Source organism: Oncorhynchus masou, chromosome 18, assembly GCF_036934945.1.
Source record: "Oncorhynchus masou masou isolate Uvic2021 chromosome 18, UVic_Omas_1.1, whole genome shotgun sequence".
Classification (NCBI taxonomy): Eukaryota; Metazoa; Chordata; class Actinopteri; order Salmoniformes; family Salmonidae; genus Oncorhynchus; species Oncorhynchus masou.
The window spans coordinates 56,954,214-57,026,302 of NC_088229.1; the positions used below are offsets into that span (position 1 = coordinate 56,954,214).

Here is a 72,089-nt window from a genome sequence, read left to right on the forward strand (position 1 = left end):
ACAGAGAAGAGTGCCAACTACTTAATCATAGCCTCAATTTTGTCCCACACATTGAATATAGTTGCGGAGAGTCCCTGTAATTCTAGATTAAGATCATTCAGGCGAGAGAAAAAAAATTGCCCAGATAGGCCAGTCGTGTGAGAAACTCGTCATCATGCAAGAGGTCAGACAAGTGAAAATTATGGTCAGTTAAGAAAACTTTAAGCTCGTCTCTCAATTCAAAAAAGTGTGTCAGTACCTTGCCCATTGATAACCAGCGCGCTTCTGTATGTTGTAAAAGCGTTACATGGTCGCTGCCCATATCATTGCATAGTGCAGAAAATACACGAGAGTTCAGGGGCCTTGCTTTAACAAAGTTAACCATGTTCACTGTAGCGTCCAAAACATTTTTCAAGCTGTCAAGCATTCCCTTGGCAGCAAGAGCCTCTGGGTGGATGCTGCAGTGTACCCAAGTGGCATCGGGAGCAACTGCTTGCACGCTCATTACCACTCCACTATGTCTCCCTGTCATGGCTTTTGCGCCATCAGTACAGATACCAACACATCTTGACCACCAAAGTCCATTTGATGTCACAAAGCTGTCCAGTATTTAAAAAAATATCCTCTCCTGTTGTCCTGGTTTCCAGTGGTTTTCAGAAGAGGATGTCTTCCTTAATTGACCCCCCATAAATGCAACAGACACATATATACCAAGAGATGTGCCAGGCCCGCCACGTCGGTTGACTCATCCAGCTGTAACGCATAGAATTCATTGGCTTGTATGCGAAGCAGTAACTGTTTCAAAACATCTCCTGCCATGTCGCTGATGGGTCGTGAAACAGTGTTGTTTGATGATGGCATTGTCTGCATAGTTTTTGGGGCCTTTTCCCCCAGCATTGTGCCAGCCATATCCGCGGCAGCAGGAAGAATTAAGTCCTCCACAATAGTATGGGGCTTGCCTGTCCTAGCCACTCGGTAGCTCACCATATAAGATGCTTCTAGCCCCTTCTTAATAATGGTATCTGTTGCTTTTATACTACTCAAAAGTCATCTTAATTCTCACTCAAAAACCTCCCTTGGCTTATTTTTCAAATTGGCATGTTTTGTTTCTAAATGTCTGCGTAAGAGTGAAGGTTTCATTGAGTTGTGAGATAGTACTTTTGCACATATAACACACTGTGGCTGGGGAAAGGCACTACTCCCAATATAACTGAACCCCAAATCAATATAGTTCTCATCATATTTGCGCCTCTTCGATGGTCCAACGTCCTTGTCTGTTGTTCGGTGCTTTCCCGGGAAAGGGGGCAGTACCTCTTCAGCTGCATCAGATTCACAAATGTCAGTGTCCATGCTAGCTGGGCTAACAACAAATGTAGAATTACTGATGCTAGCATTGGATGTGCTTGTAGAGTGCAGGTGTAGTACTGCTGGTAGTAGCAGTACTACCAGTAGAGCTGGTATGTGTCTCTATGGACGCGGACCTTACTTTTTTTTAATCCATTTATCAATTTTCGAGCAAACGAAATGAGCAACAGCTATGTTTGGCTACATACGGACCGTTAGTGTAATTCCCGGAGAGAGTAACAGTTAATGTGATTGGATGTTAATTATTTGACTAGACTACCTGTATTTGACATTGTGTTGTTATTTTGCTAAACACTAGTTTCAGGTATGAAGGTAAGAAAAGTACAGGTCGGTAGGCAGGCTCAGCGTCAGGGGCAGGTAGAGTGGTCAGGCAGGCGGGCTCGGAGTCAGGACAGGCAAGGGTCAAAACCAGGAGGGCAGGAAAAGAGAGACTGGAAAAAGCTGAAACACGAAACACTGGTTGACTTGAACAAACAAGACGAACTGGCAACAGACAAACAGAGAACACTGGTATAAATACACAGGGGATAATGGGGAAGATGGGTGACACCTGGAGGGGGTGGATACAATCACAAAGACAGGTGAAACAGATCAGGGTGTGACAGTATCACCCCCTCAAAGGGCACCACTTGGTGTCCTACCTAGGCGGCCACGGAAAAGCGATCCACCACGGTCAGGATGGCGGTGTTGCCATCAGACGGGGAGACCCGTGACAAGTCCATGTGAGACCAGGGGCGATGAGGGATGGGCAGAGGTTGGAGGAGGCCAGCTGAAGCTTGTCGAGGGGTCTTGTTCCGTCGACAAAGGCGGTGATGTCCGGAACCATGGTAGGCCACCAAAAGCGTTGGGTCAGGGTCCTTCGGGAGCCCGGGTGGATAATGGGGAAGATGGGTGACACCTGGAGGGGGGTGGAGACAATCACAAAGACAGGTGAAACAGATCAGGGTGTGACAACTAGATGGTTTAGTTTTATTTTTTTACAGTGAAATGAGGCTACTCAGGCGAGAGAAAAAACCTCACCCAAATGTATAGCCTTGTTGGAAAATATAAATGCTGTTTGAAAATGTGAAGAATTTTGAATTTTGTTGTATTTTTTATGTGAATCATATTTTTGTTTTGCGTAACCCCGACAGCATTGCGGTGTACCCCAGTTTGGGAAAACCTGCTCCAGAGCGACACTGAAGAAGGTGGTAGCAGCTCGAGACTCCCACTATGAGTACTTAAATTTGGCTGCTCATGGTCTGTCAGGAAATCTGCTTAACCATTTCAGCCATTTGACCAGTGAATGACAGAAAGAGAGAAAATATTACAGGACAAAATAAATTGAAATAAGCTTTCTAATTACCTGATGTCTTTAATGAGTCAGGTTTGACAAAAGCTCAGGGAATATATACAGTTTACAGTTGTTACACAAAATCCTGTATATACTGAACAAAAATATAAATGCAACATGAGCTGCCACTTCGCCTCTGCTAACAGGCAATGCTCCCTGTCTATGACCACCACCGACGAGCCCTTGTCCGCAGGTTTGATGACCAGCTGAGAGTCGGCTTGCAACTGGTGGAGACTCTTCCACCGCTCTCTCGTCGGCGGCGATTAGGCAGCGCAAACGCACTGGGAGCTGCGTGCTGCCCCATTCTGTCACCTCCATCGACCGCAGACTCGCCTTGTTGCTCTCCAACTCCTCAGCGTCGTGCCTACCCAGCACGCTTTATTTAGCACTCAGTCAGCCAAACGTCCGAGGCTTCTTTCAGCCTATTGATCGTGGCAACTGACGGATCCAATGGGATGAAAAGCACAGCCAACTCCCTCGTCTTTCTCTGGTAGCCTTCCGGAAGCACTATAAACTAAACTTATTTGCAGATGATCTCCTGATATACATGACCAATACTGAAAACTCAATGTCCCCTTGCTAAAAAAAAATCTGAATACTCTGAAATCTCAGAATTTTTTTTATAGGAAAAAATAATAATAATTGGCAATAGGAAAAATAATAATTCATGATATACAGCAATCCTTTAAGTGGACCACAAAAAAATATCAAATACATAAGATGCTTAATAAGTGACAACATATATAAAACGACAATGTGCTGGAATTTCTTTACGTTTGTGCTTTTCTAGTAACTTATTCCTGTGTTCTATTCACGTGCTATTCTAATAACCATTTTCGGTGCTCATGCAAGTGACTGACTGAACAAATCCTCACTATCAGAAGCCTTCTATGTTTTCTATTTCTTTGTTTTTGGCTGAGTGTGGTTCCTAATCAGAGGCAGCTGTCTATTGTTGTCTCTGATTGGGAATCATACTTAGGCAGCTTTTTTTCCCATCTAATGTTGTGGGTAATTATTCATTTTCTGTGTGTGTTTGTGTGCGCCACGGTTGCGTCATGTTCGGTTTCTGTTTACCTGTTCTTTGTGAAGGTTTCACTTTATTAAAGATGTGGAATTACATGCACTCTGCGCCTTGGCTCATCTATGACATGGAGTTTGAAGACAGTGAATGTGACAGAATTACCCACCACAAAAAAAAAACAAGCAGCCGCAGCACCAAAAAAATGTTGGGAGGGGGCACACGGGGAGATTGGCGGAGTCAGGATTTAGACCTGAGCCAACTCGCTGTGCTTACCGTGGGGAGCATGTGACCGGTCAGGCACTGTGTTATGCAGTGATGCGCACTGTGTCTCCAGTGAGTATTCACAGGCCGGTGCGCTCTGTGCTAGTGCCCGCATTTGCCGGGCGGAAGTGGGCATCCAGGCAGGACGGGTTGTGCCAGCTCTACGCTCGAGACCTCCAGTGCGCCTCCACGGCCCAGTGTATCCTGTGCCTGCTCCACGCACCAGGCTTCTAGTGCATCTCCCCAGTCCGGTGAGACCTGTTCCGGTTCCACGTACCAGGCCCCCAGTATGTCCCCCCAGCCGGGTAAGCCCTGTGACAGCTCCACGCACCAGGCTTCCAGTACGTCTCCTCAGTCCGGTGAGACCTGTTCCGGATCCATGGCACGACGCCTCCAGTGATGATCCATGGCACGAAGCCTCCAGTGATGATCCATGGCACGAAGCCTCCAGTGATGATCCATGGCCTGGAGCCTGTAGTGATGATCCATGGCCCGGAGCCTGTAGTGATGATCCATGGCCCGGAGCCTGTAGTGATGATCCATGGCCCGGAGCCTGTAGTGATGATCCATGGCACGAAGCCTCCAGTGATGATCCATGGCACGAAGCCTCCAGTGATGATCCATGGCCTGGAGCCTGTAGTGATGATCCATGGCACGAAGCCTCCAGTGATGATCCATGTCACGAAGCCTCCAGTGATGATCCATGGCACGAAGCCTGTAGTGATGATCCATGGCACGAAGCCTCCAGCGATGATCCATGGCCCGGAGCCTGTAGTGATGATCCATGGCACGAAGCCTCTAGTGAAAATCCAGGGCACGGAGCCTCCAGCGATGGTCCCCAGTCCGGAGCCTCCAGTGACGGTTCCCAGTCCGGAGCCTCCAGCAACAGTTCCCAGTCCGGAGCCTGCAGCGACGGTCCCAAGTCCGGAACCTCCAGCGGCGGTCCGCAGTCCGAAGCCTCCAGTGGGGGTTCCCAATCAGGAGTCTCCGGCAACGATCCACGGTCTGGTTCCATGGAAGCGAAGGGATCAGCATGCGGAGCGGGGGCTACGTCCGAACCGGAGCCACCACAGAGGATAGATGCCCACCCGGACCCTCCCCTATAGAGTCAGGTTTTGTGGCCGGAGTCCGCACCTTTGGGGGGGGGGGGGTACTGACACGCCCTGACCTTAGAGATCAATTTTATTTCTCTATTTGGTCAGGTCAGGGTGTGATTTGGGTGGGCATTCTATGTTTTTTATTTCTTTGTTTTTGGCCGAGTGTGGTTCCCAATCAGAGGCAGCTGTTTATCATTGGCTCTGATTGGGAATCATACTTAGGCAGCCTTTTTTCCCATCTAATGTTGTGGGTAATTATTCATTTTCTGTGTGTGTTTGTGTGTGCCACGGTTGCGTCACGTTTGGTTTCTGTTTACCTGTTTTTTTGTGAAGGTTTCACTTTATTAAAGATGTGGAATTACATGCACGCTGTGCCTTGGCTCATCTATGACAGGGAGTTTGAAGACAGTGAACGTGACAACTATGTGTTGTTGTGTTGGTTGGAACCTCTCCAGCGCGCTGATTTCTACAACAGCAACATCATCTAATTAAATGGAATAATCTTCCCATATATCTTACAGGTAGAGTAAACCTCTTTCGAACGGCTCCCAATGTTTTTGTATTTATTCTCGGTAATACCAATTACCCCATCAAAGTCATTCTTTAAAAATGATACTCAGACTTTGTATGGGGAAAAACTCATAGAATAAAACCAAACGTTTTTACAGCTTTCTAAATCTGAGGGTGGTTTTAATCTTCCAGACTTGGAATTGTATCAACTCGCAACCAGGGATTTTACCTGGGACAAAAGTAGTGCATTGGGCCTTTACTAATCCTGTATTAGTGGACCAATATCACCATCTGTAGCAAAATTAAAATGTTTTTTTGCTAATGTATTGAAAATAAAATTCAGCAATATCTCACACCCCTGAGTCAATACATTGTAGAAGCACCTTTGGCAGTGATTACAGCTCTCTTTCTGGGTAAGCATTGAAGAGCTTTGTAAACTTTTTTTGTACAATATTTGCACATGATATTTTACTAATTATTCATGCTCTGTCAAGTTGGCTGGTGATCCTTGCTCGACAGCCATTTTCAAGTCTTATCATATATTTTCAAGCTGATTTAAATCAAAACTGTAACTAGGCCGCTCAGGAACCACCAATGTCGTCTTGGTAAGCAACTCCAGTGTATATTTGGCTTTGTGTTTGAGGTTATTGTCCTGCTGAAAGGTGAATTTGTCTCCCAGTGTTTGTTGGAAAGCAGACTGAACCAGGTTTTCCTTTAGGATCCCCTAAAAAAACTCCCTAGTCCTTGCCGATGACAAGCATACCCATAACATGATGCAACCACCACCATGCTTGAAAATATGAAGAGTGGGATTCAGTGATGTGTTGTGTTGGATTTGCCCAAAACATAAAGCTTTGTATTCAGGACAAAACGTTAATTTCTTAGCCACATTTTTGGCAGTGCCTTTTTGCAAACAGGATGCATGTTTTTGGAATATTCTGTACAGGTTTCCTTCTTTTGACTGTCATTTAGGTTAGTATTGTGTATACACCCAGTCATTACAAAGATACAGGTGTCATTCCTAACTCAGTTGCCAGAGAGAAAGGAAACCAGTCTAGGAGGTGTCATGGTGAAACAGTTTCAGAGTTTAATGGCTGTGATGGGAGAAAACTGAGGATGGATCAACAACATTGTAGTTACCCCATCAAAACTCCCATCCTTACCTGTTCTCAGTCATTTCTGCAGCAGCTGAGATGGTATCATGGCCTTTATGTTCATCTATGGTACAAAGATAACAGATACACTGCAGGGCCCTGGTTCCCAAAAGTGATGGAACTTAGGCTTACGAGTGTTTTAACAATGCATCTTTCCCACAACGGCCGAAGATTTAACATGCGTTTCCCAAAATACCACGCAGAGAGAACAGTCGCTAAGTGTGTCTTTGGAGCATGTGTCGATACCGAGCGTATCGAAAGAAAGGGAGCACTGCTCTCAGATCAGCTTTCTCCATTCAAATATTTCCTTCACGTCATAATTATTTCACAATACTAACGACGACAGCTCAGCTCCTAGAGAGATATCACCTATGGCTGCAAATATTGAGGCGGCTTATTCTAATGCTTACCCAATAAAAATGCACTAAGTAACCAATTTGGCATATCATTGTACAAGTGTAAGGCTACACATCATGAAATATATGGAGACGAATTACAGACAGTAGCCTACAAGTTGCAAAGTAGAACTCGATTGAACATGAAATGTAATTCAATATGACTGAAAACACCTATAGCCTACTGTTAATTTTTATTTTTTTATTTTTATATGTCGCTAGTTAGTATCATTTGCAAAGACAATGGCAACTTCACATGTGTAGTCAACTTGCGGTTCTGAAGTTTTCTGCAGTCACAGAGAGAAGGATCAACTCTGTGATTTTTTTGTTTGTTTTGTTTTATCCATTTTTTCTCCCCAATTTTCTCCCATTGGTAGTTTCAGTCTTGTCCCATCGCTGCAACTCCCGTACGGACTCGAGAGAGAGAGGCGAACATCGAGAGCCTTGCGTCCCCCGAAACAATACCCAACAATACTTAACCGGAAGCCAGCCACACCAATGGAGGAAACACTGTACAACTGGCGACCATGTCAGCGTGCATGTGCCTGGCCCACCACAGGAGTCGCTAGAGCGCGATGGGACAAGGACCTCCCGGCCGGCCAAACCCTCCTTTAACCCGAACGACGCTGGGCCAATTGTGCGCCGCCTCATGGGACTCCCAGTTGTGTCCGGCTGCGACAGAGCCTGGACTCAAACCAGGATCTCTGGAGGCCTAACCATGTGATTATATGTTTAGCAGAGATCTTCTGTGTATGAAGTGACACATGTCGGAGGGCAAAAAAGCATCTAACGACGCACTTATCTTTTCTATGAGTGGTCTGATGCAGGCAAGCTTTTTCAAGTGCACTGTTAATAATGGGCGGCAAGTAGCCTAGTGGTTAGAGCGTTGGACTAGTAACCGAAAGGAACTGTTCCTAGGCCGTCATTGAAAATAAGAATTTGTTCTTAACTGACTTGCCTAGTAAAATAACAATGGGTTTTGGGAAACAGGTAGGCTATTCAATGATGCTTCGACAAAGATTCTAACGATGAACTTGGCCTTAAGATACTTTTGGGAAACCGAGCCCTGATCCATCCAGCAGTAAACCTCCACTGGTTTGTCATGATAATAGCAGATCTTCTACTTTAGTTGTGTGAAGGCTTTAACCAGCGTGTACTTCTTTAATGGATGATTGAGGTGAGTCTCACAGTAAGAGGGACTCCCGTTGTGACACACCAGGCAGGACTTGTTGGCTTTGAGTTTTCTCCCAGTACAGAAATCACTCTCCAGGTCCAACATAACAGTGAGCAGGAGCAGCTTGGAGTTCTCCAGTATTCTTTAGCTTCTCCACCAAGAAGAGTGTATTTTCTCTTCCCGTAGAACAGGACTGGGGCAGCTGTCAACACTTTTCTCATCATCCTGATCCAAGCAGCCCTGAATACAGTTTGTACAGTAACCCTTGCTCATGACTCAGCTCCATTACATTACACATAAGAGTCATTGGACAAAGGCGTCTTCTGTAGGTGGGAGTTTTGTTAAGAGCCGCGACTGTAACGGTTCTCGTCTGTCGAAGGAGAAGCGGACCAAAATGCAGTGTGGTGGTTATTGATGTTCTTTAATGAAAGGGAACTCAACATGAAATAACTAACAATACAAAACGACAAACGGAACGTGGAAACCTATACAGCCTATCTGGTGAACAACAAACACAGAGACAGGAACAATCACCCACGAAATACTCAAAGAATATGGCTGCCTAAATATGGTTCCCAATCAGAGACAACGATAAACACCTGCCTCTGATTGAGAACCACTCCAGACAGCCATAGACTATGCTAGATAACCCCCACTAAGCCACACACCCAATACCTAACGAAACCCCAAGACAAAACACACCACAATAAACCCATGTCACACCCTGGCCTGACCAAATAAATAAAGACAAACACAATATACTACGACCAGGGCGTGACAGCGACACTCGGTCTGAACATTAACACTTGTCGCTTGAGGTACGGTTTTGGAAGCCTAAGGTCCTTATTTTTCATATTTTGGCGAGAAATAATATGTATCTTTAGGGTTCATAGGTTTAAGGTTTCCCACATGGGGATATTTCCATTTTACAACGCTTGTTTACGGAAAACAGACGGAAGACAGGGGACTACCTGTGTTAATTAGTGATCAGCGTCTCCGAACACCTGTGTGTAAACGCAAGACAGACGCCACAAAAGTAGTGTCACAAAAAATACTGTGTACTGCAACTGTGTTAAAACAGGTTGAAACAGTGTACAGTAAGTGTGTATTTTGCATTTGGATGTGATATGAAAGTAGAGGGATTTATGTTTCCAGAACCGTAACGCAATTGAGACTCAATTCACATTTAAATGGAGTATTTGTCTGTTTCGGCCTCCAGAGCCAATTAGCCTTTTAAACAGAACATGTAAGGCCCTTGGACTAAGCCGTAATGTTAGTCCAATATTGGACTACACATACAGAAGCTACGTTCACATATGACAGTTACTGGATCCTTCAGTATATCCAGGTAGATAAAACAACTGATCGAGGCCATGGCCTGAGTCATTTCGATGCACACGCCAACAAACAGAGCACGGGTTCCAGAGAAACGTTTTGTTTTCCGTGAAAAGTTTCTTCTTATTAGTAGGAGCAGCTTGTATTTTGTCAACGGCGGCTTCGTGGTTCTGTGTGAACTCAGATATCAGACAGGGCCGTCCAGCAGAGGGCATGAGTAGTCTATCACAGGCCAAGAATGAACATTCTTGTCACACTGTCCCATGTGGACATACTGCATGAGAAGAGTTTATCCGTTTAGTGCAAGATTGTAAGAGCATTAGCAATCGATGGAGCTGCATTGAGAGCAGTAACACAGAATACTCACAATCCTGTAACATCTTAGCACAACACTGTTATTTAAACAATTATTTTTTTTAGAATTGTATTACATTCTTGTGAAATATGCACCTTTATTTAAGGAAGATATGTAAGTAATGTTGAAAAACTTAATTTATCTCACATTTTAACATTCCAAATAATAATTTCATACTGTATCATATGTCAGGTAAATGCAGGATTGTAGCAAACTCAGAAAGGCAGCCGCGACCGCAACTTGAACCGCTACGCCAAAAGATCCGACCTCAGATCCGACCTCGAAGTGTTGGGTTGAGGTCGACACACTACCCCCTTCCTTTGAGAGAGTTTGTCCCCAGGCTTCTCTGCACCAAGTCCCTCGTGTGTCCACTCCTCTCCAATGGCCTCATATGCGCCACCAATGTAGCGAATTCGCGGGGTAGCCCTCACCGGGATACGAACCCAGGTCCAGTGACTGTCAAGCTTTCACCTTAACCATCACTCCAAGCGATCCAAACTTCTTGACGAATTCAGTATATATGCACTCGTTTTCTGTTAGACTTGAATTTGCTACCTTACTTTGCTCATGACTTGCAATAGTGTGAACATTTCCCACTAGAGGGCAGCAGGCCAAACAAAGATATGTAGAACTTTCTCAGCTGCTAATGTTTCCAACACAAACTGTCTTTGAAGGTCGTCAGAGGCAACCTATTTTGCCCTCTTATATTCTTTAGAAGCCCTTGCTAAGGATGAAAGTTAAACAAAAATCAAAATTTCTCCATCAACGCTAGGAACGTGTATCTCATTTGAGCTATATCTTCTGGCCTGAAACCAAACCAACTGTACAAAGTTGAGGAAATGTATTGGAAATTACTCGGCAGTAAATGTAGGTGTTGAGTGAACAAATTCAAATCAAAGTTGATAGAAATGGAAACTCTAGTATATGTAATGCCTCTATTGAGAGATTTAGGTTCCCTGTACACATGTAGACTAGAGAAAGGTCAGGGGATGATCATAGACATGCCATTTACGACGCAGACCAAACTAACCTACTCACCTAGAGATTAACCCACAGCAGCCCCACACATAGATAATATAGATCCATAGATACAACCCTGTTGTCTCCCTTCTGGGAGTCCAATAGACATCTAATATTGCACCAGTGAATAGGAAGAACACAAATGTTTACTCTTATAGGAATTAGCAAGTCTGTGACTGTGAACAGGGTAGCTTTAATCTAAGCCTGTAGGCCTGGTGTGAACGGAGGGAGGGAGGGAGGGAGGGAGGGAGGGAGGGAGGGAGGGAGGGGGAGGGAGGGAGGGAGGGAGGGAGGGAGGGAGCAATAGGGGAGAATGATTCAAATATGATGAGGTGAGACGATGGAAAAGAGTGTGGTGGGCCTACACACAGATCAGTGTGTGAGGATTAGGGCCCATCCCCTGAGCAAACACACGGATAATGTGTGAGGGGCCGTTGAGCGGCAGGACCCACCAGGGTCTGCAGCCCCAGCTGTGTTTGCCCAGCTAGCTCCCCCAGTCTGGGCCCTCGTATCCCCCCAATATCTGACTGACTCCTTGTCATCACTCCTCTCCTCTCCTCACCCCTTTTCTCCCAAATTCCCCCTTTTCCCAGTCTGGACCCTCAAATCCCCCAATATCGGACCCCCTACTCTCCCCTCCTCACCACCACCCCACCTTCCGTACTCACCCCATCTTCACCCCATCTCACCCTGCCTAACCCCTCCTCTCCTCTCCTCTCCCCTCATCCAAACCAATGCCCTGTGGTCACGCGGGAGTGGGGATAGAGCCACAGCTGTACCAAGGTATTAGCTACCCCACCCACATATAGCTTAGCTATACATACATATGCACATGGACTCACTAATGCCTGTGATTTAAATTCCCATGCACTCCTACGCTATTGGGAATATCGGGAATAAGCTCTCACGCTTCACTAAGCACACCACCATTACAATGCACTTTCTGATCACATTCACATTCACACACACACCCTCGCACCTGCATACATATCCACACACACCACACACAAACCCTCCAGCAAAACCATACCAAACAAAACCTTACCATGAAATACATAGCCCACCATATACAAGTAAGGATTTCACGGTAAGGTCTACACCTGTTGTATTCGGCGCATGTGACAAATAACATTTGATTTGATTTCCATCTTCTCCACTCCAACATACCCACATTCCTTGCCAGCATCCCAGAGAGCCCTCTGAACCAGCTGGCTGGACTTTGAGTCACCTTGGCAACACTACCAGGAAGTTGCCCCGGCTTCACTGGCACAGCTGAAAGGCTGCCACTTCCTGATTGATTCTCTTCTTTGCTCTCTCCCTGTGTAGCCGTTTTCCCATTTGGCAATAGCCACTCTTCCCCATTCACCACCTAATCCAATGAAAAGAAAAAGAGGAGCACACTCTCCTTATCACTGGGGAGACTGCAGGTTCAAATGGGTACAGGCAAAGCTTAAACAATAGTGTAATTGTATAGTCTACAGTAGCTGTGTCTGGTTTGGCACGTATTCAATGATTTTCTGTTAATCCGTAACAGGGAAAAACATGTATTTTCCCTTATATATTATTAAAAGTAGTGTAATTGTCATTACAGTTTTCCAATATGAGACACAAGACAAATTGCATGTTGTATGCCTACTCAGTTTAGAGTTTTGCCTGGCAACTGACAACTTCCTAACATGGATGCCGTAAAGACTGTGCCTATGGGTTTCATCTCACGCATGCCAAACACGCTTGCCCATTTCAGCTCGGAGTGTGAACTTGGTTTGGGGGCCTCTGTTTAAGTGCAGTGTCTGTATACTAATTGATATTGCCAGTGCATCGATGGCAGATGGCCTGTGTTTAATGCTCATTGACCAGTTGCCCCTGGACTGACTGGTCAGCCCCCGTCTGAGAGGGACATGTCCAGACCTGTTGATGTGTGGCTAAGGTAGAGGGAAGTTTCCACATTGATCTCATATCAGTTTTGTGTTTTTCCTGCCTAATGATTTCAGTTAGACTTTGAGGGGGGTAAAACTGATCCTATATCTGTTCCTTAAGGTATATTTGAGTGGTGATGCGTTTGAGGCCAGACAGAGCAATATACAGGTAACTGACAAAATTAAGGTAACACTTGAGTAAATGAGGGATGCAAAGTATATTGAAAGCAGATGCTTCCACACAGCTGTTGTTCCATCATGCTTAGGGTCATGTATAAAAATGACCAGTTGCCCATTATTTTGACTACCATGGCTAGAAGAAATCTCAGTGACTTTGGAAGAGGGGTCTCAAAGGAGCATAGGGGGTTTAAGTGTGTGTGTTTGTGTGTGTGTCTCAGTCACCAGACCTGTCACGTCCTGACCTTAGTTCCTTTTTTAAGTCTCTATTTTAGTTTGGTCAGGGCGCGAGTTGGGGTAGGCATTCTATGTTTTTGTTCTATGTTTTGTATTTCTGGTTTTGGCCTGGTATGGTTCCCAATCAGAGGCAGCTGTCAATCGTTGTCTCTGATTGAGAACCATACTTAGGAAGCCTGTTTTCCCACTATGGGTTGTGGGTAGTTGTTTTGTGTTTCTGCACCTGACAGGACTGTTTTGTTTTTTGTTCATTCTCTTGTTATTTTGTGTTGTGTTCAATTTAAATAAAAATAACATGAACACTCACCACACTGCGCTTTGGTCCACACCTTCTTCATACGACTGTTACAAGACCTCAACCCAATTGAACGCAATTGATGGAATTTCTTGTGGAAGAATGATGACGCATCCCTCCAATTTAGTTTCAGACAGTTGTAGAATCTATGCCAAGGCACATTGAAGCTGTCCTGGCGGCTCGTGGTGGCCTTATTAAGATGCTTTATGCTGGCGTTTCCTTTATTTTGGCAGTTACCTGTATATCTCTATATATGACCCTGGTTGAAGGACAGAGAGGTGGGCAGTGTTGAGTGAATGAGTGAGTGGACATCCTGACTGAGAGGTGTGAGGGCCGTGTAAGGCTTTGGGGAGGGTAAACTGATCCTAGAGTGAGTGGACATCCTGACTGAGAGGTCCAAGGCTTTGGGAGAGAGGTAAAGGGAAGTGTGTGGGCTGTGTGTAGGGCCATGTGGGGCCACAGGTCCCGAGTCCCAGTGAGGAAGGTGGATGATGGAAACAAGACAGAGGTCAGGGGTCACCCACACACCTCCACGGCCCTGATTACTGCTTCCTGTCCGAGGAGGGGTGTGGAATCACACTCTATACACCTCCCACCCCCAGGGAAGGATAGATTAAGGACAGATCAGTCAAATGAACATCCACACACAAACACATGGGACAATGAATTATGTCTATTTGTCCACAGCATGCACAAAGGGAGATGAAGCACCAGCAGCAAACAACTCAAATAGAATGAGAAAAGACACTGTCTGATATATAACCAATATGTTCTCTAGTTTGCTTTATCAAAAGGATAACATGGGTTCAAAAAAAACAGTATACTATATCTATGAACAAATTTGCAACAATTATCAAACATTGTACGAGTTTGAGTTCATTCTATGCATGTCATGAACTGCCAGTCTGCGTTCCTGAACTCTGTGCTTCTCTTTTCAGACACTATCAAAAAGTGAAGTAAAGCAACTCTATGTTAATAGCTTTGTAAACCAAAGGTGTTATTTCTCAAATCTTTCAAACCCTAGGGGGTGAACACTACACCGCCCCAGACCCCCTCCTGGCTGCGTTGATAGATGTTTGACGGGTGGGGGTGGTGGCTTTATGCCATGTATCAGAGGTGGGGTAGGCGTTTTTTTACAAGGACCAAGGTTTTGGAGGGAACTAAAAACGACTGTGTCAGGGATATGTCATTCCCCCATCCCCCATGCCACCCCCCCCACCCCCCACCCCGCCGCCACCCCACCTCTCTGACACCCCCATGTCCCCGAGGTCCTCTTCTCCAAGGGTTGCCGCCCAGCCCCCAACCTGCTCTGACACAATCCGCAGAAGTTTAGCCAGACATAATGGGGTAAGGGGGCCAATTGTGTGTGTGTGTGTGTGTTGACCCAGACAGAGGACTGAGGTAAGGGGGGGAAGGGAGGTTCTTTCAGGGAGGGGCAGGAAAAGGTTGCAATAATATCACACACATTCCTGAAGTACAGTAGATTAAAGAAAAGCATGGCGGCCCATTGACACCTGAACACACATACCGAAGTGTGAGCACGTACACATACAGGCTCTGTACCACTGATTGTACAACACATTTGACACAATAGTTATGATACAACTGATCGTTTTTGTGATATAACAGAGAATTTGTCTGCACAAAAATGTGCCATTGTGCGGTATCTCCAAATAGAGTTCTTATTTTATTTCATCACCATTGTGCCAGATGCATTGTACACCAGTGACGGGTCCATATACACATACATACACACACGCACACTGCAACACATCCTAATGAGTCAAGAACCACTGGGCACAGACCTCCATTCAACGGCGTGGAATGACATGGAAACAACGTTGATTCAACCAGTGTGTGCCCACTGGATTCTGAGTCGGCTGGACACGAGAGATTTTGTTTGGATGGGAACAAGAGTCATGATTCATCATGCGTTGTTTAGTTTGGTTGAATCTGGGATAGCTGATCCTTCCGCAGTTGCTCTTATAACTGATTGGCCTCATTCAGCTAACGACTCTCTAATGATTCCCATCGGCTCCCAGACTCTTTACTAACTGCTTTCACCGCTGCCCATCAGGTTAGTTGTCTGTTGAACAATATTGCTGCTAAACATCTTTTTGTATGTATATGGTTTATGTTAAAGATTCATTAAAAAATATATATAACAAAGTTGTTTGTTTCTAAAGTTTTAACTCCTCTACTCCTGCGAATAGAATAATTCATGTTCCCTCCACTTTTTCACTCCTCAATCTAGTTATTTGTTGTCATGTAAAGTTGCTATATGCAGCTTGCCTTGATCCCAGAAGCGTGTAGTCGGCAGATCCCAAATTGGATGGTAATCAGATCACTGAAAGGAGTTTGACAAACGACCAGTGACAACCACTGGCCCCCGGAGGACGTGAGGGGTCAGGAGGGGCTGAGGCTGGGGGTCAGAGGTCAGCTCATTCAGAACCGCTGAATCGGAGGGTCATTAAATCCAATCTTTGTGCCATCTCACAGGATCTCACAGTATGGAGCGGTTCCATTGGACGGTTCCATTGGATTCCTCCATGGTTCCGTCGCCGTGCTCTGTCCGGTTCTGCAGGCTTCCCCTCCGGGTTCCAACAGGGAAGGGTTGGATTAAGGGTTATTTTCCTGAGCAGAACTAACAGGGGGGAAATCGATATAAGCTCATGCTTGTCGTTCAGATCCAAAGAGTGATTGAACAATATCTATTCTGCCCATTTAAAACTCAAACTGGCTTTTGATTGTTTGTGCCTGTGAGGCAAACCACCATTTTGGACAATCCGAATAGCTTATTGAAGATTTCCAATTTTCATTGTGGGCCTCCCACAAAAAAAAATGATATTGGTGTGTCATTGTGTCAATTCAATTAAATTCCTGCGAAATGGAAACATTTCAATATATCCACTAAGCTTTTGCCGAAAGGGTCAAAACACAATCAATGTTGGTATAAATGGCCAAGGCTAGCTAATTATGTATCAAGTAAAACCTAAAACACCAAGATTTTCCATGAAAACAACCAAACTAGTGTTGGACTTGACTGGAGAGGAAAAAAAATATGACAGGATGATACATCACATTTGGGAACTTTTTTAAATTATATTTGGTGATGTTATCTCATGTGTAAAGTATGTCGTCTCTGGGGGCGTCTTGTCTCAATCTTTGTTTTCCTACGCCTGCCGTCCAAATTTCCATCACAAACATTTCACCCTGGCTGACCCAGCGCCTTTCTCCCTATTGGAGGGCCCAGATTAGAACGCATGCATCTGCAGATAGACCCAGCCGCAAGGACAAAGTCAGGCCTGTGTGTGTGTCAGAATTTCAAGACAAATGCATAGCATACTCCTTCAATATGCTCCATTATTCAACATGTCCCCTCTCCCCCTTTCTTGCTTTTTAACCCTCTTTCTCTCTTCTGAAATGCTCTGCAGCCGACACTGTTGGCTCCAGAGAGACTCGCTCTATTGAAGAGGGGACCGACTGTCTGTCTGCTCTCTCTCTCTTTCTCTCACTCTCTCTCTCTCTTTGTCTTCTCCCAGCCTCCTCTGTTCCACATAATTGTGGTCAGATGCAGAAAAAGGCAAATGACCAGACAGAGCTGTGAGTTGAAATGTTTATCGTTCCTGAGATAGTTTTTAGAATCCTAGATATTTAAAAAGATATATATATATACAGAAGAAGAGCTACTTATCGCTCACTGTACTGACCAAGACCAAATAACTATCTTGTATTGAAACATAGGCATAACCAATTAAACAATTTATTCATTACAGTTAAATCGTTTGATCGACATTCATCATATCAATACACCTATACTAATGTTACTGATCATCCTACGGTTTCAACAGGAGCAAAGAAAACACATATTGCAACACCTTTTCCTGGCAGCGCGTGTGGCATTCATAATACCATTACACTATGGTGTATCTGTCCAAATAGCAGAAACCGTTAATAGCCGTTAACCCCACATAAAATTCCCTTAGGACCAAGTAACATGATATTGCTGTGGAGAGAGGTGTGCCATTTAAGATAGGGGGGCAGGGGGTGGGGGGCAGAGAGTTTACTCAATGACAGGGGACACCCAAGTTTGGCGGTCCCCTGAAGGGTTTCCCCAACAAGAGGCTCTTCATTTACAATAGATGTATACATTTATAAAAGACAGCTAGGCCTATTGATCAGCAGAGACAACTGCAGGTGTGTATATATATATATATGAGAGAGAGAGAGAATCTTGTGAGATGGTATTTCATAGAAGTAGATGAAAAGGACGCTGGAAACAGTGACAGTCCCAGGTCACAGCCTAGGGTTGACTGAATGGAGGGGTTGAGGAAGGACGGTTTGGAATATATAGAAGCAAATTCCGATTTGGTGTGCAAGCCGAGGCAAAATGCAACTTTCAAATGAAAAATTGTGGCTGTTTGAATCTCTTTTCAGATCATCAAATGTGACCGGTTACAGGATCGGCGGTGTTTGAAGCTAGTTCCCATCTCACAGAAGGGCATTTCAAAATATATATACAGTGCCTTAAAGTATTCAAAACCCTTGACTTTTTCCACATTTTGTTGTGTTACAGCCTGAATTTAAAATGATTAAATGGAGATTTTGTGTCACTGGCCTACACACAAATCCCCATAATGTCAAAATGGAATTATGTTTTTAGAATGTTTATCAATTAATAAAGAAATTAAAAGCTGAAATGTCTCGAGTCAATAATAATTCAATCCCTTTATTAAGTTCAGGAGTAAAAATGTGCTTAACAAGTCATATAATAAGTTGCATGGACTCACTCTGTTTGCAGTAACAGTGTTTAACATGATTTTGGAATGACTACCTCATCTCTGTACCCCACACATACAATTATCTGTAAGGCCCTCAGAATTTTAAACATAGATTCAACCACAAAGACCAGGGAGGTTTTCTAATGCCTTGCAAAGAAGGGTACCTAATTGATAGATGGGTAAAAACTCATTTTTAAAAAGCACAACTCCCTTTGATCTTGGTGTATTTATTAATTACATGATACATCAATACACCCAGCCACTACAAAGATACAGGCGTCCTTCCTAACTCAGTTGCCGGAGAGGAAGGAAACTGCCAGGGATTCACCATGAGGCCAATGGTGACTATAAAACAGTTTGAAAGTTGCTGTGATGGAAGAAAACTGAGGATGGATCAATAACATTGTAGTTACTCCACAATACTAACCTAAATGACAAAGTGAAAAGAAGGTTCTCTATATACGAATTTCTAGATGATTTATTTCTACTCTATTCACCAAAGCAGACTCAGTATCATTCAAGGCTCTGTAGCTAGATTGAAATGTTTTTATAACTATTCCTGAGGTTCATAGTATATACAGGCCTGCCAGACCACAACACACACACTGTATTTTGTATTCACACCTAATGACAGCAAGAGAGACCAAATCCAAAAGAGATAACATCACATTATCTTACCTACATCTTACCAAAATGTTATCTTACCTATTAGCAGTTTCATTATACTGCACAGTGGGGGCAGGGGGAGGGCGGTGGGGTTGTTAGATTAGAACAATCAGGGGTCTGAGTGCAGTCTAGCGAAGATTAGAGAGCTCTGTCAGAGGGGGTCAGAGTATTGGTCTATTGTCCAATATACACCATTGTCTAGGGTTTAAAACGTTTCTCTTTCGCTGTGTGTGTGTGTGTGTGTGTGTGTGTGTGTGTGTGTGTGTGTGTGTGTGTGTGTGTGTGTGTGTGTGTGCGTGTGTGTGCGTGCGTGTGTGTGTGTGTGTGTGTGTGTGTGTGTGTGTGTGTGTGTGTGTACTATAAGCTAATTACAGCCTGTGCAGCCAAGGAGGACCCCCTGAAACACAATGCACAGAGGAGTCAATAGCATAAAGCGGTGCTCCACTCATGGAGGAGGGGTAAGGGTAGCGGCAATGATTGTGCTATCAGGCAGCATAAGAAAAAGATTCTCCATGCGTGTCTATATCAGCGAGTATGAAAACATGTCTGACTCAAACATTGATGTAGGATTTGAGCTTCAGGTTTTGTGTGACTGAAGGTATATGATTGTTTTTGTTATCAAATGGGGCTAAAGGAGCAAACCAATGAGCAGGCCAATGAGCAGACCAGTGAGCAGACCAAAGGGACAGACCAGTGAGCAGACCAGCGAGCAGACCAAGGGGCAGACCAATGAGCAGACCAATGAGCAGACCAGCGAGCAGACCAGCGAGCAGACCAAAGGCAGACCAATGAGCAGACCAGTGAGCAGACCAAAGGTGCAAACCTGGACCATTCTCTTATCATAGGTTCTGTTACTGATGCAGGATAGTGAAACAGAATGTCAAACTTTGTGTAATTATGTCTTGTCGTTACATCAAAAATGACTCATTGATATGTCTCCAAGCGTGTCCAAGTATTAGTTCAAGCATGATCTCTGATGTTGGGATGTTTGCATTAACAATGCTTCATTGAGGATCCAAATCAAGTATTTAAATATGTGCAGCGCCTCTATGTGACTGAGAATGTGTCTCTGAGTCTCTGGGCATAGCTCTAAAAACATTTTTGGAGGGAGGATGGGACCACAATGGTTTCCCTCCAACATGATCCAGCCAATCATGGTGGACAATGATGTGATGGGGGAGGGGAGCTTGAGACAGGGACAAACACTGGAGCACCTCTGTCTGACCACCAACTGGGCTCCAACAACACAGGCAATCAGCCCCAGCAGGACTGGACCGTCACTGTGTATCATTGTGATACCAATAACAATAACCCATTAGGGGTAATGGAGGTAATAGCCATATTGGGAAGAGTTGTAGTAAGCAGTGGCTAATGAGAATCATAAACATACAATGGGGGGGGGGGGATTGAGTGAGTTACCCCCTGTAAAGATCAAGAAGAATAGCTAGCGCCGTTCCCTCCAAAACCACCCCCACACTTAACTCAGTCACCCTCCCACACACAGCTGACACCCCCCACACACAGCTGACACCCCCCACACACAGCTGACACCCCCCACACACAGCTGACACCCCCCACACAGGGCCTTGAATAAACCTCAGGTTATCATGACTGAAATCACCCGCATCCCACAAGCCTCGGTAAAAGAAGTACACAATATAAGTCAGATGTTGTTCCATCCAAAACACACCCACGCCTGGCTCAGCCACCCCACACACAGTCCCACAAACCTCATAAGGGGAAGTACACTATATATGAGGTAGACAGGACAGGCTGTGGTTAGAGTGGAAATTAAATCCACCAGATTGTTTCCAATCAGGCTACAGCAAATAGCTGGGGGGCCTAAACAGTACAGTTTAGTTATGTTATACCGTATTTGCCTCTCAAACCACATACCGTGGTAGACTTCCTGTGTGCATTCTGTGGTTGCTTTACTGTGGGGTTTTCCCTCTTTCTTCTTCCTCTCTTTTCCCCTCTCTTCCATCTGTGGGGCCCATGCATTGATTGTCGTGAGTCAACGTAGAGCCAGTAAATCTGTTGGGTGACATCTCTGTGTGAAGAACCACTTCACAGGGAGTCTGCCATGTTTGCTGTTGAGCTGAAGCGTTCCCTTATGTGAGGAATGCCAGAACCAACGCAAACCCCAGTCAAGGTTGACTGCTCTGTTGACGCTCCCTTCTTTTTAAAGCCAATCGAATTTGAATGATACTATCGTTATCTCCCTTGCCTGTGAGATAAAGGGAGGGAGAGTTGGAAACTACCTTCTCTCACTTTCTCTTTCTCTCAGGATAGAAATTGGTCATGTATTAGTGACACTTTATCAGTATTTATTGAGAGTTTACTGAGAAAGAGGGCTAATGGGATTTAGAAAAGTGGTGAAACACATTAACAAAGGACAAATAGCTTTCCAAATGCAAACTCTAATGGCTTAAAACATAAACAATGACTATCAGATCATTCTCTTATACCTGTTGACCAATATGGTTATATATTTTTATTTAGGTTTTATTCAGTTCAAGTCATTAATTCCCTCCAAAGGTTCCCGCCAAAATAGGACAGCTGGATGACTTGGAGGGGGTTGGGGAAAGACAAACGCCCTGGGAGTATATCAGTGGAGGCTGCGAAGGAGAGGACGGCTCATTATAATTGCTGGAAGGGAGTCAGTGGAATGGTATCAAACATGTGCATTTCAATTCCATGTGGTCTGCTCTTCTCTACTCTGCTGCACCCCAGTAGGAAATACATTTTTAGACAATGATCAGTTGCATTGCTCAGTTTGTGATATGGTGCTTTGTCTGAGGGTAGTGTGATAGGGACCTATTCAGACTCCTGAATATCACAGAGGAACACACAGATAATAGGCTCTGTTGTGGTACCAGTAGGTGACAAACCTGTGCGGTCAAAAGTCAGGTTCTGGTCCAATGCTTCCTAAGTCCCATAGGGCATTGCACAATTGGCCCAGCGTCATCCGGGATTAGCGGAGGGTTTGGTCGGAGGGGCTTAACTTGGCTCACCGTGCTCGAGCGACTCCTTGTGGCGAGCCGGGCGACTGCAGGCTGACTTTGGTCGTCAGCTGAATGGTGTTTCCTCCGAAACATTGGTGCAGCTGGCTTCTGGGTTAAGCAAGCGGGTGTTAAGAAGTGTGGCTTGGCGGGTCATGTTTCGGAGGACGCATGACTCGACCTTCGCCTCTCCTGAGTCCGTTGGGGAATTGCAGCAATGAAACAAGATCGTAATCACGAAATTGGGGAGAAAAAGAGGGTTAAAATTACAACAACAACAAAAAGTTAAGTACTCAAAGAAGTAGACATAACTGGTTTGATGTTAGGTTGACTTTTGAGCATTGCATGAATGTTCGTAATGTCCCATGTAGCTTGCCCCTTTGTATGAAATCATGGGAACCAAGACCAACTTAAACCAATGGCTTAGAAGCTCATTTCAGAAAGAATCAATCCCCCATTTTGGATGCTCTAGATCCCTCAAACTCAATTCTGGACCTCGAAGCCAGTTCCACTGCTTTTTAAAATTGTTCTCCTCTAATCAGGGACTGATTTAGACGCAGGACACCTAGTGGGTGGAATTAATTATCAGGTAGAACATAAAACCAGTAGGCTCCAGACCTCATAGGATAAGAGTTGAATACCCTGCTATAGAGAACAAAAATATAAATTCAACATGTAAAGTGTTGGTCCCATGTTTCATGAGCTGAAATAAAAGACCCCAGAAATGTTCCATTCACACAAAAAGCTTGTTTCTCTCTAATTTTGTGCACCAATTTGTTTAGATCCCTGTTAGTGAGCATTTCCCCCTTTCCAAGAAAATCCATCCACCTGACAGGTGTGGCATATCACCAAGTAGATTCAACAGCATGATCATGTCATAGGTGCACAGTGTGCTGGGGACATTAAAAGGTCACTCTAAAATATGCAGTTTTGTCACACAGCACAAAGCCACAGATGTCTCAAGTCTCGCAGACTGCAAGAATGTCCAACAGAGCTGTTGCCAGAGAGATTTGAATGTTCATTTCTCTACCATAAGCCCCCTCCAATGTTGTTTTAGAGAATTTGGTAGTATGTCCAATCGGCCTCACAACCACAGGCCACGTGTAACCACGACAGCCCAGGGCCTCCATTTGTGTCTGTAATAAAGCCCTTTTGTGGGGAAAAACTCATTCTGATTGCTCATTCTGATTGGACAAGACTCCCAAGTGTGCGGGCCTATACATTATCAGGCCTACCGATGGTGTCACGCCCTGGCCATAGAGAGGCTTTTATTCTCTATTTTGGTTAGGCCAGGGTGTGACTAGGGTGGGCATTGTAGTTTCTTTATTCCTTCGTTTTCTATTTTTTTGTTTTTGGCCGAGTGTGGTTACCAATCAGAGGCAGCTGTCTATCGTTGTCTCTGATTGGGAATCATACTTAGGCAGCCTTTTCCCCACCTGTGTTTTGTGGGTAGTTATTTTCTGTTTAATGTCTGCATCTGACAGAACTGTTTCGTTTTTTCCACTTTGTTATTTTGGTTCGAGTGTTTTTGAGTAATAAAGTATCATGATCACTTACCACGCTACATTTTGGGCCATGCCTTCCAACGAGAGACGTTACAGATGGCTGCGCCCCTGCCCAGTCATGTGAAATCCATATGTTAGGACCTATTGAATTTATTTCAATTTACTGATTTCTTTCTTTGAACTGTAACTCAGTAAAATATTTGAAATTGTTGCATGTTGCTTTTATATTTTGTTCAGTATAGAGCAGTGTTTCCCAACTCCATTCTTCGAGTACCCCCAACAGTAAATATTTTTGTTGAGGCCCCGGACAAGCACACCTGATTCTACTTGCTAACTAATCATCAAGCCCTTGACAAGTTAAATCATGTGTTTTGGTCCAGGGCTGCAACAAAAATGTATGTTTGTTGGGGGTTCTCGATGACCAGAGTTGGGAAACACTGATCAAGATGTTCAAGCCTCATCCTAACACCTGCACCCATTTCCCTCCATTTCAGTAATTCAAATGTTATGTAGAGAGCCCAGCTGTGACCTCTGACCTAGGAAGCAATGAGTTTGTGACGTTATGAAGCCACTTTGTATAATATCATGTAGGAAGGTCCCTCATATCCAGATTTTAAGACATTTTCACCATTTTTTTCTATATTAAAGAAGTGCTAAATCTCTCAGAACAACATGAACAGAGTATTATGGTAGTAGAGCTAAGTGATGTATTACATGTTTATGAGAGAGTTAATAGTATTCTCACTGTGCCTCTCTGCGGTTCCAGCTGTGTTTGTAATCTACTCTCTCCCTCTGTTTACCTGCTAGGGCTCTCCCACTGAGCCATAGACTCACACACAATCACACCCACAGGGACACAACACACACACACACACACACACACACAAACACAGCCCTGAGAAAGTGAGTGAGAGAGCAGGTGTCGGTTTTCACATTGGTGTCTCATAGGGGCTCAGAGGGCAAATAAAGTACTTTATATAGGGATCCCTGAGTCAGTGCTTCCCACAGCCCTCACTGAGACATACTAGTCCTGAGAGAAACGACAGGACAGGAACCCATCACCTGGGTGGGTAGGGATGGGAAAACGCCAGCCTCACCAATCCCACCGACTCATCAGAAACTAGCACTGTGATGTGGTTTCACTCGGGAATTCCGAAGTTTCACCTCGGGGATGCCAACGTTTCCCATCCACTCTACAGTTTCTTTGCAGGACTATTCCCACAATACAGGACATTCAATTTTTACTTCTTAAATACTGTAAAACATCATGTTCAGAGGTCTCATAGACAAGGGCATACAGAAGCACTTTGCACACGTGGTACAGTGTCTTAAGGATGACATACTGTTTTTTTGTACAATGAGTAGTCTGATTAGCAGGGAGAGGGGAGTTGGACATGCTTGCCCGTCTCATTACCGGGGATAGATGTCACAGAGCTGGCGAACAAATAGCAGGAACGTCAGATAAAGCGGATTTGCACTGATGTGCCATGGGAAGCAGCTGTGAGGGCGGGAAGGGGTCGGATTATGGAAAAACATTTACATAAGAAACATTTTAGCTCGGAAAGCTTTATTGATGCTTATATATTTTTTGGATAGTTATCACATAAAAACGAAATGATTATGCAGTATGAATCACTAGCACTACAGTACGAATTACTGGCGTACTGCTGTAAAGCAGTAAGCAAATGCTTATTATTGGCTAAAACTATACAATGTTAACCTCAAAATACATAATTAATTTGTGACTTATTACTCATTCATTACTTTACAACATTTTGACAATATACAGTATCTCCATACTGTATAAACACTTATCTTTGAACTATTTTGCAAAGGAAATGTAGAGTTGGCATCCACGTATGGTCACAAGACTATGTCCAAGTGCATATAGTGTAGCCCTGAAGCTATGGGAACACAATGCTCTGTACCTTGGGTCTTTGATCCAGGATCCAACACAGCCAGAAAAACATTATCTTGGCCCAACTCATCGCTCAGGGGGAGGAGTTGAGGAGAGGAGAGGAGAGGAGAGAAGAGAGAGAGAGAGAGAGAGAGAGAGAGAGAGAGAGAGAGAGAGAGAGAGAGAGAGAGAGAGAGAGAGAGAGAGAGAGAGAGAGAGAGAGAGAGCACGAGACCTGCTCCAGAGTCAGGTCTCCTTAAATGTCAGGTAACACTACAGTGCCAGTTCCCCCTCCCAGCAAACACACACACAAGCATGCATGCACACACACACAGACACACAGAGAAGCATAAACATACCAAATAAATACACACACTGTATAACATACACATGCAAGGACTCGTACTAACACGGGGACAGTGTTTAAAGATACTGCATTCACAAGCCAGTGAGAATAATGTGAACACGGACTCATACGAGAAGATGGCTAACTCTACAACAGAGAAAATCTGGTTCACTGTTTGAAGCTTGGGAACTAATGCTTGAACAATCACACCCACGGCTGACTACCCCCTAATTGACAAAAGCATTTTCTCTGTTCCGTGAAACTGTACTGTGTGCTGAACTGCATGTTTACACTGGAACTCACTGCAAAACAATGCAATCCAAGCAAGCCCACAAGTTTGAGATAGCAGTGTCCCAGGGAGGGCACCTCTAAGGTCATTGTAAGTGTGTGTATCATTGTTTTTAGGGATACACGTGTACTGTACATGTGTATCTATTCATAGGTTTATGTGCACACTGATGCATAGTCATAGCAATAATGCCCATAACTAAGTTTAGCCAAATATATTCATATTGTCTTTGACTCTATTACCCCCTGCCTCTGTGTCTTTGAGATGCTGGTCCTTTGAAATGCCCTGAGGGCGAACAAAACTCGGTCCCCATGGAGACAATGGAGCAGCTGGATTTCTGCACATGTGCCTTTGTGTCTCATCTGAGGCCTTGTCATAACTCGATCAGAAGGCCTTGCCCTGCCTTTGATCACACACACTCAGAAATGCTTGCGCACACACACATACATTCAAAGTCACTGTTTCAGTCCAGGGAAATGGATGAGGGTTCCAGTACAAAAGAATATTTGATTAGGTTATAATAACACCACATGAAAGAGAACCCCAGCAGGGTGGGGGCAGAGAGCACAGCACCCAGCGGGGACACCCCCACTGGGCACACCACGTTATTTCAAGAGAATTGGGTAATATTTGGTTGATAGGTTGATCAATGAGATTGCAACCTGTTTTCACCAACTCAAAGAGACAGCCTAAAGTTTGTTGAATTTCCAATGTGTTTTCACTATGCTTTCAACCGTCTAACAGCACAACCAATGTCTGATTTTTGATTGATTTATACACTGTGATGACTCTAATAACACAACCAAATATCAACATCAACACTGTTTCTGTAACGGCGTTCTTCGTTTGTCGCAAGAACGTCGGACCGAAATGCAGCGTGTTGGTTACTCATGTCTTTAATGAAACAAATGACAATACATGAAATAACTTATAAATACAAAAACAACAAACGGAACGTGAAAAACCTTTACAGCCTGTCTGGTGAACACTAACACAGAGACAGGAACAATCACCCACGAAATACAAAGTGAAAACCAGGCTACCTAAATACGGTTCCCAATCAGAGACAACGAGAATCACCTGACTCTGATTGAGAACCGCCTCAGGCAGCCAAGCCTATACAACACCCCTACTCAGCCGCAATCCCAAATACTACAAACCCCAATACGAAAATACAATATATAAACCCATGTCACACCCTGGCCTAACCAAATATATAACGAAAACACAAAATACAATGACCAAGGCGTGACAGTATCTATCTTCTGCTTGGATAGTTCCATCTGTGCCACTGGCTTGAATTCAAGTTTGTCTACAAATTAATGTTTCATATGTTGGATTCATGTCTCTATTACAAACCAAACTTTAAATGCACTTTAAATACTGTTTGAGTTGATTTATTCCTATTCTTTAACTTCGTTTTTTGGTTTAGATGGAGACGTGAATCCAACATACAGTGTATGTATTATTAACTTGTAGAAAAAAATTGAAATCAACCAAAGCTTGAAACCCTAGGCCTATATGTAAGGTCTATTTTTAGCTGAATCCAAAGCTGAATCATTTAAACAATAGCTGTTGATGACTTCCCAAATGCTATATATGCCTAAATAGCATAATTGATGATATATGATTGATAAAGAATTGTTACATTTAATTTACTCTGCTAAACCTTTGTAATGATTTCGATAGCAACAGCCACACCTGTTGCTGACAGGTGTATACAATTGAGCACACAGCTATGCAATCTCCATTGACAAACATTGGCAGTAGAATGTCCTGTGCTGAAGAGCTCAGTGACTTTCAACGTGGCACCGTCAAAGGATGCCACCTTTCCAACAAGTCTGTTCGTCAAATTTCTGCCCTGCTAGAGCTGCCCCGGTCAACTGTAAGTGCTGTTATTGTGAAGTGGAAACGTCTAGGAACAACAACGGCTTAGCGGCAAAGTGGTAGGCCACACAAGCTCACAGAACAGGGCCGCCGAGTGTTGAAACATGTAGCACGTCTGTCCTCGATTACAACACTCACTACCGAGTTCCAAACTGCCCGCCTGCACAAAGCGAGGCCCATGGCACTCTTGTATGGTGCAAGAGAGGTTATACAACCAGCTACAAGGGAGAGGAGTTTCAGGCTGGAGGTTAGCGCAGTCGTACGGCCGATGAGGCGGCAGAGACAAGGTGTGGTGCTTGCTGAACACAGGAGCTAGATCGTGATACTCTGGAGGAACTGATGACAGGTCTGGGGGGTTCTGGAATGGACTGAGGCACAGACAAGGCAGGAGAAAGGGCAGAATATAGACAATTAGAGTGACAAAACGTACTCCAAGTGGTAACCCTTCCAGTCGATCTGTGGGCTGTACAGCTTTAACCAAGGATGGCCCAGAACCAGAGGAGAGCGAGGGCAGTCGATTATGTGGAGACTGATCCTTTCCTGGTGATTCCCAGAGAGACACAGGATGACCAGCACAGTTCTCTCACTGATACGGGCGAGGAGCTGTCTATTGAGAGCATTGGCATCAAGGGGTAAATCGAGTGGAACAGTGTCCAGACCCAAATGGGTAACAACACCTCTCTTCGGCACCCGAGTCGATGAGGGCAGGTAGAGAAAAAGGCCGACTTTGCCATACAAGAGTGCCACCTAGAAAGGGTCTGGGGGAAGATGGACCGGTGCTTTGACTCAACAGTATATTCCCCACAACTGCTGAGGGAGGGGCAGGAGTAGCTTTAACAAAGTGACCAACCTGGCCACAGTATAGGCAGCTCCTAGTGCTGATTCACCGCTGCCTCTCCTCAGGATACAGACGGGCCCGGTCGAGCCGTGTGGGTTCGGGTCCTGCCCTCTCTCTCCGATGCTCACGAAGACGGTTGTCGATGCGGATGGCAAGAAAGATGAGCTCCTCGAGTCCATCAGGCTCATTCCTGGACACCAACTCATCCTTGATGGTCTCGGTGAGAGCGTTCTGGAATGCTCGCTGAAGGGCATCCTCATTCTAGCCGCTCTCATCGGCGAGGGTGCGAAACTCGATCGCCATCTCAGCGACACTATGGGAGCCTTGACGGAGGGACAGGAGTCGCTTGGCGGCATCCTTACCGCAGAAAGGATCGCCTCATCTCCTCCGTGAAGCTGGAGTAGGAGGAGCAGACAGGGGACTGTTTCTCCCACACAGCTGTGGCCCAAGAAAGCGCTGCTCCACTGAGGCAGTCATTCAGGAAGGAAATCTTGACCCATTCGCTAGCATAAGCATAGGGCTGTTGCTCGTGTACCAGCGAACAGTGTAACAAAAAGGCTCTGCAAGCTCTGAAGTTGCCATCGTAACGCTCAGGGGCCGGAATAAACGGCTCACGGTGCAGATGAGGCGAACTAGGGGCTGGTTGCGAGCTCTCGGCAAAGGTTCGGCCCTGTAGGTCAGACAGGCTTCGTGAAAACTCATTGATGTGCTACAGAAGGGTTTTCAGGGCTTGGTCATGTTGCTCGAGCAGGGTGCCTTGGCCGGCGAGGGTTTGGTGGAGAGGATCTGAGTCTGCTGGGTTCATGTCTTTGGCCAGATCGTACTGTCACGTGGAGCGGAACAGGTAAACCCAAGAGCAGACTCAGACTAGGAGACTGGGATAAGGTTATCAAGGTATTTATTGAAACACGGGGGTAATATTTAGTGCAGGCCTGGGGAAGCTCGGATGGGTTGCCGGAAACCAGGTGCGGAGGCTGGAGACAGGGACCAGAGTTAGAGCGGGCAGAACTGTAGCGGAGAGGAAAACAGCGGCAGGCAAGGGAAAACAGCAACAAAGGGCTAGAAACATGGGCTGACTGAGTAGATATTACGATCTAGCAGCATGGAAGAGGCAGGACTGAGTATGTGTAGAGGTCTTGATTATGGAACAGGTTGCAGCTGATGGGGATCTGCTCTGACTCCAGCACACCTGTCTCTGCCCACACAATCACACACACAGAGAGAGAGAGAGGGAGAGGGAGAGAGCACTGGGGGAGTGGCGGCAGGTCAAGGAGACACAGGATGAGCACTAGAGGGCATGGCAGGAGCAGATGTGACACATAGATTTTCCGGTTCCGGGTTGGAGCGAGCGGTCGCATCTACACTTCTGTCCGCAGGTAGTATAACTTTTCATTACATTTTCATTACATTTCATTATAGTACAACGGTTTGATTTGTCTAATCTTAGCAATTTCTTCTTAGCTAGCTACATAGCCGTCTTTGTATCAAAGATAATTGCGTAATTATCGTACTTCGTCCCTAACGTAGTCTACACTGCTATCTGCCCAGCAGCTAGCTAAGCAGCTAGCTAATGTCCACTGTCCACCAGCACTGTAGAAACTATTACACTCAACTGAACGACTCGATTAGTGTAGTGTTAGCTAGCTACATAGTTGTCTTTGCTGTCTTCGTATCCAAGATAATTGTGTAGTTTAGAGTGTGTAGACTTAGAGTGATTATCTTAATTTACCGAGGTTAGCTAGCCAGCTATTTGTCGTCCTTAACGTAGGAGATACTGCTAGCTAGCTAGCCAACAGCTAGCCAACCTCTACCGAATAGAACTTCAACTACCCGGTCAACATTCCGCTCGCTCCACAGGTAGTATCACATTTTCATTTCACTTCATTACAGTACAACGGTTTGATTTGTTTGATCGTAGCTAGCTAGCTACATAGCCGTCTAAGACAATTGTGTAGTCTAGAGCAATTTTCTAGGTTAGCTAGCCAGCTATTGTCGTTCTTTTAACGTAACGTAACGCAATCAACACTGCTAGCTAGCCAGCTAGCCCCCGAATAGCAGCACTGTAGAAACTATTACAGTACAACGGTTTGATTTGTTTGATCGTAGCTAGCTAGCTACATAGCCGTCTTTGTATCTAAGACAATTGTGTAGTCCAGAGCGATTTTCTAGGTTAGCTAGCCAGCTATTGTCGTTCTTTTAACGTAACGTAACGCAATCAACACTGCTAGCTAGCCAGCTAGCCCCCGAATAGCAGCACTGTAGAAACTATTACACTCGACGGAACGACTTGATTAGTGTAGTGTAAACATCGCAGCCACTGCCAGCTAGCCTACAAAGTCAACAACGCAGCCACTGCCAGCTAGCCTACTCCAGCAGTACTGTATCATTTCAATCATTTTAGTCAATAAGATTCTTAACTTTCTGAACATTCGAGACGTGTAGTCCACTTGTCATTCCAATCTCCTTTGCATTAGCGTAGCCTCTTCTGTAGCCTGTCAACTATGTGTCTATCTATCCCTGTTCTCTCCTCTCTGCACAGACCATACAAACGCACATCAGTACGACCAATCTGGTGGTCCCAGCGCGCACGACCCACGTGGAGTTCCAGGTCTCCGGTAGCCTCTGGAACTGCCGATCAATGCGGCCAACAAGGCAGAGTTCATCTCAGCCTATGCCTCCTCCAGTCCCCGACTTCTTGGCACTGACGGAAACATGGATCACCACAGATAACACTGCTACTCCTACTGCTCTCTTTGTCCGCCCACGTGTTCTCGCACACCCCGAGAGCTTCTGGTCAGCGGGGTGGTGGCACCGGGATCCTCATCTCTCGCAAGTGGTCATTCTCTCTTCTCCCCTTACCCATCTGTCTATCGCCTCCTTTGAATTCCATGCTGTCACAGTTACCAGCCCTTTCAAGCTTAACATCCTTATCATTTATCGCCCTCCAGGTTCCCTCGGAGAGTTCATCAATGAGCTTGATGCCTTGATAAGCTCCTTTCCTGAGGACGGCTCACCTCTCACAGTCCTGGGCGACTTCAACCTCCCCACGTCTACCTTTGACTCATTCCTCTCTGCCTCCTTCTTTCCACTCCTCTCCTCTTTGACCTCACCCTCTCACCTTCCCCCTACTCACAAGGCAGGCAATACGCCTGACCTCATCTTTACTAGATGCTGTTCTTCCACTAACCTCATTGCAACTCCCTCCAAGTCTCCGACCACTACCTTGTATCCTTTTCCCTCTCGCTCTCATCCAACACTTCCCACACTGCCCCTACTGGATGGTATCGCGCCGTCCCAACCTTCGCATCTCTCCCCCGCTACTCTCTCCTCTTCCATCCTATCATCTCTTCCCTCTGCTCATACCTTCTCCAACCTATCTCCTGATTCTGCCTCCTCAACCCTCCTCTCTTCCCTTTCTGCATCCTTTGACTCTCTATGTCCCCCTATCCTCCAGGCCGGCTCGGTCCTCCCCTCCCGCTCCGTGGCTCGACGACTCATTGCGAGCTCACAGAACAGAGCTCCGGGCAGCCGAGCGGAAATGGAGGAAAACATGCGGACCTGGCATCCTTTCACTCCCTCCTCTCTACATTTTCCTCCTCTGTCTCTGCTGCTAAAGCCACTTTCTACCACTCTAAATTCCAAGCATCTGCCTCTAACCCTAGGAAGCTCTTTGCCACCTTCTCCTCCCTCCTGAATCCTCCTCCCCCTCCCCCCCTCCTCTCTGCAGATGACTTCGTCAACCATTTTGAAAAGAAGGTCGACGACATCCGATCCTCGTTTGCTAAGTCAAACGACACCGCTGGTTCTGCTCACACTGCCCTACCCTGTGCTCTGACCTCTTCTCCCCTCTCTCTCCAGATGAAATCTCGCTTCTTGTGACGGCCGGCCGCCCAACAACCTGCCCGCTTGACCCTATCCCCTCCTCTCTTCTCCAGACCATTTCCGGAGACCTTCTCCCTTACCTCACCTCGCTCATCAACTCATCCCTGACCGCTGGCTACGTCCCTTCCGTCTTCAAGAGAGCGAGAGTTGCACCCTTCTGAAAAAACCTACACTCGATCCCTCCGATGTCAACAACCACAGACCAGTATCCCTTCTTTCTGAACGTGCCGTCCTTGGCCAGCTCTCCTGCTATCTCTCTCAGAATGACCTTCTTGATCCAAATCAGTCAGGTTTCAAGACTAGTCATTCAACTGAGACTGCTCTTCTCTGTATCACGGAGGCGCTCCGCACTGCTAAAGCTAACTCTCTCTCCTCTGCTCTCATCCTTCTAGACCTATCGGCTGCCTTCGATACTGTGAACCATCAGATCCTCCTCTCCACCCTCTCCGAGTTGGGCATCTCTGCCCACGCTATTGCGTCCTACCTGACAGGTCGCTCCTACCAGGTGGCGTGGCGAGAATCTGTCTCCTCACCACGCGCTCTCACCACTGGTGTCCCCCAGGGCTCTGTTCTAGGCCCTCTCCTATTCTCGCTATACACCAAGTCACTTGGCTCTGTCATAACCTCACATGGCGAGCATCTCTGCATGTCTGGCAGACATATCAGTGTGGATGACGGATCACCACCTCAAGCTGAACCTCAGCAAGACGGAGCTGCTCTTCCTCCCGGGAAGGACTGCCCGCTCCATGATCTCGCCATCACGGTTGACAACTCCATTGTGTCCTCCTCCCAGAGCGCTAAGAACCTTGACGTGATCCTGGACAACACCCTGTCGTTCTCAACCAACATCATGGCGGTGGCCCGTTCCTGTAGGTTCATGCTCTACAACATCCGCAGAGTGACCCTGCCTCACACAGGAAGCGGCGCAGGTCCTAATCCAGGCACTTGTCATCTCCCGTCTGGATTACTGCAACTCGCTGTTGGCTTGGCTCCCTGCCTGTGCCATTAAACCCTGAACGCCGCAGCCCGTCTGGTGTTCAACCTTCCCAAGTTCTCTCACGTCACCCCGCTCCTCCGCTCTCTCCACTGGCTTCCTACGGAGCTGTGAGGGGAACGGCACCGCAGTACCTCCAGGCTCTGATCAGGCCCTACACCCAAACAAGGGCACTGCGTTCATCCACCTCTGGCCTGCTCGCCTCCCTACCACTGAGGAAGTACAGTTCCCGCTCAGCCCAGTCAAAACTGTTCGCTGCTCTGGCCCCCCAATGGTGGAACAAACTCCCTCACGACGCCAGGACAGCGGAGTCAATCACCACCTTCCGGAGACACCTGAAACCCCACCTCTTCAAGGAATACCTAGGATAGGATAAGTAATCCTTCTCACCCCCCCTTAAATGATTTAGATGCACTATTGTAAAGTGGCTGTTCCACTGGATGTCAGAAGGTGAATTCACCAATTTGTAAGTCGCTCTGGATAAGAGCGTCTGCTAAATGACTTAAATGTAAATGTAAATGTAAATAATCCTCTGGTTGAAATTTCACTCTCAAAACAACAGTTTTGATGACTTTTTAAAAATACAATATTTTTTCCACATAGATTCCACGTCACAATATGTTGACAAATTCCATTGTAATGTAATTCCATTGAATTGTAAGAACTTACAATTCCATTGTAAGTAATATACTACTGCAACTTCCGACGCCGACAGAGATGGCCGCCTCGCTTCGCGTTCCTAGGAAACTATGCAGTTTTTTGTTGTTTTTTTACGTGTTATTTCTTACATTAGTACCCCAGGTCATCTTAGGTTTCATTACATACAGTCGAGAAGAACTACTGAATATAAGAGCAGCGTCAACTCACCATCAGTACGACCAAGAATATGACTTTCGCGAAGCGGATCCTGTGTTCTGCATTTCACCCAGGACAACGGAATGGATCCCAGCCGGCGAGCCAAAAACGACTCCGTAAAAGAGGGAAATGAGGCGGTTTTCTGGTCAGACTCCAGAGACGGGCACATCATGCACCACTCCCTGGCATTCTTCTCGCCAATGTCCAGTCTCTTGACAACAAGGTTGATGAAATCCGAGCAAGGATAGCATTCCAGAGGGACATCAGAGACTGTAACGTTCTTTGCTTCACGGAAACATGGCTCACTGGAGAGACGCTATCGGAGTCGGTGCAGCCAGCGTGTTTCTCCACGCATCGCGCCGACAGAAACAAACATCTTTCTGGTAAGAAGAGGGGCGGGGGCGTATGCCTTATGGCTAACGAGACATGGTGTGATCACAGAAACATACAGGAACTCAAATCCTTCTGTTCACCTGATTTAGAATTCCTCACAATCAAATGTCGACCGCATTATCTACCAAGAGAATTATCTTCGATTATAATCACAGCCGTATATATTCACCCCCAAGCAGACACATCGATGGCTCTGAACGAACTTTATTTGACTCTTTGCAAACTGGAATCCATACATCCTGAAGCTGCATTCATTGTAGCTGGGGATTTTAACAAGGCTAATCTGAAAACAAGACTCCCTAAATTGTATCAGCATATCGATTGCGCAACCAGGGCTGGCAAAACCTTGGATCATTGTTATTCTAACTTCCGCAATGCATATAAGGCCCTGCCCCGCACTCCTTTCGGAAAAGCTGACCACGACTCCATTTTGTTGATCCCTGCCTACAGACAGAAACTAAAACAAGAAGCTCCCACGCTGAGGTCTGTCCAACGCTGGTCCGACCAAGCTGATTCCACACTCCAAGACTGCTTCCATCACGTGGACTGGGATATGTTTCGTATTGCGTCAGACAACAACATTGACGAATACGCTGATTCCGTGTGCGAGTTCATTAGAACGTGCGTTGAAGATGTTGTTCCCATAGCAACGATTAAAACATTCCCAAACCAGAAACCGTGGATTGATGGCAGCATTCGGGTGAAACTGAAAGCGCGAACCACTGCTTTTAATCAGGGCAAGGTGACTGGAAACATGACCGAATACAAACAGTGCAGCTATTCCCTCCGCAAGGCAATCAAACAAGCTAAGCGTCAGTATAGAGACAAAGTAGAATCTCAATTCAACGGCTCAGACACAAGAGGTATGTGGCAGGGTCTACAGTCAATCACGGTCTACAAAAAGAAAACCAGCCCAGTCACAGATCAGGATGCCTTGCTCCCAGGCAGACTAAATAAGTTTTTTGCCCGCTTTGAGGACAATACTGTGCCACTGACACGGCCTGCAACGAAAACATGCGGACTCTCCTTCACTGCAGCCGAGGTGAGTAAAACATTTAAACGTGTTAACCCTCGCAAGGCTGCAGGCCCAGACGGCATCCCCAGCCGCGCCCTCAGAGCATGCGCAGACCAGCTGGCTGGTGTGTTTACAGACATATTCAATCAATCCCTATCTCAGTCTTCCCACATGCTTCAAGAGGGCCACCATTGTTCCTGTTCCCAAGAAAGCTAAGGTAACTGAGCTAAACGACTACCGCCCCGTAGCACTCACTTCCGTCATCATGAAGTGCTTTGAGAGACTAGTCAAGGACCATATCACCTCCACCCTACCTGACACCCTCGACCCACTCCAATTTGCTTACCGCCCAAATAGGTCCACAGACGATGCAATCTCAACCACACTGCACACTGCCCTAACCCATCTGGACAAGAGGAATATCTATGTGAGAATGCTGTTCATCGACTACAGCTCGGCATTTAACACCATAGTACCCTCCAAGCTCGTCATCAAGCTCGAGACCCTGGGTCTCGACCCCGCCCTGTGCAACTGGGTACTGAACTTCCTGACGGGCCGCCCCCAGGTTGTGAGGGTAGGCAACAACATCTCCACCCCGCTGATCCTCAACACTGGGGTCCCACAAGGGTGCGTTCTGAGCCCTCTCCTGTACTCCCTGTTCACCCACGACTGCGTGGCCACACACGCCTCCAACTCAATCATCATGTTTGCGGACGACACAACAGTGGTGGGCTTGATTACCAACAACGACGAGACGGCCTACAGGGAGGAGGTGAGGGCCCTCGGAGTGTGGTGTCAGGAAAATAACCTCACACTCAACATCAACAAAACTAAGGAGATGATTGTGGACTTCAGGAAACAGCAGAGGGAACACCCCTATCCACATCGATGGAACAGTAGTGGAGAGGGTAGTAAGTTTTAAGTTCCTCGGCATACACATCACAGACAAACTGAATTGGTCCACCCACACAGACAGCATCGTGAAGAAGGCGCAGCAGCGCCTCTTCAACCTCAGGAGGCTGAAGAAATTCGGCTTGTCACCAAAAGCACTCACAAACTTCTACAGATGCACAATCGAGAGCATCCTGGCGGTCTGTATCACCGCCTAGTACGGCAACTGCTCCGCCCACAACCGTAAGGCTCTCCAGAGGGTAGTGAGGTCTGCACAACGCATCACCGGGGGCAAACTACCTGCCCTCCAGGACACCTACACCACCCGATGTTACAGGAAGGCCATAAAGATCATCAAGGACAACAACCACCCGAGCCACTGCCTGTTCACCCCGCTATCATCCAGAAGGCGAGGTCGGTACAGGTGCATCAAAGCTGGGACCGAGAGACTGAAAAACAGCTTCTATCTTAAGGCCATCAGACTGTTAAAAAGCAACCACTAACAAGTGGCTGCTGCCAACACACTGACTCAACTCCAGCCACTTTAATAATGGGAATTGATGGGAAATGATGTAAAATATATCACTAGCCACTTTAAACAATGCTACCTAATATAATGTTTACATACCCTATATTATTCATCTCATATGTATACGTATATACTGTACTCTATAAAATCTACTGCATCTTTATGTAATACATGTATCACTAGCCACTTTAACTATGCCACTTTGTTTACATACTCATCTCATATGTATATACTGTACTCGATACCATCTACTGTATCTTGCCTATGCTGCTCTGTACCATCACTCATTCATATATCTTTATGTACATATTCTTTGTCCCCTTACACTTGTGTGTATAAGACAGTAGTTTTAGAATTGTTAGTTAGATTACTTGTTTTAGTTAGATTACTTGTTGGTTATTACTGCATTGTCGGAACTAGAAGCACAAGCATTTCGCTACACTCGCATTAACATCTGCTAACCATGTGTATGTGACAAATAAAATTTGATTTGATTTGATTTAACCAGTTTGTGGCCAGTGGGCCTCACAGGTTAGCAATGAGTAACCAATGAGGCTAACCAAGGAGTTAGAGCTTTCCTTGGTTAGCATTATCACAATAAATAAATATTCTCTGTTCATACTTTCCTGTCTCAAGGTAGAATTTTCTGTCCGTCTTGGTTGTGCTTCTAACCTGCACATTTTAGGGGTTCAAGCAGCAAAGCTCAGAGAAACGCTATTATATTTCACAGTGGTCATTATTATCTAAACACCTTCTTGTACATGGTGGAATCATTCATATTTCCCACTGAACCAGGTTTTTTTTCTACTTTTTGGGGAGGAAGGGCACCAATACATGTAGGCCTATTGTCAAGAACTTTCAAGTGAAGAATTTCTCTTTAACCCTGTGTTTGCTCATAATATGAGAGAGGAAATATGAGGACAGTGCCTTCACACTTCAACAAAGGAGGTTCATATTTGTGCCCATGCAACTCATTTTTTCTTCTTCTTTGTACATGCTTGTTTGACACAATGGTAAATTGCCGCCTATCTATTACCAACAAGGCTTGTTCTTGCATACTGATAGATCATTCTTCTTATGTTACGGGCAATAGCTCACACCCCCTCCCCTTCTATCGTATGAGTGGTTTAAAGTTTCTCCTCTCCAACTCTGATTGGTCGACCAACTTGTGCTCACGGGCAAAAACTTCAGACGACTCTTCTCTTTACGCACTACCATCAGGGAGGCAGAGTAAAAGTAGGGACAGTCCGTTTAAAAGTGTAACTGAAAGTATCTTATCTTTTCATCAAGAAAAGGAGGCTACCACGCTATGGAGGTTGTCGAGAAAAGCAAAATACAATTCAAGTAGACAGGAATAGTGGAGATTCCCATGCGTAAAGGTTGAAGGGACGGCATCTTTGGAACATTAACTTAAAAAAAATCTAAGTCGTAACACCTACCGAAGGAAATGGCTATTTCTTGGATTTACAAAGTTTGGATCCTGCTACTACCCATTTTTGATAGCGCTGTGTCCAGTTATTCCGAAGACCAATGTAGCTGGCGAGGGAGGCAAGTATAACTTTTATAACGGTTTATTCAAGTTTCATTTTGTTTCATGGAGAACCATTCACATTGTTTTATATAGTTAGGTGCAAAATAACGTTTTGTTCCGGTTCTACCTTAGTTGAAACAAATCGATACAGGTTTTGGGCGCAATTAAATGTTTCCAGTGTCTTGCAACAAAGTATTGCGCCTTGGCTTCCAGTCTTGCAGAGTGAGCAAGAGAGAGGAGAGAGTTATGCCGTTATTATAACGGTTTTATGTGTGCACAGGGGAAATTACTTGTCGTTTTTTGGAAAATTATGATTTAAAATTCATTTTATAAAACCAAATTCTAGGCCATGTTTTATAGATAAAATGACCTACACTATGTAAATTCAGACACATTTTTAAATGGCACTGACGGCCGCATTTGGTGACCAATAGGTAGCGCTACTTCTTTTTGAATGCAAATGGATACCTCAGTTTAATGTGTATTTTGAAAGCATGTTTTAATCGTTTTCAAAGGATGCACTTAAAATGAGTGAAACGCACTGCAATGAAAATCTCCAGCTGAAAAGGTTAATCTGTTCTCATCCAATTTAGCCAGAATTATTTGTTTATTTATTATTTTTCAAGCTTTCCCCCAGTCCCTCTCAAAGTTGCCCACATCTAAAGCCTATACCCAAACCACACATCCTGCAATGTTCAGTGCAATTTCCGTAATGGGTTTCGACCAAAGATGTATATACACCCTGGATTGATAATGATAGAATTGGACATTGACGAGGCTTTGAAACCACCTGGCAGCGATATTGGCACTTCCCATTTGGAGCAGTCCTCCATAGGAATGAATGGAATTCTACAGCATTTCAGTTATCAAGGACACATTTTTTTTATGGCCAGTGGGGACAGTAACATCACTAAAATAAGAAATAAATGTGATTTTTAATTTATGTTTAGCTCATATAATATAATTTAAAAGTGTGCATTACAGTGTCTGTAATATAAAAATGTGTCAAAAACAAATGTAGACATCAATAAATGCATTTATATAGCTTCCAGATTTTTTTTTACAATGAAGAGTACCAAGATGGCTATGCGGTGGACTCAATACAGCGCCCCCTGTTTGTCATCCAGAGTTTATATACATCATTGGTTTATAAAAATGGCACCACATCCTAGAAAGTGACTCCAATTTTAGCCAAGAGGACAACTTCTGAAGACGAGTCTGTCTAGCTTGGAGGTTATAGGCGATGAAGTCCAATTATGTAACTTGGTCTCCCTTTTCTCTCTCTCCCTCTTTCCATCCCACAGTGGTCTGTCCCAGCAGCCAGGCAGTGTGGAGCAGATATCCCTCCACTGCTCGGAGGGTGCTCTGGACTGGCTCTACCCTAAGGGAGCGCTTCGCCTCACCCTGTCCCCCAGGTTGACTTCTGCGGCGGTGGGGCCGGGGGGCAGCAGCTCAGGCCTGATCACGGCCTGCGTCAAGCCCTCAGAGCACTTCCACGGGGCCCAGCTCTACTTGGAGAGAGACGGGCTCCTGGAGCTCCTGGTAGGGGACCGTCTGGAGACGTCTCCCCCACCCCGGGTGCGCTGCTTCAGCCGCTTGCCCGGCGAGAAGGTAGCCCTCTTCCTCCAGGCCACGCCTCACCAGGACATCAGCCGCCGCATTGCATCGTTCCGCTATGAGCTGCGAGGTGATTGGACGGCACGTCTGTCACTCGACTCGAACCCCATCATCAGTAATGAAGGTGAGTTGGAACGAGGAGGGAGGCAGCCATGCTAGGTCAGTCTGGGTTCTGGAAGGGTCACATTTGGGCTCAAATAGATACACATAAAATATTTATCTTAATACAAAGCAAGGAAAAGACCGTGTTGAATTTGTTTGTGAATATGCTCCCTGAGGGTTGATGGGCCTAACAAACCACTTTTAGAATTTGTTTTAGCTCAGATTCTATAACTAAATTCTCTTCTCACCCACATGCTTCCAGTAATTATTTTAGCATGGATCTCTGAATCATATTAAATTCTGGCAACCCCCCCCTTAAATATGTTTCCTCGCTCTTAAGCAAAAACAGACCTTTTTGGGGGGTTAATTTTCAGTTTTCTCTGTGTCCAGGCAGAGTAGAGTGGGGGAAGTGTCCTCTAGTTTCCCTGGACACATAGGTCTACAGACCCTGTCGCCAGGTTCAGTTTTGAAAGGGAGTGGAGAGAGGCAGAGAAAGAAAGAGAGGGAGGAGGGTTAGCGGGACAAAAGCCCAGTATGTGAGGCCTTCTCTCCAGAGCCCGGAGCTCCTTTCATTGGAGCCTTCGCATGAGTGTTCTGGGATTACTGCCGTTGCCTTGGCGACAGGGAGGCCTCAGCTGAGATGCTACCCTCATTTGTTGAGCTGCCCCTCTGTAGGGAGGCTTGGCTCTAAGAATACACCCCCTCTCCGCTCAAGAGTCTACACACACGTACACACACACTGGCTGGGCATGGGGGGAGGTTTGCTCTATGGCCAGGGAGAAGGAAGGAATCTCATTTATCAGACTTTTTCACTAAGAAGGGGAATGTGTGGAGGGGGCAGCTTGGAGGGGTGGTGGTGAACTTCTTGGAACTTTAAAAAATGCCAGGGTGTTTTCTTTTTTTCAGTGCAGTCATTTCAATGCAGCCACAGTTTGGTGTTTTTGTTTCGCTATGTGTTCCTTTTCTGTGGCCATCTGTGGACTGGGTCCTTGTATGAAACAGAGGAGGATTTGCTGTATTTTAGTTTCCTCTTTTAAAGTGATAAACAGCTGTGATTGAAGCCGCCACAACTCCTAGAAAAGAAGTAAGTGCCTTCTGAAAAAGTGTAGAAGTGTAGCTTAGCCCATTTAAATCTTTTGAAGTTTTCCACCCTCCTCTGTTGCCCTTGTCTGGTTGGCTTTGATGAGGTGTGGGTGCAGACACCCTAGCAGGGTCTAGGGGGAAAGTGGGGGTGGGAGGTAGGTGGGCTGTTTAATTTCATTTGGCTTTAAAAATGTCTGGGGCCATTGGAGTTTCACTGGCCTTCCTCTTCAAATCGTAAAAGTAGCAACTGTCTGAAAGAACACTGCAGTTGGTCCGTGTGTGTGTATGTCCTTACACTGATTTGTTCTATTCGCATCATGCCTCCAGAGCATTTGATCTTTGTTGTAAGCTCGTCTCCACCCTCCTTTAAGTCTCCTTTCAAGTGTGCAACAGGATAGGTTAGAGCTCAACGCGTTTGTAATATAAAGCTTTTAAATATTATAACTTGTTTTGTTTTTTTTAGGTATTATGCGGTTTACAACATCACGAGGGAGTAAAAACATTTGAATGAGGATGTAATTAGTGTTTGTTTGATTAGCGGAGTTCTCCAATTGACCCTCTCTTTTTTTTTCTTCCCCTTCTTCCTCCCCCTCTCTTCCCAGGTGCCTGCAGACCCTGTAACAACACAGAGCTCCTTATGGCCGTCTGCACCAGTGACTTTGGTGAGTTCTCCTCTTTTACAACCTCCTGTTTTGTTGTCTGGGCTGCCATATAACAATAAAACAACACGAGTCAGACCAGGAACAGTTTGGTGTCTTACTGAATTTCGTCCTCCATTTCATGTAGATTCAATACAACATGGCAAGAAAAGCCATTGAGTTGCAGAGAAAAAAAAGATAATGATTTTGTGTCAGGATTGAGGAACTACAAATCGGTTGTGTTGAATTAGCTGAAAGTAGGGGTAACACAGGTCTGGTGTAAATATAAATCCTCCCCCCTCTGAACTACTTAATTTATGCAGAGGTCAAAGGTGAAACAGCATTACTTTAGCCTCTCTAGTTCCCTGAAGTTCCCCTAAACCCCCACTCCTCAAGGCACTGTAGTGGAATAATCTCCCCCCACCCTAGACAGTGCAGTGGACTAATCCGCATGGCTCTAATTGAGCCGTAATCAGGCTTAGTGGCAGCCCTTTGGCAACATAAAGTCAGTGGGATTACAGAACTGTCCCAGGCAGCTCTCCATACCAATTTCACTGACTCTAATGTTAGCCTCTGGTGGGTTAGGATTCTAGTTACTTGTTTAGTACTTCAGCTGTTTTTTGGCAGCTAAAGCGTGGCAGGTATTTTCCCATTGATTACCAATATTGTGTTTTTAGAATGGGAACAACAAGTATTGAAGAACATTACATCCATTCAACAGATGTTAACCATCCACCATCTTAGTCCACATTTAGTTTAACTATGATTGTCGTATTTGTAACAACTGCTACAAACGAATTGGGTCAATAGAGCTTTTGACTAACCAGTTTGTCTCTTCTACCCACAGTGGTGCGTGGTAACATCAAGGCAGTGGACGAGGACAGTGAGCTACGGGCGGCTGTAATCAAAGTCAGCGCTACCCGAGTGTTCCGCCAGAAATACACCCTGTTTACCGGGACCGGCCGTTTGACCCGCACGGGCGAGATCAGGACCCTGCTGCAGTGCGGTGTCCGGCCTGGGGTAGGCAGCTTCCTCTTCACCGGCCGCGTCCACTTCGGCGAGGCATGGTTGGGCTGCGCCCCCCGCTACAAGGACTTCCTCCAGGCCTACGCTCAGGCCAAGTTGGCCCAGCAGCTACCCTGTGAAATGGCTGTGGACTGACCCGAGCCACCCCAAATCCCACCTGACTACTCCCCTGAATGAGGCTGTCCTGTGAGGCAAGCCCTAACTCGATCAGCCCCCCCCTTGCCTGTCATTTGGTTTGCCATACCTCAGAGTGAAAGGTGAGGAAGATGGAAGCCTATCCGATGATGCAGCTGTGGGTCGACCCTGCCATGAAGGTCCCGTTGGATGCAGTCTTCCCCCAAAGACTGAGGAGTTGGGCATGGACATTTGTAGCACCATTCCCAGTGCAATATACAGTCCTGTTAAAATATGAAGGACACTGTGGACGAGATGAGATTAAAGCATTTGGCACAGGACACATTTTCCAAAAATGCTTATTCAGAATTCTCACAAGAGCTTTCTGTAACAACAAGCAGACATTTGTCAGGAATGGATTCAGAGCTATTGAGTGTGAATTTGTGTCTTTTAAACTCAGGGAAATATGTGGAAAATTCTGTGGTGAAGTTACCATCTATTTGGAAGTCACGTAATTGTTATCCCAGTGTTCAAGTACAAGGCTGTTGTTTTTCTATGGTGGTCTTCAAAATGGCCACTCATTTTCCTTCAATGTTTTGTTTCGGAAAACTGGGGGAAATCTATCCTTTTGTGTCCAACATTTTCTCACAATTTTATAGTTGAAAGAAACAATGGGGGACTATTCTCAGTGTTGCAATTATTTATTGGAGATTAGGGTGGGTCTTTCTTTATTCAAGGATTTAAAAAAAAAAATCGTAATTTGCACTAATAAGGGAAAGGGAATGATCTGGAAAGTCTGATGCTGCAAGCAATGAAAACCAAATGAAAACCTGACTATATGTAGCGTAGAAGAGGAGTGATCAGAACGTAATAAATGTACAGATATTGCTAGCGCATGATAGCGCTACACTAGGGTTAGCACATGTTAACGCTAGGCTAGCACATATTAATGCTAGGCTTGGGCTAGCGCATGTTAGCGCTAGGCTAAAGCTTGCACCGCAGGTTCAAAGCACGATAAACTCTGCAAACTAGTGATGAACGTGCTTTTACGACAATAGCCAACTCTGAGATTATTATTTTTTCGAAGTACACACAAGGCAATTCTGCCTTTTTGAACCCTGTTTAAATATTTTCTGCAGATTTATAATACAGTTTACTTCAAGACTTCATTGTGATATCTCAGTTTGGTTGAAAACTTTTGTTACCTTTTAATATGCTGTCTGAGAAACATTGATTTTAATATTTGAAAACCCCTTATTTCGAGTTTACCATAATTACGTTACAACAGTGTTGCCCGTTACAGCCATTTCGTAGCTATTCATACCTATTTTGTAACTGTAAGCCTAAGAGAAAAGCTGTCTGCAAAAAACAAGCTGCAAAATACTACCAAAACATATAATGAGATGCTATAAGGTTTACTGGTCCAGATTTATGTCATTGTTCAAAGTTAAATAATTGTGTTTATTGAGTACCACAGTATGAGTCATAAAACCCGGAAAATGAGTCATAAAACCTGGAAATGATTCCAATCGTTTTTTCACCATAAATGTTTCCATCTGAGATTTTACAGACCCATATAGGGTCTGTATTTCGTATAGGCTTTTTTGATAACATTTTGATAACCGCGCAAATGTAACTTTTATTAATCATTTGCATAGCACATTCTTGAAAGTAAATTGAGGCAAATACATTGATAAAACTCACCTCGTCCGGGAGGGAATTACACAGCTATCAAAACGTTACTGTCAAATTCACAATGTGAAAAATTAATGGCGGAAATTCCATTGGAACCATAACCATTGTGGCGGACTATGGGAGTTTGGCGGGAAATGTTTCAAGTTTGTGGGACTGCAACTGCTGACAACAGCAATATTCCCCTCAATGAATGTCCATTGGGATATGTCTCAAAGTTGGCAGAAGCAGTTGCATCCAGTAGCTACCTAACTTTCACAAGCATATGTCCGAAATGTTGATAGCCATGTTGAGCCGTGAAAAACAATTTAGTCCGGCCTCCTGAGGGACGCAGCAGTCTAAGGCACTGCATCACAATGCTAGAGGCACCACTACAGACCCTTGATCTATCCCAAGATCGAAAAAGGGGGTGAAATTAAAAAACAAAAATACAATTTAGTCCAAATATCAATAATTAATTCTTACAGCAGTATTAAAGGTATTTGCGTGATACTCTTTCAAACAGCTTTGGGGTTAGCAGTAAGCATCTCTAGACTAGCATGCAAAAGGAACAAAACATTCATATCCATGGCCATGATGGCTAGTCAAGTTACGTTGTCTTATGTGTACTAAATGGATGAAGGGAGCAGTTAACACCAAATTAAGTTGATGTGCTGGAGCGGTATGTACACAAAAAGCCGAAAACTGCAATGCTTGCTGATATTGTCAATTGTTTCTATGTGAGTGTAATTTTGTGTTAATACCAATGTGAATGTTATTATGTATATAAGAAATTCTAGAAACAAAAAAAAAAACAACTTATGGAGGAAAGTGTTTGTATGTGGTCTGTGATATTTAAAGGCTGAAAAGCACATTTGAATGTTATGGATTTTTTTTATTTTATTTTTAATCTTTGCATGGTTGCCTCTTCCACCAACTATATAGTAAAGTTACATGGTTGTATAGTTATATAGTTGTCATCTCTCATGCACACATCTTAAAACAAGTCACACTACAGATGACCATGGTTGAACAACATGTCCTTATATTTCATTACATGGATTTAAACCCACAACCTCTAGTTGTCACTTAGATATATTTGGGATAAGGGTCTGAGACTTTTACAACAATGTTAAATCTCTATATGTGTCCTTAGGGGGCCCAAGACGAATGGCTTGAAATAAAGCTAGATAGAGCGAGAGATTTAGAGGAGTGGAAACAGACACTGGGGGCGGCAGGGAGGGAGGGAGGAAAAGGACGGTTGGAATTGTGTTGTGCTCCGACTCCCATTTTCAGGATTCAGGAAGCAATAAATTCTCAATAAGGGAGCGGGACGGAGGAGCAGAGGTGCCACACAGTCGCTCACTGTGTCCTCATGGCAGTTTGACAGGTTTAAAGGGCTATACACTCCCTCTCAACCAACAGAAAACAAGACTGAGCACATATATACTTTCACACTCGGAGTATGGTTACCAGGACTCTAAATGAAAAATGTTCATTAGTAACACAGGTGTGCCCAACTTCGGAGCACAACATAAAATATAGGAGCACCGGAAAATACAATTGTTCTAATCGATTGAGATATAGCCTTTATGAATTCGAGGTACTTCTGAAATAGTGGTGTCATTTAAGCCTGGACTTCTGGCGCTTCAGCCCCGGATGTTTTCCATCAAGCCCCGAACCTTTTGATGGTAAATAATTTTTTACAATTTCTGTCTGATATGAGTTTCCATAACTACACATCACTTGCACTTTGCAAATTAATTATTATAAAAAATTTTACTGACAAATTTCTATGACAAAAATAAACAATACAATATACTGCTCTAGGCAGTAGCAGGTATTGCAAGTAGCCCCTGGAGTGACACGGTGCCTGCTGTGAATGGTCGAGATTTCACAACTCAGTGGACTGCTCACGTCCATGTACCCCTCCTCCACCCCTACAGCACCTGTTCGATGTCAACGACATCACTCAGCAAAACACCTGTCACTCAGTCAGAGTCTACGGCATAGCACAGGGCAAATATAGATATTCCTGAACTTCTGAAAGAGTGTCCAAAAAAACAAGCAGGTTGAGGCAGCAGTGAATGAGACGGCAGAACAGACAGAAAGTGAAAGTTCAGCAGCAGCAGAGTTAGCAACACTACAGGTTTGTGCACGGTTGTTGGTAGCTTATTAGCCAGTCTTCCCTAGCATAAGGAATGTTCCTGCTAATGAGATGGTGTGGTAGCGCTCAGCATCCTAACGATATTGGTTGTCAGTCAGAGTTATTTAACAGTATATTGTGAATGGCAAGCTACGGATGTTGATATAAGTCATGATATTAGGAAGACGTTTTTTTATTTCCAGCGAGTGTATTTGCTGCGTTTCGTTTCTGTAGCTAGCTTGGTTAGCAAGTCCAATACATAGGCCCTTAAGATATGTTTCCTCAAATGTTATGTCATCTAAAAATCTCACATTAGCTGGTTGAACTAACGAAATGAATCATCGAGGTCTTGTAACCTATTCAATTTCTAAAGGTACATTTTATGGCTCATGTATTTTTATGTTGATTAAGCCTAGGGACTATGTAGCTTCTTATCTATCATGTTTGGAGTGGTGTTGCGCTGTTATGCGGAAACTTCAACTGTTTACAATTGCCCTGGTTGTGTCCGTAACTTTAAAGAGCAACTGCCCCTAAAAAACAACTTCTCTTTTAGAGAACAGCCTTTGGTGGCATCGATGAGTCAGAAACATTTATTCTACTGTCAAAATTGACCACAAAGTGTACCGTGTAAATAGGTTAATTTTGGTCATATATTCAGTCTTGTCCAAAACGTTGTTTTGTGAGACTGATGGTTGTGACTGCATCACAAAGTAAATGAAGGTTGGGTTTGTTTCAATTTGGAGTGCAACTGCACGTGACCCGATGCCTGTGATAAATTTGGGTTTACTTTGGATAGCCCTATGGGGCTAGTTAGGGACCAACGGTAAATTACACAATGCATATGGGACATTGTTCAAATTCCAATAGCTCCAAATTTCAATTAATTAGAAACCTAAAACCAACTATACATTTTAGAAATTCATATGCAAATATTGAAAGCATTTAATGAGAAAACTAAAAGGTGTTCAACACGAAAATATTGTCTCATTTACAGAGCCTTTGGAAAGTAATCAGACCCCTTGACTTTTTACACATTTTGTTACGTTACAGCCTTATTATAAAATTGATTAAAAAAAGAAAGAATCCTCAGCACTCTACACTCAATACCCCATTATGACAAAGCGAAAACAGGTGGTTCGAAATTTCAGCAAATTTGTACACATTAATTAAACATTTAAAACAGAAATAACTTCAGATCCACTGCTATGAGACTTGAAATTGAGCTCAGGTTAATCCTGTTTCCATCATCCTTGAGATGTTTCTACAACTTGATTTGAGTCCACCTGTGTTAAAATCAATTGATTGGACATGATTTGTATATAAGGTCCCACAGTTGACAGTGCATGTCAGAGCAAAAACCAAGCCATGAGGTTGAAAAATTGTCTGTAGTGCTCCAAGACAAAATTGTGTTGAGGCACTGATCTGGGGATGGATACAAAACAATTCTGCAGCATTGAAGGTCCCCAAGAACACAGTGGCCTCCATCATTCTTAAATGTAAGAAGTGTGGAACAAACAAGACTCTTCTTTGAGCTGGCCACCTGGCCAAACTGAGCAATCGGGGGAGAAGGGCCTTGTTCAGGGAGATGACCAAGAACTCGAGGGTCACTCTGACAGAGCTCTAGAGTTACTCTGTGGAGATGGGAGAACCTTCCAGAAGGACAACTATCTCTGCAGCCCTCCACCAATCAGGCCTTTATGGTAGTGTCCATACTGAAACCACTCTTCGGTAAAAGGCAAATGACAGCCCGCTTGGAGTTTGCCAAAAGGCACCGGAAGACTCACAGACCATGAGAAACAAGATTCTCTGCTCTGATAAAATCACGATTGAACTCTTTGGCCTGGATGCCAAGCGGCACGTCTGGAGGAAACCTGGCAGTAAGATGGCACCGGCAGATATGGCATCTCTGCTTCTAGCTCCTAAGCAATTTTGCGGTATTTCGTTTTTTTTGTGTTTTGTTTTCTTTAATTAATTATTTGCCCTATTTTTGGAGGTTATTACTACATACAGCCAGAAATAACTTTTGGATATCAGAGCGGCAGTAACTCACCAGCATTAAGACCAGGAATACAACTTTCCCAAATTGGATCCTTTGTTCCTACCCTCCAGGGCAATTGAACTTATTCCAGAGGCTTCTCTAAAACACGGCGGAGAAGAGGTATTCGGAGTGGACTCAGGAGGCGTGCACACCATCCAACCACTTCCGAGTATATTACTTGCTAATGTTCAGTCTCTAGATAATAAAGTAGGTAAGCTCAGGGCGAGGATCTCCTTCCAGAGAGACATCAGGGTTTGTAACATACTCTGTTTCATGGAAACATTTCTCTCTCTGGATATACTGTCCCCGTCCATACAGCCATCTGGGTTCTCTGTACATCGCGCAGACATGAATAAAGAACTCTCCGGGAAGAAGAAAGGAGGAGTATGTCTCATGATTAACTACTCATGGTGTGATTGTGATAACATACAGAAACTCAAGTCCTTTTGTTCACCCAACCTAGAATACCTCACAATCAAATGCCAACCATATTACTTCCCAAGAGAATTTTCTTCGGTTATAGTCACAGCCATGTATATTCCCCCTCAAGCCGAAACCACGACGGCCCTCAAATAACTACACTGGACTGTTCTTGGGGACCATCAATGCTGCAGACATTTTTTGGTACCCTTCCCCAGATCAGTGCCTCGACACAATCCTGTCTCGGAGCTCTACGGACAATTTCTTTGACCTCATGGCTTGGCTTTTGCTTTGACATCCGCTGTCAAATGTGGGACCTTATAAAGACAGATGTGTGCCTTTCCAAATCATGTCCAATCAACTTAATTTCCCGCATGTGGACTCCAATCAAGTTGTCGAAACACCTCAAGGATGATCAATGGAAACAGGATGCACCTGAGCTCAATTTCAAGTCTCACCGCAAAGGATCCTTTTTAGAATTAGGCTGTTATTTAACAAAAAAGTAAAGTGCTCTGAATACTTCCCGAAGGCGCTGTAGGTGTGATGGAAAGAGACACCATACAAGACACGGAGACAGAAAAAGAAGAATAGGTGATGGAGAGAGACACCAGACAAGACACAGAGACAGCAACAGAAGAATAGGTGATGGAGAGAGACACCCGACAAGACACAGAGACAGCAACAGAAGAATTGGTGATGGAGAGAGACACCAGACAAGACACAGAGGCAGCAACAGAAGAATAGGTGATTGAGAGAGACACCAGACAAGACACAGAGACAGCAACAGAATAATAGATGATGGAGAGCGACACCAGACAAAACACTGAGACAGCAACAGAAGTATAGGTAATGGAGAGAGACACCAGACAAAACACTGAGACAGCAACAGAAGAATAGGTGATGGAGAGAGACACCAGACAAGACACAGAGACAGCAACAGAAGGATAGCGCATGATGGCAACACCAGAAGAACAAAAACAGGCCATATCAGAAGAGGATTGAAAAAGGAGGCAAACAAGAACCTGAGACAATAACGTCTTAATGTTTACATACTGTTTTAACCACTTCATATGTACTCTACCATTCAAAAGATTGGAGTCACTTAGAAATGTCCTTGTTTTTGATAGAAAAACATTTTTTGTCCGTTAAAATAACTATAAATTTATCAGAAATACAGTGTAGACATTGTTAATGTTGTAAATGAGGCCCATTACAGAGGCCCATTATCAGCAACCATCCCTCCTGTGTTCTAATGGCACATTGTGTCAGCTAATCAAAGTTGATCATTTTAAAAGGCTAATTGATCATTAGAAAGCCATTTTGCAATTATGTTAGCACAGCTGCATACTGTTGTTCTGATTAAAGAAGCAATAAAACTGGCCTTTAGACTAGTTGAGTATCTGGAGCATAAGCATTTGTAGGTTCGATTACAGGCTCAAAATGGCTAGAAACAAAGAACCTCTGAAACTTGTCAGTCTATTCTTGTTCTGAGACATTAAGCCTATTCCATGCGAGAAATTGCCAAGAAACTGAATATCTTGGACAACGCTGTGTACTACTCCCTTCACAGAACAGTGCAAACTGGCTCTAACCAGAATAAAAATAGGAGTGGGAGGACCCGGTGCACAACTGAGCAAGAGGACAAGTACATTAGAATGTCTAGTTTGAAAAACAGAGGCCTCACAAGTCCTCAACTGGCAGCTTCATTAAATAGTGCATGCAAAACACCAGTCTCGCTGTCAACAGTGAAGAGGTGACTCTGGGATGCTGGCCTTCAAGGCAGAATTGCAAAGAAAAAATCATATCTCAGACTGGCCAATAAAAATAAAAGATTAAGATGGGCAAAAGAACACAGACCCTGGACAGAGGAACTCTGCCTTGAAGTCCAGCATCCCGGAGTTGCCTCTTTGCTGTTGACGTTGAGACTGGTGTTTTGCGGGTACTATTTAATGAAGCTTCCAGTTGAGTGCTTATTGAGTGATTTTTGGCAATACACTGTAGATGTATGCGTTCCAGAGTAGGGAGTGCTCCAGAGTAGAGCAACTGTAAATTAATACTGTCAGTGTCTGTCAGTGGAAGGTGGGAAGGTGCAAGTTACCTGAAAAATATCTAATATCACAATGTTCAAATCTCTCAATGTTGATCTCAAAGTGCACCAAATTCATTGCTACAGAATGACCATTGATCTCCTGAAGAAGCTTTCCCTATCAGTTTATTTCTGTGCCCCAAATGTTTGGATATACTGGTAGAGTTACCAGGTTGTTAGCTAGCTAATGAAGTAACAAACATGACTGAACAAGAAATGGTTAGCGGCCCACGAGTAGTATTAGAACGCCTGCAACATGGTTTATGAATATAAAATTCTAGGCGCACTGGTGTTCCCTTATAAAAATTCCAGGTCGCACAGAGAAATATTAATGCTGGTTTAAATGGTCAAACTTTAGAGCCCTGCTGGTTACTGGACACCAGGGTTATGGTCAATTCAATTCCTATTCAATTCTTGAGATGAAAGGATCACATGGAAAATAATTAATTTTTTAATGAATGAATTGCATTTCTACACCCTTCTATTAAATTATTTGATTGGCATGAAATGGACCTCTGGACAGACAATGATACTAGACACAGACACGGTATTCTCTCAAACTGATAGGAAAATGACTACCAGACATTCAGTAGAAGGGTACTCCTATAAGGATAACACTAAACCACTATGTTAAATTGACCACCTGTTTGTCTCAGATAGCAAATCTTGGTGAATAGACCAGTAAAGCCAGAGTAAATGGCAACAATATCCTGAACCTTTATGCTTCTCTTAGAATGATGCCTACCTCTGTAAAATCTCATACATTTATTGCAAACAGTAAATCTGTATGAAAAAGAGCAGCTGGGAAATTTTACATGGTCTTAAAGTTATATGGAAAAAGCTCCCTTAGACTGAATCCCTGGAAACCCCAAAATATGTTTGCCTCTGCATAAGTAACCCATTAAAACGTCCCACCTCGTTTATTAAGCCTCTGCCCCCACCCTTAAATGCCTCAGCTGGGGCCCCTGAAACGCCTCAGCACCCCTCCCTGCCTCTACATCTCAACCATATGAGGTTTCTGCTGAAAGACTGATAAGCCAAAACAAAGGGCACTAAAGTTATGTGGACTCCACTACCACTAATATATCATGTGCCATTTCCTGGTAGCCGCTTTTGGAGAGAACAACCACAGTAAGACACTTCCATAGCCTTGCGCTCCAGCATTTAAAGAGTTTCTTCATAAGCATGTATTCTGAGAATACCGAATTGAGTGTCTGGCTCGGGAGACTAGAGACAACCAAGCTATTCTTTCTTGCTGATAACAAACAATTATTGTGGACTGTTGCCTGTCGAAGACAAAAGACAGTGAATTTATCAAAGATCAGTTCTGATGCCATTCTTCATGTTATATACTCCCACTCTAACCAAACTGGTACTGCATGAGAGGCTGATTTTGCAGTCAATGACCTTGCAGACCTCCATTGAGCTGGGACACTACAACAAAGGACTCTCTCTCCCTTTCTCTCACTCTATTTTTCTCTCTGCCTGTATGGCAGAGGTGAGGTGATATGTAGACGGTGGAAAACAGGAAGCGGTCAGGAAGGGGGATCCAGCGGGATGGGAGAGGGTGGCCAGGGTGTGGACTTCCGTGGGCTCCAGAGGGAGTCTAGGGGGGAAGCGGCCAGAGCCCAAGCCCCAGAGAGGAGAGTGCAGACGGGAGCAAAGGGCTCCAGGATACACCCTTGAAGTCCAATACAACAACAAATGAACACACCCAGGGAAGAGGTCCAGTAAACTGAATGTGAGACAAGACTAGACTGAGCTTAATGGTCTCTGGGTTGAAACACTAAATTACTCCTGCATTTCGGGCTCATTGGAAAAGCTACAGCTTTAGTACATACACTATATATTATAGACATTTCTAACAACCTGTTACTGTTTTGTCATTTTGGGGTATTGTGTATATATTGATGAGGGACCAAAACAATTTAATACATTTTAGAATAAAGCTGTAACGTAACAAAATGTGTAAAAAAGAAAAGGGGTCTGAATACTTTCCGAATGCAATGTATATATACATGTGTAAAAAAGTAAAGGGGTCTGAATACTTTCCGAATGCACTGTATATATACAGTGCATTCGGAAAGTATTCAGACCCCTTTACTTTTTTACACATTTTGTTACGTTACAGCTTTATTCTAAAATGTATTAAATTGTTTTGGTCCCTCATCAATATATACACAATACCCCAAAATGACAAAGCAGTAACAGGTTTTTAGAAATGTCTGCAATGTATAGAAAAATAAAACTGAAATATCACATTTACATAATCATTCAGACCATTTACACAGTACTTTGTTGAAGCACCTATTGCAGTGATTACAGCCTTGAGTCTTCTTGGGTATGACGCTAAAAGCTTGACACACCTGTATTTGGGGGGTTTCTCCCATTCTTCTCTGCAGATCCTCTCAAGCTCTGTCAAGTCTCTCCAGAGATGTTCAATCGGGTTCAAGTCCGGGCTCTGGCTGGCCCACTCAAGGACATTCAGAGACTTGTACCGAAGCCACTCCTGTATTGTCTTGGCTCTGTGCTTAGGGTCCTTGTCCTGTTAGAAGATGAACCTTCGCCCCAGTTAGGTCCTGAGCGCTCTGGAGAAGTTTTTCATCAAGGATCTCTCTGTACTTTAACATTAAAAAATAAATAATATTTATTACAAAAAACACAAGGAAGGGGTAACATTAAAGTATTAGAATTTGAAGGACAAACAATACATCATCAAGACACTATCAAACATGTATCAGTATTTCCGCAACAGAGCCATCCTTATGTGTGAGGGTGCATGCGCATGATAGTGATATAAAATATACACTGCTCAAAAAAATAAAGGAAACACTTAAACAACACAATGTAACTCCAAGTCAATCACACTTCTGTGAAATCAAACTGTCCACTTAGGAAGAAACACTTATTGACAATACATTTCACATGCTGTAATGCAAATGGAATAGGCAACAGGTGGAAATTATAGGCAATTAGCAAGATACCCCCAATAAAGGAGTGGTTCTGCAGGTGGTGACCACAGACCACTTCTCAGTTCCTATGCTTCCTGGCTGATGTTTTGGTCACTTTTGAATGCTGGCGGTGCTTTCACTCTAGTGGTAGCATGAGACGGAGTCTACAACCCACACAAGTGGCTCAGGTAGTGCAGCTCATCCAGGATGGCACATCAATGCGAGCTGGGGCAAGAAGGTTTGCTGTGTCTGTCAGCGTAGTGTCCAGAGCATGGAGGCGCTACCAGGAGACAGGCCAGTACATCAGGAGACGTGGAGGAGGCCGTAGGAGGGCAACGACCCAGCAGCAGGACCGCTACCTCCGCCTTTGTGCAAGGAGGAGCACTGCCAGAGCCCTGCAAAATGACCTCCAGCAGGCCACAAATGTGCATGTGTCTGCTCAAACGGTCAGAAACAGACTCCATGAGGGTGGTATGAGGGCCCAACCTCCACAGGTTGTCCACAGGTTGTGCTTACAGCCCAACACTGTGCAGGATGTTTGGCATTTGCCAGAGAACACCAAGATTGGTAAATTCGCCACTGGCGCCCTGTGCTCTTCACAGATGACAGACGTGACAGAGTCTGGAGACGCCGTGGAGAACGTTCTGCTGCCTGCAACATTCTCCAGCATGACCGGTTTGGCGGTGGGTCAGTCATGGTGTGGGGTGGCATTTCTTTGGGGGGCCGCACGGCCCTCCATGTGCTCGCCAGAGGTAGCCTGACTGCTATTAGGTACCGAGATGAGATTCTCAGACCCCTTGTGAGATCATATGCTGGTGCAGTTGGCCCTGGGTTCCTCCTAATGCAAGACAATGCTAGACCTCATGTGGCTGGAGTATGTCAGCAGTTCCTGCAAGAGGAAGGCATTGATGCTATGGACTGGGCTCCGGGCAGCCGAGCGGAAATGGAGGAAAACTCGCCTCCCTGTGGACCTGGCATCCTTTCACTCCCTCCTCTCTACATTTTCCTCCTCTGTCTCTGCTGCTAAAGCCACTTTCTACCACTCTAAATTCCAAGCATCTGCCTCTAACCCTAGGAAGCTCTTTGCCACCTTCTCCTCCCTCCTGAATCCTCCTCCCCCTCCCCCTACTCCTCCCTCTCTGCAGATGACTTCGTCAACCATTTTGAAAAGAAGGTCGACGACATCCGATCCTCGTTTGCTAAGTCAAACGACACCGCTGGTTCTGCTCACACTGCCCTACCCTGTGCTCTGACCTCTTTCTCCCCTCTCTCTCCAGATGAAATCTCGCTTCTTGTGACGGCCGGCCGCCCAACAACCTGCCCGCTTGACCCTATCCCCTCCTCTCTTCTCCAGACCATTTCCGGAGACCTTCTCCCTTACCTCACCTCGCTCATCAACTCATCCCTGACCGCTGGCTACGTCCCTTCCTTCTTCAAGAGAGCGAGAGTTGCACCCCTTCTGAAAAAACCTACACTCGATCCCTCCGATGTCAACAACTACAGACCAGTATCCCTTCTTTCTTTTCTCTCCAAAACTCTTGAACGTGCCGTCCTTGGCCAGCTCTCCCGCTATCTCTCTCAGAATGACCTTCTTGATCCAAATCAGTCAGGTTTCAAGACTAGTCATTCAACTGAGACTGCTCTTCTCTGTATCACGGAGGTGCCCCGCACTGCTAAAGCTAACTCTCTCTCCTCTGCTCTCATCCTTCTAAACCTATCGGCTGCCTTCGATACTGTGAACCATCAGATCCTCCTCTCCACCCTCTCCGAGTTGGGCATCTCCGGCGCGGGCCACGCTTGGATTGCGTCCTACCTGACAGGTCGCTCCTACCAGGTGGCGTGGCGAGAATCTGTCTCCTCACCACGCGCTCTCACCACTGGTGTCCCCCAGGGCTCTGTTCTGGGCCCTCTCCTATTCTCGCTATACACCAAGTCACTTGGCTCTGTCATAATCTCACATGGTCTCTCCTATCATTGCTATGCAGACGACACACAATTAATCTTCTCCTTTCCCCCTTCTGATGACCAGGTGGCGAATTGCATCTCTGCATGTCTGGCAGACATATCAGTGTGGATGACGGATCACCACCTCAAGCTGAACCTCGGCAAGACGGAGCTGCTCTTCCTCCCGGGGAAGGACTGCCCGTTCCATTATCTCGCCATCACGGTTGACAACTCCATTGTGTCCTCCTCCCAGAGCGCTAAGAACCTTGGCGTGATCCTGGACAACACCCTGTCGTTCTCAACTAACATCAAGGCGGTGGCCCGTTCCTGTAGGTTCATGCTCTACAACATCCGCAGAGTACGACCCTGCCTCACACAGGAAGCGGCGCAGGTCCTAATCCAGGCACTTGTCATCTCCCGTCTGGATTACTGCAACTCGCTGTTGGCTGGGCTCCCTGCCTGTGCCATTAAACCCCTACAACTCATCCAGAACGCCGCAGCCCGTCTGGTGTTCAACCTTCCCAAGTTCTCTCACGTCACCCCGCTCCTCCGCTCTCTCCACTGGCTTCCAGTTGAAGCCCGCATCCGCTACAAGACCATGGTGCTTGCCTACGGAGCTGTGAGGGGAACGGCACCGCAGTACCTCCAGGCTCTGATCAGGCCCTACACCCAAACAAGGGCACTGCGTTCATCCACCTCTGGCCTGCTCGCCTCCCTACCACTGAGGAAGTACAGTTCCCGCTCAGCCCAGTCAAAACTGTTCGCTGCTCTGGCCCCCCAATGGTGGAACAAACTCCCTCACGACGCCAGGACAGCGGAGTCAATCACCACCTTCCGGAGACACCTGAAACCCCACCTCTTTAAGGAATACCTAGGATAGGATAAAGTAATCCTTCTCACCCCCCCCCCCCTTAAATGATTTAGATGCACTATTGTAAAGTGGCTGTTCCACTGGATGTCATAAGGTGAATTCACCAATTTGTAAGTCGCTCTGCATAAGAGCTTCTGCCAAATGACTTAAATGTAAATGTTAAATGACTGGCCCTCCCGTTCCCCAGACCTGAATCCAATTGAGCACATCTGGGACATCATGTCTCGCTCCATCCACCAACGCCACGTTGCACCACAGACTGCCCAGGAGTTGGCTGATGCTTTAGTCCAGGGCTGGGAGGAGATCCCTCAGGAGACCATCCGCCACCTCATCAGCAGCATGCCCAGGCTTTGTAGGGAGGTCATACAGGCACGTGGAGGCCACACACACTACTGAGCCTAATTTTGACTTGTTTTAAGGACATTACATCAAAGTTGGATTAGCCTGTAGTGTGGTTTTCCACTTTAATTTTGAGTGTGACTCCAAATCCAGACCTCCAAGGTTTGATTTCCATTGATCATTTTTGTGTGATTTTGTTGTCAGCACATTCAACTATGTAAAGAAAAAAGTATTTAATAAGAATATTTCATTCATTCAGATCTAGGATGTGTTATTTTAGTGTTCCCTTTTATTTTGAGCAGTGTATGTCATAGTTTCCTTTTTCATGATCACATGATCACATGATCTTGTGAAACCCAAACCCTCCAAGATCCCCCCACAATTCCCTCAACCATTCGAGACCCCTCCCACAACTGCCCCCCCGTAAAAAACAACAACAATTAATTCCATCCCCCATCCCCAAGAAACACCCCAATGCACCAACAACCAAGAGAATTAACTAATGAGAAAAAAAGGAAAAGACAGAAGAAAATAGCAAACAACAATGCAATAAAATAAAACAAAATAATACATTTAAAACAAAGGACATCAAGGACAACTGAAATCATAACAGCAATGCCAACTGCTATATATTTGTGTGCATGTCTGGCACTATTACATGTATGTGTGTGTTCTTGTATGTGTTTATTTGAATGAGAGTGTGTGTATATGCACATGTAAAAACACCTGCATGGCATCAGCCTCAGGCAAACCAGCATTTGTTGTAAAAACACTGTCTCTTCGTGTCATTCAAATGTACTTTTATTTATGTTTTATTTAGACTTTTTTTCCCTTTATCTCTCTGGAGAAGTTTTTCATCAAGGATCTCTCTGTACTTTGCTCCGTCATCTTTCTCTCGATCCAGACTAGTCTCCCAGTCCCTGCCACTGAAAAACATCCCCACAACATGATGCTGTCACCGCTATGCTTCACAGTAGGGATGGTGCCAGGTTTCCTCCAGATGTGACGCTTGGCATTCAGGCCATAGAGTTCAATCTTGGTTTCATCAGACCAGAGAATCTTGTTTCTCATGGTCTAAGAGTCCTTTAGGTGCCTTTTGGCAAACTCCAAGCGGGCTGTCATGTGCATTTTACTGAGGAGTGGCTTCCGTCTGGCCATAAAGGCCTGATTGGTGGAGTGCTGCAGAGATAGTTGTCCTTCTGGATGTTCTCCCATCTCCGGAGAGGAACTCTCAAGCTCTGTCAGTGTGACCATTGGGTTCTTGGTCACCTCCCTGACCAAGGCCCTTTTAAAAAAAACAACAACATTTATTTCACCTTCATTTAACCACATAGGCTAGTTGAGAACAAGATCTCATTTACAACTGCGACTTGGCCAAGATAAAGCAAAGCAGTGCAACACAAACAACAACACAGAGCTACACATGGAATAACAAACATACAGTCAATAATACAATAGAAAAAGTCTATGTACAGTGGGTGCAAATGAGGTAGGATAAGGGAGGTAAGGCAATGATTAGGCCATAGTGGCTAAATAATTACAATATAGCAATTAAACACTGGAATGATAAATGTGCAAAAGATGAGTGTGCAAGTAGAGATACTGGGGTGCAAAGGAGCAGAATAAATCAAATAAATAACAGTATGGGGATGAGGTAGTTGGATGGGCTATGTACAGGTGCAGTGATCTGTGAGCTGCTCTGATAGCTGGTGCTTAAAGCTAGTGATGGAGATATGAGTCTCCAGCTTCAGAGATTTTTGCAGTTCGTTCCAGTCATTGGCAGCAGAGAACTGGAAGGAAATGCTGCTGAAGGAGGAATTGGCTTTGGGGTGACCAGTGAAATATACCTGCTGGAGCACGTGCTACGGGTGGGTGCTGCTATGTTGACCAGTGAGCTGAGATAAGGCGGGGCTTCACCTAGCAAAGACTTGTAGATGACCTGGAGCCAGTGGGTTTGGCGATGAATATGAAGCGAGGGCCAGCCAACGAGAGCATACATGTCGCAGTGGTGGGTAGTATATGGGGCTTTGGTGACAAAACAGATGACACTGTGATAGACTGCATCCAATTTGCTGAGTAGAGTGTTGGAGGCTATTTTGTAAATGACATCGCCAAGGATTGGGAGGTTAGTCAGTTTTACGAGGGTATGTTTGGCAGCATGAGTGAAGGATGCTTTGTTGTGAAATAGGAAGCCAATTCTAGATTTAATTTTGGATTCGAGATGCTTAATGTGAGTCTGGAAGGAGAGTTCACAGTCTAACCAGACACCTAGGTATTTGTAGTTGTTCACATATTCTAAGTCAGAACCGTCCAGAGTAGTGATGCTGGACGGGCGGACAGGTGTGCGCAGAGATTGGTTGAAGAGCATGCGTTTAGTTTTACTTGCATTTAAGAGCAGTTGGAGGCCACGGAAGAAGAGTTGTATGGCATTGAAGCTCGTCTGGAGGTTAGTTAACACAGTGTCCAAAGAAGGGCCAGAAGTGTACAGAATGGTCTGCGTAGAGGTGGATCAGAGAATCACCAGCAGCAAGAGCGACATCATTGATATATATAGAGAAAAGAGTCGGCCCGAGGGTTGAACCCTGTGGCACCCCCATAGAGACTGCCAGAGGTCCGGACAACAGGCCCTCCAATTTGACACACTTGAGAAGTAGTTGGTGAACCAGGCGATGCAATAAGAATGTGGTGATTGACAGAGTCAAAAGCCTTGGCCAGGTCAATACAGCTGCACAGTATTGTCTGTTATCGATGGGAGTTATGATATTGTTTAGGACCTTGAGCATGGCTGAGGTGCACCCATGACCTCCTCTGAAAACAGATTGCATAGCGGAGAATGTACGGTGGGATTCTAAATGGTCTGTGATCTGTTTGTTAACTTGACTTTCGAAGACCGTAGAAAGGCAGGGTAGGAGAGGTTGAACAGGGGTTGCAACAATTTTGGCGGATCATTTTATAAAGAGAGGGTCCAGATTGTCTAGCCCGGCTGATTTGTAGGGGTCCAGATTTTGTAGCTCTTTCAGAACATCAGCTATCTGGATTTGGGTGAAGGAGAAATGGGGGAGGCTTGGGCAAGTTGCTGTAGGGGGCACATGGCTGTTGGCCGGGATAGGGGTAGCCAAGTGGAAAGCATGGCCAGCCATAGAAAAATGCTTATTGAAATGATCAATTATCGCAGATTCATCAGTGGTAACAGTGTTTCCTAGTCTCAGTGCAGTGGGCAGCTGGGAGGAGGTGCTCTTATTTTTTCCTTCTCCCCCGATTGCTCATTTTGGTCGGGCGGCCAGCTGTAGGAAGAATCTTGGTGATTCCAAACTTCTCGGAGCTCTACGCACAATTCCTTCGACCTCATGGCTTGGTTTTTGCTCTGACATGCACTGTGAACTGTGGGACCTTATATAGACAGGTGTGTGCCTTTCCCAAATCATGTCCAATCATTTTAATTTAACACAGGTGGACTCCAATGCAAGTTGTCGAAACATCTCAAGGATAATCAATGGAAACAGGATACACCTGAGCTCAAATTCGAGTCTCATAGCAAAGGGTCTGAATACTTATGTATATATTGTGTGTAGACTGATGAGGGGGAAAAAATCAGTTTAAATATTTTAGAATAAGACTGTAATGTAACAAAATGTGGAAAAAGTCAAGGGGTCTGAAAACTTTCTGAAGGCACTGTATATACTGTATTCTACTGTATATTAGTCAATGCCACTCCGACTATGCTCATCCATATAGTATATATTCCTTAATTCCATGGTTTTACTTTTAGATTTGTGTGTATTCTTGTGAATTGTTAGATACTACTGCACTGTTGGAGCTAGGAACACAAGCATTTCTCTACACCCGCAGTAACATCTGCTAAATACGTGTATGTGACCAATAACATTAAAACATTTTTATTTGATTTATGGCCTTTTACAACTCATTGAGTGCGGTCTTAGTGCCAGCATCGGTTTGTAATGGTAAATGGACAGCTACAAAAAAATATAGATGAAAACTCTCTTGGTAAACAGTGTGGTCTACTCTACCTCAGGCGAGCAAAACCTTGAAACTTCTTTAATATTAGAGATTGCGTGCCAGCTTTTATTGACAAATAGACACAGAACTTAATGCCCATAATTTTGGAATGAGGTGTTCGACGAGCAGGTATCCACATACTTTTGGTCATGTAGTGTATGATGTGCCAACTAAAAGTGTATTTTTTTTCTATTCCAAACTTTGGGAGTATGGCTGAGAGAGATGGCTTAGTCTGCTCAGTGAAAACCTATAGCCTTAAACTTTGTGGCTAGTTGTGGGGCATATTATTATGGCACAGTGTGGGAGTGTGTTTCCTCCCTCTGGTGACAGAGGATAAAAGGAGATAACTAATAATGCTTCAAAGTAACGTTAAAGAGCTAAATCACAGGACTAGAGCAAATAGATGGCAACGTGCAAATTGTTGGTTGAGTGACTGTAGAATCCAGAGTTGTTCAGTAGGGCACCCACCATAGCAAAATAAAAAATGTCTGAGTTCTAATATGACTATTCAGGTAAAGCAAAGGTAGCCTTTTGCATACTCTTTGGCTTGTTTGTATTCAGTGGGATGCCTTCTGGGTTGTACAATGCACCCAGTACATTCCAGTGTCTAATTTTACTCAATTTCATGACTTTTTCTGGCTACTGAACACGATCCTTTTGGATAATGCCCCAAGAACCACCAGTTGTCAGCAAGTGCCCTGTCTCTCAGTACCCACTGCCCAATCCGTCCATGCATCCTGCTGCTCCTCAGTCAACTCAGCACCAGCTGAGAGTGGGGTGTTAGACCATGACCACACCAGACTCATGCATCCCAGCTGACAAGGTCTGGTTCCCAGAGTGTTTCTGGACAAACAGCAGTGGTGATGTAATCCCAAACGGCTGTTAGTACAGTGCATCATTTCCGAGGACAATCTGAATACGCCCCATAGTAACCATCAAACAAGCTTATTCACTTGTAGGCATGCCAAATGGATACATAATGAGATATTCATGGTCCAAGCTTCAGTCATCCACGAAAATGACCATAATTCGTAATGATTCACAATGACAAAGGCAACACTTGCTCATTCACAAACCTATTGAAAGTTGTTGACCAATATTTAACACTTTTGCCAAGGTTCCAAGCAAGTCCTTTTAACACACAGATGTGATGCAGGGGAAATAGGGCCCTCTGTGTTTCAGTATGTCCGTTGAGAGGACAGTTGTACTGGGTTGAGAGAGCTTAGGTCAAGGCAGAGCTGTGGCTGCCTAGGCAGAGAGCTCCTGTATATTTCGTACAATATTTAACAAATGATTTGTGTTTTTATTTTATAGCATTTTTTATTTAACTTTGTATTCAAATTTCCAGTTTTATTAGTCGAATGTACTGGATACACATGGTATACATCGTCCAGCGAAATGCTTATTTGAAGGTTCCTTCTCGAGAATCCAACAACAACAAGAAATAATACAGTTTAAGAATATGAACATAAAGTAAATGGCTCAGCAGAATAAAATAAACATTTTACAGTAAGGCACAATTTATAGTCCAATATTTACACATGTATTGGGGAAGTGGGGATGGGGGCAGTGTATAAACTAAGCAGTAAAATAAAAGTCTGGTAGCAGCAGTTGTGATGTGTGTGTAGCATAAATGTATATGTGTGTGTGTGTACGTCTGTGTGTGCATGAGTGAGTGCATGTGCTCCTAGGTGTGGAGAATCCATTGCAGGTGGTCAGTCCAATTCAAGTGTTCAGCAGTCTGATGGCTTGTTGGTAACAGACCTCATTCTCTGATACCGTCTGCCCGACGGTAAGGGGGAGAACAGCTTGTGTCTGGGGTGGGGGGGGGTCCTTGATGATGCTGCGTGCCTTCCTCAGGCACCGTTTCCAGTAAATGTCCTGGATGGTTGGGAGCAGGGTCCAAGTGATGTACTGGGCTGTCTTCACTACCCGCTGGAGGGCCTTGTGGTCGTGGATGGAGAAATTCCCGTACCAGACTGTGATGCAACCGGTCAGGACGCTCTCTACGGTGCAGCGGTAGTATTTGGAGAACACCTGGGGCGACATGCCAAATTTCTTCAGCCGCCTTAGGAAGTAGAGACACTGTTGTGCCATTTTGACAAGAGTGGTGGCGTTGTTGGTCCATGACAAGTCCTCTGTGATGTGGACGCAGAGGATCTTAAAACGTGTAACTCTCAACCAGCTGGGTGCTACACTTAGGCCACGGTCCTGCAAACAAAAACGTATTGTTAGGACGTCCCTGGAATGTCACGAAAAGTGGTCAGGACGTTGTGGCATGGTCCCCTGGAGGTTTTGTCTAGTTTCCGGTTTGTTCCAGGGACATCACCTGATGGTTGCAAAGAAATGATCTCCCCAACAACAAAAAGCATTCTACCCAGGGCACCCTAGTTTCATTATACATCACCCCTAATTGCTGTTGCCAAGCCCATCAACATGATTGGTGAACCACTGAGCCATTCACAGCTCTTTGCCTTTTGGCAATGTTAGAGACACTCCCACACACACAGTGCTTATAACTTACACAATTAAATCATGTACTGTATGTCAAAGTCATATGTTCATGTATACAGTAATTAGTCTTCAGCATGTCCTCCACCTGGGATTTGAACACACGACCTCTTGATTCACAGCATTCTGAGCTTGTTTGTGTTAATGACTGATTTCACCTGTATTCCTACACTTTGCACTTGAAAGTGAATCTCAGCTCTGTTGATAATACGCTGAAGAAAAACAATATTTGTCAGGAGTAACGATACAACATTAATAGTATGCCCCACCAACACTAGACAACTATAAAGAAAACCCTCAAATTGCTGAAATAAATCAATGATGAGACTATAGTTAGATAAACTAATAACTAAAATATCAGTGCAGTTGGCACTATTGTACTAATCACATATATGTATTATAGGTAATGAATGTGTAGGGAACTTCTGAAAATGCTTCAGACTTTGTGGCGCAGCAGAAATATCAGTGCACCCCAAATCCCAGGTGTGGTTATGTTGAAAAGTAAATACTAAGTGATCATGTCAAACGTAATCATATTGTAATTGATTAAATATGTTTTGGATGAACAGCGTACTACTTACCTTAAAGCCCCTATACCATTTAATTACTTTACCTATAATGGTTTGGGTCCTGACATGGTCCACAGTGATGTCCAGGTAACTTACAGGGAACTAGACAAAGGTCCCCCAGAGAATGTTCCCTTAGGACCATTACACAACATCCTAAGGACTAGTAAAATGAAAGGCCTGAAAATGTCCTGACATGGTCCTCTGTCCTGGTAACTTGCAAGGAACTAGACAAAGGTCCCCCCGAGAACATTCCCTTGGGACCATCACACCTCTTGACCATTGTGAAACGTCCCCTTGTGGTCATTGAAAGTTCCATGGATAACAAATAGAATCCTTTTCGTAACGTTCCCTAATGGACATCAAATACGTTATTATAACGTTATACTGCAACCATATTATAACGTTAACCATATTATAACATATAATGACCTACTGAACACCATGTTATGGTCCTGAGGTAGTGTTTTAATGTTCTTAGAACGTTCTCAGAAAGTCAGTGGGATAACATCTCGCTTGAAACCCTTAAAGGGACCTTATTACCATACGTACGCCATCTAATGTCCTGAGGAAGTGTCCTGTTTGCTGGGTAGATATCTATGGAGGAGCGGCTACTACCGAGTAATTGTTAATGTCTGAAACAGCAGTGTACCCTGATGGAGAGACTGACTGACTTTCTCTTGGCTGTTACATCGATGACCCATCCGCTCAAGCCGACTGACCAACAGCAAGTCCATTGTACTCGCAATTCAGCTTGTTGTTGCCAGTTGTACATTGTCTATTGAAGTAAAAACTCTCTCTCTCTCTCTCTCTCTCTCTCTCTTGCTCTCTCTCTCTCTGCTCTCTTGCTCTCTCTCTCTCTTGCTCTCGCTCTCTCTCTCTCTCTCTCTCTCTCTGCTGAGCGATGGTAGAGCTGGGCCAAGAGAATGTTTATCTGGCTGTGTTATCCTTCTGAAGTACTGGGTAGTGGTGGTGGAGGGGGACCAAGGAGACACTTTTGTTCCTCAAGAGTCTGCAGATGGCTGTAATCCACTCCAAAAAGGGAACCAAAAATCAATCAAGACAAGGGTGGACATGGTGTCTGTGTGTGAGTGTGTGTGGAGGGAGGAGAGCGAGAAAGACAGTATCCTGAGCTCTTTCAGGTGTTTCCTGACAAAAATGGGCATTATAATAACGTAAGACAAGGAGACCTTTGTTCTTGCTATGCTCCAAAAGCAATGGATACATGAAATGAATAAGGGGGCATTATACACTGACTGTACTCACTGACTGCAACTCAATATTAGGAAGGTGTTCCTAATGGCTGGACACTCAATGTATTGGGAGTTTGTGATGCTATTCAAAGCAACCCTTTCATATGGCCATACGAAGGGCAGCAAAGTTGTTTCAGGTGGGCATTTTTAAGATGACATCTGGTTTTAGGTAGCGTTGATTGAAAAAAACAATAACTTCACTGAGATATGCATCTGTTAGTTGCTTGTTCTGTGTAGTATACATTGCTAAAATGATCATACATACAGTACATCAGTCATCCTTCTTTTTAAATGTTCCTACATTTTTGTCATTAGTATTGTGTTGGTCATTTCTCTGTGCTCTAATGATGTTGACATGTAAGATATTTTGAGTGGCTGTCTCCTTAGGAACACCTGGTGTCAAATATTCCACTGTGGACTGATTTGTAGCAGCCTGATTTTTTCCCCCATGTGTTTTCCCTATCTCTTGCTTTGTTTTTCCACCACCCTGACTCCCCCATGTTTAATGCCATACAACTCTCCTTCTGCGGCCTCCAACTGCTCTTAAATGCAAGTAAAACTAAATGCATGCTCTTCAACCGATCGCTGCCTGCCCGCCCAGCATCAGTACTCTGGACGGTTCTGGACTTAGAATATGTGGACAACTACAAATACCTAGGTGTCTGGTTAGACTGTAAACTCTTCTTCCAGACTCACATTAAGCATCTCCAATCCAAAATGAAATCTAGAATCGGCTTCTTATTTCGCAAAAAAAGCATCCTTCACTCAAGCTGCCAAACATACCCTCGTAAAACTAACCATCCTACCGATCCTCGACTTAGGCAATGTCATTTACAAAATAGCCTCCAACACTCTACTCAACAAATTGGATGCAGTCTATCACAGTGCCATCCGCTTTGTCACCAAAGCCCCATATACTACCCACCACTGCGACCTGTATGCTCTCGTTGGCTGGCCCTCACTTCATATTCGTAGCCAAACCCATTGGCTTCAAGTCATCTACAAGTCTCTGAAAGGTAGAGCCACGCCTTATCTCAGCTCACTGGTCACCATAGCAGCACCCACCCGTAGCACGCGCTCCAGCAGGTATATCTCTCTTGTTAGCCCCAAAGCCAATTCCTCCTTCAGCCGCCTTTCCTTCCAGTTCTCTGCTGCCAATGACTGGAATGAATTGCAAAAATCACTGAAGCTGGAGACTCATATGTCCCTTACTAGCTTCAAGCACCAGCTGTCTGAGCAGCTCACAGATCACTGCACCTGTACATAGCCCATCTATAAATAGCGCAACCAACTCCCTCATCCCCATACTGTATTTATTTATTTATCTTGCTCCTTTGCACCCCTGTATCTCTACTTGCACATTCGTCTTCTGCACATCAATCATTCTAGTGTCTAATTGGTATATTGTAATTACTTCTCCACCATTGCCTATTTATTGCCTTTACCTCCCTTTTCTTACCTCACTTGCACACACTGTATATAGATTTTCTTCAACTGTATTATTGACTGTATGTTTTGTCTATTCCATGTGTAACTCTGTGTTGTTGTATGTGTCAAACTGCTTTGCTTTATTCTTGGCCAGGTCGCAGTTGTAAATGAGAACTTGTTCTCAACTTGCCTACCTGGCTAAATGAAGATGAAAAAAATAAATATATAATAATAAATGGTGGGCTAATCTCGGAAACCCTGAACAAAATCTTACGTAATTGCGTCAGATGCTCGATTAAGGGGGAGATGTTAAGAGAAATATACTAATGCAACTTGTGAAGTCTCCACCACCCGAAATGGAAACCCTCTGCTAGTTTCAGGAAAGTCTATGGGCCAAATGTCCCCTTTCCTTCCAAAAATTCGGAAGATGGGAGCACCTGTGAAATTATCACCGATGAAAAATCAGTGTGCCGGACCAAAATTCCTCATTAGTCCTTGCATCCTACAGTCTGTTGACAGACGCTACCACCATTAATATTATGTGTGTCTGTCCACAAGAGATTGCAGTAACACTTTATTTGACACCTAGCATCATAACATGTCATGACACAGTCATAACCTACATAAGAGTGTCAAAACCCACAAAACCTATCACACAAGGCAAATCTTTCCATTACACCAGTGGTTCCCAAACTTTTTATAGTTCTGTACCTCTTCAAACATTCAACCTCCAGCTGCGTACCCCCTCTAACACCAGGGTCAGCGCACTCTCAAATGTTGTTTTTTGCCATTATTGTAAGCCTGCAACACACACACTTTACAATACATTTATTAAACATAAGAATGAGTGTGACTTTTTGTCACAACCCGGCTCATGGGAAGTGACAAAGAGCTCTTATAGGACCAGGGCACAAATAATAATATAATAATAATCAATAATTTTGCTCTTTATGTAACCATCTTACATATAAAACCTTATTTGTTAATCAAATATTGTGAATAACTCACCACAGGTTAATGAGAAAGGTGTGCTTGAAAGGATGCACATAACTCTGCAGTGTTGGGTTGTAATTGAAGTGAGTCTCAGTCGTAAATCATTGTCCACTCACAGTCTGTGCTTGTATTTAGTTTTCATGCTAGTGAGGGCCGAGAATCCACTCTCACATAGGTACATAGGGCAGTGTCTTAACAGCAAGATTTGGCAAGACAGGATACTCTGAGCGCAGCCCAATCTAGAAATCTGGCAGTGGCTTCTGATTAAATTCAATTTTCACAGAACCGCTTGTTGCAATTTTGAGGAGGCTCTCTTGTTCAGATTTCGGTAAGTGGACTGGAGGCAGGGCATGAAAGGGATAATGATTCCAGTTGTTTGTGTCATCCATTTCGGGAAAGTGCCTGTGTATTTGCGCACCCAACTCACTCATGTGCTTCGCTATATCACATTTGACATTGTCCATAAGCTTGAGTTAATTTGCACACAAGAAATCATACAATGAAAGACCTGTGTGTTATCCTTAATTAATGCAGACAGAGAAGAGCTCCAACTTCTTAATCATAGCCTCAATTTTGTCCCGCACATTGAATATAGTTGCGGAGAGTCCCTGTAATCCTAGATTCAAATCATTCAGGTGAAAAACATTCCCCAGATAGGCCAGTCGTGTGAGAAACTCGTCATCATGCAAGAGGTCAGACAAGTGAAAATTATGGCCAGTAAACAAAACGTTAAGCTCGTCTCTCAATTTTTAAAAAAAAAACGTGTCAATTTGCCCCTTGCCCCTTGATAACCAGCACTCTTCTGTATTTTGTAAAAGCATTACATGGTCGCTGCCCATATCATTGCATAATGCAGAAAATACACAAGTTCAGGGGTCTTGCTTTTAACAAAGGTAACCATTTTCACTGTAGTGTCAAAACGTCTTTCAAGCTGTCAAGCATTCCCCTTGGCAGCAAGATCCTCTCGGTGGATGCTGCAGTGTACACAAGTGGCGTCAGGAGTAACTGCTTTCACGCCCATTACCACTCCACTATGTCTCCCTGTCATGGCTTTTGTGCCATCAGTACAGATACCAGCAACTACATTTGACTACATACGGACTGTTAGTGGAAATCCCCTGAGAGAGTAACGGTTAATGTGATTGGATGTTAATTACTTGACTCGGCCTCCTATATTTGACATTGTGTTGTTATTTTGCTAAATACTACATGGTTTCATTTTATTTTTGGCAGTGAAACAAGGCTAATCAGAAAATAAAAAAAACTCACCCAAAAGTATAGCCCTGTTGGAAAATATAAATGGACTGTTTGAAAATGTGAAGAATTGTATTTAAAAAAATATATAAAACAATATATATATATATATATATTTTAAAAAAATGTAATCACATTTTTATTTGGCGTACCCCCGACGGCATTGCGCGTACCCCTGCAGGTGTTCCCCAGTTTGGCAATAACTGCATTACATCATAGCCTACTTCAACTCTATGATTATGTTATATAACATTTTCTGAAATGTACGGTATTAAAGTATCATTGTAATTGCGTACACATTGATGTCTGACATGTACCTTCCCCAATGCTCTGTTGCTGATGACTGGGATGAATGCTGGAGCAAATTTCAGGAGCAAGCCCTACTTCCCAACCTGAGCACTTCGTTACAGCACCTCTGGTCTCTTGGCCCTCCCATCCAACCCAGGTCAAGCTCTTCTCTGATGCCCTGCCCATCTTTCAAAACATCTGAAACCCTACCTCTTTGTGGAGCATCTTAAATAATTCTCACGGCATCTCCGATACTTCTCATTTCCCGATAGCACTGACTTTGCTGATAAATACTTTGTTGAGGGAAAATGTACTTAACACGATTCTGATGTGTTGTTGTCTCAGCTACGTATCCATCTTAAGATGAATGTGCTAATTGTATGTCGCTCTGGATAAGAGAGTCTGATAAATGACAAAAATTTGAAAATGTAACTCTAAATCATTTTATTTCTTCAAATGTGTTTTTCCCTGCCAAGAAGTTTCCTTTCATTTGTTACTGTAGCCTCCCACAAGGTCGTCACCAGAGATGTATGACTTTTTCTGATAAATATAAGTAAAGATCAGAAATCAGAATAGAGTACGCTACAATGCAGTGACACCACTAAAGAAAGCTGAAAACCACATATATTTTGTAGTGGAGCTGCACAAGTGTTCCTCTCCACTTTCTGGAGGATCAAGTTTTGAAATCAGTGGAATTAGAGTATGATAGCTAAAGAGATGGAGAAAACAGCTGTCTCTGGATTACATCTTCAAACTAAGGGCAACCGTGGCATATCATTCCTAACAGGGAGACGTGTCCATGCACGATGATGTATACAGGTAAGATAGTCTAGCGATAGCTAGCTACATTTTCAGATATTCCAAGTTTTCTAATTTTGACCGAAAATTTCAAGCTGGTTTCATTTCAAGCTAAAGTGTACTGTTAGCTAGCTAGCTAATGTTAGCTGGCTGGCTTCCTAGCTAATGTTATTATGTGTTTCCCAGAGCTGTTTGCTGTTCTAGTTAGAGCCTAACGTTAGCTAGCTAACATTGAACATGGTTGGTTGGCTCCCAGCACTGAGGCATTGTTGGCACTGTTCATTGTTGTTTAACTAGCTAACGTTAGCTGGCTGGCTCGTTAGCTAACGTTAGATGACGTTTGTGAATTTACACTTTGTTTACCTAGCTAGGTACATTGTTTAGCTAGCTAGCTATATGTCTTAAGCTAAAGTGTACTGTTAGCTAGCTAGCTAACATTAGCTGGCTGGCTCCCTATGGCAAAAGCAAACATTCTCAAATACATTACAATCCCGTATTCTGAATGTTTTCATAACACAGTTAAAGCTATCCCCCAACTACCCCCTAGTTAGTGTTTGTTTAGCTAACATTAGCTACCCTATCACTAAAGATGGTGGTGTGCAGAACAATTAAATACACCCATGCATTATAGAGGCAACAACAATACATATGATTCACATTAAACATACCGTGCTAATTGTACAAACTAATTATAGAAGAGGTCTGTGTTTAAATGTAACAAAAGCCCATGGACAGCAAACAACAACTAACGAGCTATGGTAGACTAGCTAGCTAATGTTAGCAGTTAGTGCGCAGCCATCAGATACACATTTCATAAAGAGCAACATTCTAAAATTTATATAATTAGCAAGGTTCATATGTACTCATCGATGGTCACCCGCTGGCCGATGAGGTTCCACCCATGGAAAGTTTTGACCAGGTTGAAGCCCGCTTCATCAACAAAGATATACTTGTGATGGTTCACAGCAGCATCAAGCATAATCACCCTTTAAACATATATTTTGGTTAGT

At 44.4% G+C, this 72,089-nt stretch overlaps 1 protein-coding gene and 1 long non-coding RNA gene across 2 annotated transcripts; both read left to right on the top strand.

The window, feature by feature from the left end:
• Positions 1–38,609: 38,609 nt before the first annotated feature.
• Positions 38,610–46,145, top strand: metrn (meteorin, glial cell differentiation regulator). The gene is made up of 4 exons (XM_064923822.1): positions 38,610–38,942; positions 40,230–40,666; positions 42,330–42,389; positions 43,213–46,145. The coding sequence occupies exons 1-4, from the start codon at positions 38,842–38,844 to the stop codon at positions 43,524–43,526; spliced, it is 912 nt and encodes a 303-aa protein (XP_064779894.1). The 5' UTR covers positions 38,610–38,841; the 3' UTR covers positions 43,527–46,145.
• Positions 46,146–47,056: 911 nt separating this feature from the next.
• LOC135504898 (uncharacterized) lies at positions 47,057–51,171 on the top strand. Its single transcript, XR_010450195.1, has 2 exons — positions 47,057–47,325; positions 50,310–51,171. It is a non-coding gene; the product is annotated as an uncharacterized LOC135504898 (long non-coding RNA).
• The last annotated feature ends 20,918 nt before the right edge of the window (positions 51,172–72,089 follow it).

What these genes read in the sequence shown, in the direction of transcription:
- metrn (XM_064923822.1), top strand. Translation starts at nt 38,842, where the DNA reads ATGGCTATTTCTTGGATTTACAAAGTTTGGATCCTGCTACTACCCATT. An exon ending in CCCCATCATCAGTAATGAAG is followed by an intron (nt 40,667 to 42,329) that starts GTGAGTTGGAAC and finishes CTCTCTTCCCAG; the next exon opens with GTGCCTGCAGACCCTGTAAC. An exon ending in CGTCTGCACCAGTGACTTTG is followed by an intron (nt 42,390 to 43,212) that starts GTGAGTTCTCCT and finishes TTCTACCCACAG; the next exon opens with TGGTGCGTGGTAACATCAAG.